We start from the raw sequence: 72,089 nt of genomic DNA on the forward strand, positions 1-72,089 counted from the left end.
GAGGAGGAGAAAAGAGGAGGAGGAGGAGGGGAGAGGAGCCCTCCGTACCCTCCCCTCCTTCTTCCCTTTTCCTGCTCCTCCCCGCTCCTTCTCCTCGCCTCCTTTTAATCCGTTCCCTTCTCTCCTCCTTCTTCAAACCTGCCCTCCTCCTCTGTGCCCTCTCGTCATGGTATACCGCAAAATCAAAATACCTTGAGAGCTGCGCTCTAATTTCGCATTACCGACTAGTGTAAACGTCTCAATTTTGTTTAAGAAATTTGTTAAGCTTATAAAATAAACACTTTGCACCCCACCACATTGTTTCGATATTAACCTCCCGATAATGCTAGCGAACATTCATTATTGCGTATTTAAAAGGGGAGTTTCCTTGGACTTCACACCCACGACCCCGGCATCGGTGTATGTTATAAAAATAGACCGGCTCGGCAATATCGCTATAGGCAGCACTCTAAATGGCGCTGTCTTTCGCTCATTCTTTCACATTCCGAGCACATTGTTTATAGACCTTAGCGAAAATAGCTCTCTGGCCGCCGTCATTTTGCCGACTTGGGCGAACCTTATCAGCCAGAAAATTCTCTCTTCCCCCCCCCCCCCCCCCCCCCCCCCCCCCTGAGCTGTGGAAACCCGGTCAGCGCCACGACTCCCCACCTGCATTGTGCATTCGGAGTTCGCCGGCTTTTCTTTAAATATTTTACTTTTTTGCCTCTTCAGGATGCTTATCCTTTCTGCGTTATCTTCCACTGTGAGAACCAGGGAATATTAGGGTTCATGTTCTCCATTCGCAGGAAACAAACGAAGAGAAAGGATGTCAAGCAGGCCGCGTCACGGGCCGTTCGACGTCCATCGAGGAATTATTTTCGTCGAGATAATCTCCGAAAAGTTTTCTCTACTATGTTCCCGGTCTTCGCTAAAAATAGCTGATAGGGTCCGGGGATGGGGACGGAAAAGACACATTCGTTCATTTGGATTTGCCTTGTACAAAAAAGCAGCTTTCTTAAAACGTGCCCCTATACAAGCCGGACTCCGTCCGATCGTCGTGAAGTGACTTGTCGTCACCGTATATAGAATATTTTGTGTCATTTGATACCTTACGCAAATAAATCCTGATCAGATAACTCTGCGTCGTGGGATAGGTACAATATGTTGCTCGATTGTTGAGACTCATTGAATTTCGTGTTGTGAGCGGGGAATGCTCATGCATTTTTGGATATGTGGTCACATATTTTTGACAGTTAAGACCTTTGTAGATTGATATCGCTTAGTGTATGGCGTAGCAAAAATCAACACAAAAATTTAAAAAAAAAATACTTTAATTGCTTTTGTTCTGTCGCGTACAGACCCAACAAACATAGCTTCCCTTTGTGTGTTATTGTTTCCGAAATAGTAAAATGCTTTCTTAAAGACGTCGATAACTTCGCCATAGAACACAAAAAAAAAATAAAACGCGTATTGTAGCCACCACCAGTGTCCTGAATCGCACCTGCGAATGCTGCCACAGCCCACTATCGAGAAATCCCACAGCTCAGCGCAGTCGGGCAACACTTACGTACACTCTCAAAACCAGGGACGCGCACTGTAAATCCCTTTGTGCGAGACTGCCGCTGGAAGGGGCTATAGTCGGTGACAGGATAAGAGTTCGGGGGAGTCTCCTCCCAAAACTTTCAACTTTATCTGAGGGAGCGCTGGAGAAGAGGTCGCCTCATCTCCAGCGTCCGCTCTGCAGAAGTGAGAAGAGGTGGGTGGAGCTTCCACTTTACCCTTAACCTGTAACCTGTAACCAGCGACAGCAACGCAATAGTACACAGCAAATATGAAATCTATAAACAGTAGATTCCTTCCTTTTTTTTTTGAGAATCTATTCATATTTAGCTCCTTTTAAAAACGTCACCAGCTACACCAGTTCTCTCAAAGATATAAGACACTGCAATCTGTTTTTTTTTTTTTTTTTTTTTGCGCTTTGGAAGAAAACACGAAAGTAACAACATTGTAGACAGCGCGAAGCTCGCGCTGTCACATTCTATTTTTAGTCACCCCTGAAGAAGGAGTCAAGTCGACCCCCGAAACGTTGGGAACTCTTTGTTTCAAAACTTTTGGTTTGAGTTTTCTTTTTTTTTTAATCGTTCCCCAAACCAGACAGATTTCTGTCGAATATGTTTACTTTCAAGATTTGTAATATTATTGAGCCTTTAGGGCATTGGTGTATTATTTCACCTTTCACAAAGCTTGTGGACCTTGTGGCGGAGGTGAATTTCCTAGAACACGCTCTCTGCCGTTACTAATGCACTTCTACCATCGTTTAAAGAAAATTACAGATAGGTTTGTATGTCATAAACACTTCTATACAAGCTATAATCGGAAGCAACGTTAGGAGTACACTGTAAACACCTGTGAGTAGCAACCATCAAACTGACGAACATAATAGCGCTTACGATTAGGAAATAGTCATGGAATGTAAACTAAAGATTATTCTGCAATAATTTTCTTTAAAAAAACAGGGCTAAAGTTTAAAAATTTCTTTAAACCTGCACGATCAAATATCTTGGCCGGAGGCTTCACTTGAAATGCGAACACCGTGTCGGGGTAGGTATTTTGATTTGCTTAAAATAATATACGTATATATTGCAGCTTCATTTCCGCAATGGACGAAACCCCGTTTTAAAACTTTGTAGAAAGCAGAAAATACTGAAGTGGAGCAAGGTGAAATGCTACGTTTATGCTGCTTGATTTTTGTGCCCAGTTCTTTTGATTGCTATAAATAGGTAAAAATCAAAACGTTCACAAAAATTTTTATTGTAAATGTGTTCTGCTTGGTATATTTTTTTCTCTTTTAAATGATGGCATATTTAACTTTTTTGTGACATATTTGAAGCCTTGTATCTTGCAATTCGCCACATATTTGCTTAGTACACACTCTTTACAGTCATTCCTACGACATCGCAAGCAATATGTTAACATAACCCGAAGGAAAAATCCATCAATGTAACCCTGCTTGGCAGTCAATGTTCTCTAGTGGACCACTGACTGTGCCTGACTGTACGTCAAGCATGTCTGATTGGCCAACAAGTTACTCTGACCGACAGTCAAACTCCAGTCAGACCCCGCTTGTCGGCTTTCTGATGGTTTCCTGGTGGCAGTCGGCCGCCGCGAAATGCCATCAGGATGCTTTGGTGGTGATTCTGACTGTACATCGATTGTCTCTGACTGTACGTCAGAAAGCTTTGACGTGCAGACAGCCGTACGGTCAAAGGACGTAAAGTTCGTTCGGATACCACTATTTCGCCAAATCTATGAATACGAAAAGTAATCTATGCACAAGAAAACGATTTCGGGATGTGAGCCCATAAAACCGCTGATGTTAGAGATATGACACGCAGCCGACCGACAACCCGCCGAACACGCCAGTTCGCTGACTTCGCTTCGCCCATAGAGGCTTCGCCGAGCTTTCATGAACGATCGCTCTCGACTCGTTTTGTTTGCCCGCTTGCTCCAACCTGTCGATCCTGCCCGGGCTCTACATTGTCTTATGTTTCATTAGAATTTCTACTCGACAAGACCCAGCCTGTTGTGAGTTCCGACGATATAAGGGACTTTAGCGGTGTAGTTGAAAACGACAAGTTGTACCAGGTCTACTGGGCCGGAGACGCGCGAACAAAAGGATCGTTCTACGACGCGAAATTACTCTACATGGCAGGTGAGTATAACTGAAGTACGGCGAATGATGTACGAGTGCTTTGCATAACATGCTGAAGGCTTAACTGCATTTGCAGCCGAAGCATCTCGTATAAAAGGAATGGTCAAATCGAGTTTCCTAAGCGATAGCATAGCATAGGGTTTAAGGTGCCCGGTCGCGGGTTCGATTCGCGGTGGTCCTGCTTTTTTATTTTTTTTTCTCGAACATTTTTTTTATCGAGGCATTTGGCGATATTTATGAGTGCGTATAGCTTTACTCTTATATAAATGCTGCCCTTGTTGATGAAATTCCCTTGGCAGTGGCAGCCAGACGTCATCTGATGGACCATCAGATGACGTCTGATGGTCCATCACGTTCCACCAAGGCTGCTGACTGGCAGTCAGTGTCCCAAATTACGTATCTTGATGGAATTTTCAATAGGGAAGCGGTCCTTCTTCCTCTTTAAGGCCTAGTACGTTAGCTATTCTACAAGGAGGCATATTGGAATCATTGCTTTTTAATTTGTACATTAGTGATATACTCACCGTAAATACTCAGGCCAAATTTCTAATTTATGCAGACGATACTTCAATATTTGTTTACTGATGAAACCTGTGACGAATTAATTGATATAGCGAACATTACTTTTTTAAAACATAAAAGTCTGGGGAATAGCGAGTCACTTAAAATAAGTAATAATAAGACAAAAGCAGTAATTTTTCGACCAAAAAATAAGCCTGGTTATATCAAAGGTTCCTTGCTTTGACTCATCTTTCATCGAAATCATTAGTTGTTTCAAAACTCTTGGAGTGTTTTTTTAGTGAGACAATTAGCTGAGATAATCATATCAACTATATTGGTCAAACCCTTGCTCGGGTAGTTGGAATCGTAAATCGCTACCGATTTGTTTTAACAACGAGCGTTAAATTTTTGCTCTATAAATCATACTTCTATTCTTATTTAACGTACTATTGTCTTCTAGTATGGGGAACATCAGCAATGACTAATATTTAAAAAAATGTTTTGCTGCAGAAATTAAAATATTCACCGGAATATGTGATGTGCCATATGACTATCATTCTGCCGATTTATTTAATAACTGCAAAATAATTAACATTTACAAGCCCAATGAGACACAGTGAGGCATTTGCAGGTCTGTATTTGTTTGAGTACTTTACATACATGAAATAAATATTATTATTAATATTATTATTATTATTATTATTATAAATTATGAGTACAGACTGGACACTAGTTTGAAAAGTGAAAAAAGGTGCTTGTGATTCCGGAACGACTTGCGTCGTTAAAGGGACCATGAAACAATTTTGAAATCGAACTTCATCCACCGCACGTCGTAAAAGATGTGGAAAGAAACGCAAAAACCCAAAAATAAGAGAAAAAAATTCTTCGCTATAGAAGTTTAAAAAAAGAACGCACACTTTTACACCTTCTTTCCTTCGAGAGCTATCTGCCTTTTCACCGCGATTCATCCTCGGAACCGCAGCACGTCAGCCAAATCCACGTCGCCTATTGGGCAAGAGCCTATCTCACCAGCACCGCGATCTTAAACAATAAATAGCCGGCGAATGTTTCCTAAGCGTTTTGTTAAATAATAATGCGATCTACATTTTGTAGCATAATTAGTGATGTCACGAAACTTGCCGAATTTAATAATGTTCAGAGCCAAGCGCCATCTATCGTGTGGTAAACGAAGCAAGAGAAAGACCCGACTGCGCTTGCGCAGTCCACCCGCGAGCGTCGTGTGCTGAACAGGTTTACTACTGGTCGCGCTTTCTTCGCAGAGCAGACTTTCGTTTTTTGGCTGCTCGAGTAGTGTTTACATTATTTGTGATCGATCGCTCGGTCACTATGCCGAAAGGCTGAAGTGTACCGAAGTTCCCAAATTACAGTTTCTGCAGTCCGGTGGTTAAAAGGAAACAATTGCAGTCTCACCGTTTGCCACTCAATGAACCAGGTCGAAGCACTTCGTGCAGGATCATCGGTTTGAGGGACCTCAAATCTAAGGTCACTCGTGTATGTTCAGACCATTTTGACACCGAACGTGATTACAGCTATATTCACAGTGGCCTGCGCGAATGCGGGCAGGCTTCAAAAGCTCTCCGCCGATTCCGATGATGAACAGGGGTCTTCGTCGGAAGACTCGCCGCACTTCCCAACAGGCATACCGGCGTGGGACTACTCTCATGCTGTCGCTATAGCGCTGCATATCTAATTGAATTTCGCTCAGCTACGATGTGTCCATGGCTATGGCGGCGATTAGAGGCGCCGATATTCAGAAAATATGTAGGTGGCATCAGCGCCATCAGCGCAGTAAAACCTACCGGCACACAGCCAACTCGCCGCCGCTAACGCTTTCATTCTCTTACCGCCGAGAGAACTTCCGGTTGTGATACCGGCGGACGTCACGACCGTCAAAATTAGGCCATACCTTGGTTTGCGGTGAGTTGGAGAGGCAGAAAAAGCCGATATTTCATACTTTTTTTTTTGTGTAGAAGATAATCAACCAAAAAGAAAACGGATGTCTGTTCGGCATTCAGTGAACATTGCAGGTTTAATGCAAAAGTTGTCAGGGCACAAGTCAAAACGTCATCTTATGGTCTCTTTAAGGGAAGTTTCCCCACAATATTCTATCCGCAAAGCAGAGAAATAAAGAATGGTCAAGCAACGGACAAACTATGATAATCAGATGATAAATTTCACGCTCCCACATTTAATAAATATCCTTTGCATTGACAATCTTGATTTTGATAGTGTAATTTTCAAGGACCTGCGCTTATATTTTTGTACGTGATTTTTATTTTCATTTTATGTTTTGCATTTGGGTGAACAATGGTTTGTGCAAATCTCAACCGTAGATGTGCAACGGTTTTACTGTATACTTTGCCTGTTCTATATTTTTCCTCATGCTTGTTGCTGACTAGTGTAAGGAGCCCAGGAACCAGTCAAGCTGCCTACTGCAGCTTTTTTTCTTTTGGAACCCCCCCCCCCTTATAATTAGATGCTAGTCAAGTTGTTTTGATTATTAATTTTATTATTATCATTAATATTATCTTTATTATTAGTCTATCCCTAATCATGTTCTCCCGACTGGTACGACTTTAGTATAAATTTATTTTCATTGAATAATTTATGTGTGCTTTTTTTATTTTACCAAAAACTCGGAGCACCCTTAGGATTCGCCCTTAAGAGTCGAATGGAATGGCGTCATCAAATGCTCGGCCCGCTTGTGGCGCATCGCCTCTGCACGCCTAGCCTTCGTCTCCGCCTTCTCGGCTTCAGTCTTACGTGGCCGACCTTGTTACCTAGCAGGGGCAGACGTAGATGCGGCATCCGCAATCGTGGAAGACGACGACTCAGAAGAGCTGCACTCACTGGTAGAAGGCACTACATCCATCGTACACTTGTTCTCTCCCGGTGGCATAGTGGCGGCCTCGCAACGCATTCTCTGCTGTCGAACGCTGACGGCAGGATGGCAGCGCCACTGGGTGGACTCAGCGACGGACGGAGACTTGCCGTTACTCCGCGACGGGTGGGAGCTGTACGTTTCTCCAGACAGACGAGCCGAGGTCATGTGGCTGTGACGTCACGACCCCATCCACTAATCAGCATTTTCCCGTCGTGCCGGCTTTTCTGGCACACGCCCCGAGGCAGGCGCGCCACGAGCTCCTTAAGACTGTCGCGTTCAAACTAAATTTATCATATTTAGGACCTGAGGTACTAAAAACAGCAATTTTTATCTTGTTTCTTATTTTTTATATTGTTTCTAATGATGTAAACTTTCTGAAAGCATAATCAAATTTCCTCCTTTTTTTGTGATATTATATTTTTTGTAGAAGTGCTTAGACACACGAAGATGCACCCGCATCGGGAAGAGAGCAATGCAAGTTCACTTCAGTCAAAGGTTTTTAGCCTTAAAATGCTAAAGCCAGGGTGGTCGGACGTCTGTTCAGGGTGAAGGGACGATGGAGTCGGGGAGCTAAAACATGTTTACTTTTTTATCAAAGAATCGCCTGCCCTGGCCGACTTAATCTTATTGTTAAGGACAACAAGGGTTGGGGTAGGTATTTACTTCGACTAAGTCAAGTGATGGTACCACAGCCACTTATGCAATTCGAGAGTAGATCGAGAATGGCCTTCCGGTGCCCTGATTTGCCCTGGGTAGGTGCCATTTGTCAAGCAAACTTGGCCTGTCACATTTGTTTTTTTTTTAAACTGGTGATGGAGAGGGCGACGTGACCTTTAGAATCAAACTTTCCACCCCTAACCCTCAGCTGCTATGACGTTACTGGCTACTCATGTTTTTTTATATTACGATTATTATTATCATTTAAGTTATGGCACTTGAGTTGGGGTGCATATTGCTGCTCATATCAGTTTAGTGCATGTTAATTGTGTATCCCCTATCTTGTCTGCGTGCTTAGGTATCTCATGTTCTTTTTCTCGCGAAAAATGTACCGGCTCAATCTTAACGATTGTTAAAACCATATCATATCTACAAACAGTAGATCTAATGTTTTCGCTACTATTCCAGTCTCATAGCTGCTCCAGATTTTTTTTTTTTTACATTTAAGATTAGTTGTGTCATATTTTAACACTGACCTAACATTCGCAGGTTCGGTCGAGTCTCAGTATAATGGCCGACATAAAAAGAATATATATAATAATGAACATTTTTTTCTTATGAAACACCTGAAATGAATGTAGTGAGGTCAGCTTTGTAAAAGGTTCATTGTGATGTTTTGTTGATATGGAAATTGATCTTTCAGTGTGTAGAAAATCAGACAAAAATTCCTACGGCGAATGTAGGCACACACTTTACTTTCAGTTGATCTTGATTAATTTTATACGGAGTGACTAAAATGTTGTAATCTCCGTTTTGCAATATAAAAATGTCAGGCAGGTCTTCCAAATAAACCATATCCTGTATAGTTTGATTACAAATTTCTTCTTGTAATCCTCTATTACTCTCAAAGCATGATTACGCTTTGATTTTGAATAAAACAACAAAAATCGTTTTTGTGTAGTACTCAGTAACCACATCGAATGCATAGAAGCTAATCTTCCCTGTACGGGGAAAATTACAATTTTTATGTGCCCAAGTCTGACTCCAGTTCTCTCCATTTGCACACCAGGTATTGGATGCTTCGGAACAAATTCATTCGTAATTACCGTAATGGTTACGAATGTGAGTATTTGAGGATGGCATCTCTACCTACTGAGCAACGACTTGACGAACTCTTGATGCACGTTGGGCCACAATTTACCACACGTGAGGCAGAAGTAAAAGGCGGGGAATTTAAGCTGTCTGTTTTTGCCTGATAGGCTGTACCTCCCAAAAACAATTAAACTAAACACGACTTCTACTTTGTCTTTTATACGCCGACAGAAATCTTTGTAGAGTAGTGTTTAGCCCGCCGCTTGGAAATCCTTCCTTAACGTCTCTCAGAATATCATGCTTGAAAACCACACTTCGGCACAAACTTTAACTCAACTTACTGGCTCAATACGCAGACTTTTCAGCCAGGCGTGCGAAGCAATTCTGGCCAAAGCACGTTAGTAAACCTGATCGTAGCAGCGCTGCGTGGGGCAAGGTTGACTGATCTCAGAGATCCACGTTAAGGTGCCGTTTCGCAAAGTGAAAACGTTCATTTCGGTATGTATATTTATATATATATATATATATATATATATATATATATATATATATATATATATGTATATATATATATATATATATATATATATATATATATATATATATATATATATATATATATATATATATATATATATATCGACGATTATGAGCCAACTTATTGAAATCTGTGAAAGATAGCCATTTATAAAACTGGACACAAGCAACTTCGAATGCAAAACGTTCGAGCAGAGGAGTGTAATTATAGCTGCAACAAAAAGCCTGCCGGTTACAGACCTCCTCTTACGATTTTTAACAGCAAAGGTATGCAGCCTGACTAAGTGCCCTAAACAAAATGTCTCCCACCCCTCACCCTTCAGAACCCCCCCCCCCCTTTTTCCAAGATAAAAAAGAAGAAAAAAGAAGGAATATGCGTTATAATGGAACACCTGATACCATGGTGCGGAAAATTAAGACACGCTCAAGTCGATAAAAAGAACAGAGTATTAGAACTTCTCAAAGGAGAAGGTCTCAAATTATTTTACATACGTTAAAAAAAATTAGAAGTTCTCCTATTCCTGTGTTTTTCTGCTCGAAAGTTTCCTCATTGTTTTGTACCACAGACTCCGGTGTTACGTTAGGATTAATCATAACCAGCTCGCCTGCCCACTCACTTTTACTTCACTAAAAAAAATGCTTTGCCACTGGTGTTTAAGCAGCACGGGTGTAGGGGCAAGCATGTTGTCCTAACGAGGCACGTCCACACAACTCTCTTCTCTACCCCCCCCCCCCCCCCCGCCACTTTCTGCCCCCCTTTCTTTTCCCAAGCACCTTTGTGTCCTCTCCATTTCGCATTTTAATTCTAAAACACCTTGCCTTAAAGCCAACTTGCGGAACTACCCTTTTGCCGATTCGTTCTTAATCGCAGACGTATTTAAGCACGTCTACAGAAAAGAGAAAGGAGGGGGGGAGGGGGATTTTAATTATACGCACATAAAGTTAACGTCGCTGGGAAAGATATTAAACTAAAAAAACAATAATAGATGTAATGTTTCTTAAAAACGTGGTTCAAGTTATGGTTAATTAACGACTTAGATATAATATAAACGTTCATATAAATTGTTTCGTTGAAAATAAAACAAACCAAAATGGCAGCAGTCGACAGAGCATGCATAAACTTACATCTTGCAGTATTTAATAAGCAAAATGTATAATGAATTGTAAGGTACAAGTTCCAAATATTTCACCAAATGGTTAAGGGTGGAATGTTTGGCTTTTTTTTATTTCAAGCATGAAATACAGAAAATCAATATAGCTTAAAGCAAAAAAGAAATGCGTCATAGAGTAACAAAAAAATACCGAGTATTTAAATTTCTACCTGGTCCTATAAACCGACAAAACCGGACACAATAGTCAAGCAGCCTAAACATAACATTTTTACTATGCTCTACCTAAATATTTTTGTAAAGAAAAAGGTCCAAAATTATTATAAAACGGTTTTCCTCACTGTGAAGTCGAGGTTATGCTATTTTTCTCAGTCAATCAAAATACCCACCCTGACACTCTGGTTCGGTTTCAAATAAAATCAACCTTCTAACAACATACCAAATAGTTTTGACGATCTTAGGAACTTTTCGAGAGCACTTTGCGAAAACATTGCCCCCTACAAAACACTAATAGGTCTATTGCTTCTAAGTAATTTACAACCAAAGTTCCAGTTTAAGGTACAATTAGGACGACTCTCTTTCAAAGTCATCTCCAATGCACTTGTGAAGCAAGCTCCCACTATATTATAATACGTTCTAGAACACAACACGTGAATTAAGAGTGCAGTATATTTCCACAAAAGCTTGCGCTTCATTTATAACCAGTTTCATGTGTGTCTGACTAATTGCCAGTCGGCGGTCATATATTAAAAAAAGAAATTAAACTAGGACACAATGATGCAAAACAGTTAACATTGTGTTGTTACTTGGCGTGTTTCGGTATATACAAGTCAATTCTCCCTACCTTGTCTCTACCGTTTGAAACCCAAAGCAATTTTCAAGTTACAATCTAATTGCAGCACACTTCTACAAGGCACTCTCCATTGGTTGAAGTCTATAGATATCCAACATATAAAGGGAAGATTCACATTTCGTGTTTTTTTTATCTTACCACCTGCATTTTTTGGCAACTTCAAAATTTTCATCGTAGCGACCGCCTTCTATTACAGTATCTTTTTTTTTCCTCTGTGTTTTTATTGTCGTTTGCGCAAAAAAGCGATCAAGAAGAGTCTATTCTTTGGCAAAAAGAAATAAAAGGCAAAATAAGTATCTTTCCGGGAAAAGCGACGGATCGGTGGGCTGTTCAGTGAACACACCCAGTGCAAAAAAAACGTCAAAAGCTAAAAACTGTTGTACGTGTCAAAATTACCCTCCACCGGATCATGCAGACTTTATGAATGATGCAGATGACGTGTATTATTTTCGGGACTTTGTTGGGTCTTGGGCGGCTGCAAGCCTGCGTAAGAAAAACCTGCAGGCCCGCAGAAGACGTGGGGACAGGACACGAGGGCCCTTCTGTGTCTTGGTAGGCTGCACGCCCCTCTGCTTTGTACGGCAGCCCCGCCATTTGGCCGCACAAAAGCGCTTGTAATTACAACGTGGGCTCTTGACGGCTCCCCTCCAACTTTAATGAATTCTCGGCAATGGCGACGTCGGGAGCCAGATTTCAGAGGTTCACAAAGACCGACGGCAGCCGTCCTATCTATTACAATTTCTACCACGCGCCTCTTGGCGTGAAGAATTTAAAACGGGAGCTGTTCTCGCAGCTTATGCTTCTTTGCATAAACCTCATTTGCATATGGGAAGAATAAAACTCGCATAGGGGTAGTCGACAAAGCATTCGGAGAAGGCAAAACAGAGCAATCGTAAGTGTTACGACATTGTGGTCTCCGCGTGGTTTCAACACATACTACATTTTTCCGGTTGTTTTGCAGGTTTATCATGAAGAGATGTACAAAAAAAAAACGGTCGAAAAGTTTATCTACACCATGAAGTAAAAAGACGCCTATAACGGCGTCTTCCGATAGCCGCAGGCAGCTACCTTATTTTCCGGACTGTAGTACGCGCATTATACACATTTAAAATATAAAATTGTATGCGGTGCACAGTATCCACCGGTGCGGACTACGCAATGATTTAATTTCGAGATTGCTCATTAGGACAAGATTTGTATAATCTTGTGGATGACAGATCATGTAAATAGCTGTGTATGATTGAAGCTATTTCGTACACCATTAAATCATGCATTTCAAAGCAGGCATCCCTCACATTCAATACATATATTTCTTGCAACGTTTAATGATCGACTGAAGCACAAGTATAAAACACTTTTTGACATCATTTTTACCATTGCAGCCGTGATTCTTATCACTTCGTCGTCTGTAAAAAAAACTTTTTTCTTACCGTTTTTTTTTCAGTCTTGGTAATACCCAGATATCTCACGGCTAGAAGTCTGGGCTATACAAAGCATGTTTCAATATGGTCCCCTCAATAGACCTTTTGCCAAATTACTCAAGCATCAATGAAAATTCTGGGGGTGTAAGCCTACGTTTCGCTCACGCTCGCCTTTTCTGTATAAAGTATTCGAAGCAAATAGTCAAAATAAGACTTTGTCGAACGAGCGTGCAAGATTAATTTTGTTTTAGGCTTTCCCTTTGGAACACTAACTGCCGCCGACCCTAGCACCTTTAGCGCGCGTAAATACACTCGCAGCATGCTCCTTTGCGCAAGGTAATAGACTTATTCCAAAACTCAGAGCGCGTCATCGCGGCGTTATGCCACGCTATTGCATTGTGAGAATCAGTGCGAAGCTTAAATACATACGGCTGCGCTGCTGGCACACAGCTTTCTAAGATGCATCGCGCGCGGTGACGGATTTATGGCGATATTCTATTTAGCAAAGTGCCCATAGATCCTTTCCAAAATGCAGCCTCGCCACCTCGATAACTATTTTCATCAAAGACCATGCAACGAGGAACTGAGGGAGAACAAGAGACCAGAGCGCGCGGGGACGTCATAACATCCGAGCTCTGGTTGGAATGATTAGTAAGACGCCAAGATATCTTTCTTTGTCTCCACTGCACACGTCGAACGCGTTCTAACGCAGAACGCCAGCGTCTGGTGTTTGACTGTCGCATTCGAACGCGTTTGACCAGTGCAATGGAGACAAAGGCAGCTAGGTGTAGGTCTACCCCTTAATCGTTCCAACCAGAGGTCGGCGTTTTGAAGTCCCTAGCGCGCTTTGTCCCCTTATCTGCCTCTTCTTCTCAGCGCATACAATCTGTTTGGTAAGGGCTGCCGTTTGATGGCTGATGAAGGAAAAACTTGCAGAGAGGCTGCAGTGTACTAGAATACTTGGGGAGTGTTGGGATCGGAGCGGCTCGCCTGAGGCGCGTGGTATTGATCGAGACAGGTGTCGACACCAGCGCGTTACCCAGAAGGTGTGCGTATGCGCGGCTGCAGGCGCCGAAATGTGAATTTTTTGTGTTACTTTGGTAGAGTGCACATAGGAGTTCTGATACAGCTACGACCTGCCAGCGGTTGTACCGCGGCATTAATTACGCTGCGGAACGACCGATGGCAAAATGATACTTCAATGTATTGGACGGTACAAGCTACATTACTCTGCCTTCACATAAAAACGATTGCGGCATTAAAGAATCCTATTACAAGTAGTTTCAGCGTAGAATTAGCTGCGACTTTCAGTTCGTCGGATGGTGAGCATTTTAAATGAAATGCCCATTTCTTTGTCACTCATTCTTGTGTTCATTTATGTGACAAACCACCCAAATGACGCTCGCAAAGAGATGAGAATCTTATATTTCTTCATGGCTGCCACGACCTTTCGAGGACTACCCGACGCTCCCTTGTAAGAAATGGCTTATAAGCCGTGACAATTTTTATCGCGCTTTAACATTGAACTCAAGTTCAAAAACTGAGAAAACATGGGCTGAACAAGTAATGCTTGATAAGATTCAAAGGAGAAAACAAAAAAACTATTTCACATCATTTATAGCAGGAAACAACGGCACAGGTAAGTCAGGCAAGGTAAAAGTTGTAATAGTTCACAGCACGGCATTGAAAGATATAGCTACAATGTGCAGCGTATTGTCCTCTTGAGGGTAAACCATTTGAAATCCACACGATCATAACAATACATCTAACCAACAGCGACTTTCTGACAGCCAGTTAAGTCTCGCCTGAGCTGGGTGTTCGAAGTAAAAGACCCATGGGGTCGTATCTGATTCACGCAGACATACAGGGCGTTTTTGTTTTATTATTTACAGAATTTTACATATTTTGCAAAAAAGGAGGGGCCAGATACATGGATGCCGTGTTTACTTATATATGTGTAGGGCTCGGTGGAAAATAAGTGGGCGAATAACCGTTGCAATGCTTAATAATTAACCAAAGTCCGTTAATTAAATTGTTCAATAACCGTTTAATTGGCCACGTTGCAATTGCAGTTTTAAACCGCGTGATGATAATCATACGCAGAACAGTGACGTAGTTGTCTTGAGGTGTGCTTGGTATACCACGTACTCGTCTTGAGGTATACTTGGCATACCAAATCAGGTAAGTTGTCGAGACAAAGGAACACCGCCCTTTCGATGCTGACATTTGTTAGACTTCGACTCAAGGGCAGTCTCTAAAATAGCAACATCGTTGAAGTTGCTAAACTTCTGAACAGCCCAGTAAGGAGTTAGCACACTCAGGGAGCCTAATGTGTCGCGATCGATGCTTTGTGGCATAGTGGCAGGAGCTTCGCTGTTCACCACTGGCGACAACGGGTCAGTTTCGCGAGCGAGCGCCGACCGCTTTGCAACGATGAGCTCTGGTGGATTTGCCTTCCACTTCCTTTCCTCACGTCCTGCGGGACGGTAGCCACTCAAGGTCTTGCGGTACACTTGGCAGCAGAGTCGGCTCCGCGTCTGGCGTAAACGCGGGGTGTCCACGAGGAATCTTCACTTCCTGTCCGCCGATTATGTGGACGTAGTCTAGAGGGATGAAGCTGGGCTCGAAGTGCGGCTCGCAGACAGTGTTTGTTTCTTTAAGACGCTTGTCCGATCGTTGCAGATTCTTTTCCCAAAGATCTCTTGTGGCTCTGTTCTTTGGAAGGCCAAAAAGGAACACCGTTTTCACGCCTTTTACTCGGATGTAGCCCGTTTGGCATCCAGGTGCGCAGCAAGAGTTCGGTCGCCGTTTCGCCAACGGCATTTCGGCGCTACACTTTTGCGTTCGCCATTCGCAAAGCCACAACACACAAGATTCAAAACATATATTTCGATTGAACACGCGGAACTATAAAATCGTGGTCGGCTTACCGACGCGCACACCGCTCGAAGTAAAACAAAAGCAGTCACGTCGTGAGTGAGTGAGTGAAATGACGTTTATTGACACTGGTGAATGGAGGAATAACGTCGTCGACTCCAAACGCATTTTCCGCCAAACTTGGCGGGCTGCGTAATTTTTTCTGGGTAACTCGTCTACAGCGCCACCACAAACTGTCAATACAACCCTTAGTGAAAAGTCGTTCAAAATCAGTATATACTGAAAGTATACTCATAGTGAACTTAGGGTATGTACTGAAATCGTACTAGTTTCACACTTTTATGAAACAAAATAGTATACCTTTAGTACACCCCAAATACATGTGCAGCATACCATAAGTGCACCTCGAGTGTACTTTTAGCATACTATAAGTGCACGTTTAGTACACTACGTGTAGGCTTTTAGTGTACTAAATATACACTACCAGTACATATATGCGGAGTGTCCCAGATAACTTGCACCAAACTTTAAAAAAAAAGGAGCGTTCTGCGGGAGTGAGACCAACAGTACGCTGTTAGAAAGTCCCTTCCGAAAGTGCACGAAATTGTTTTAGCGCGCCTAATTATTTAATTAAGAGTAACAAGCTAACTTTTGAAATCTTCGTTTAAAAGCCGAGGTGTGAAATGGAAAGTTGTAAAGCGCATTAAGAAACACCCAATTAAACCATTTTCAACAAGGTGCACTTAGCATGCTCCTTTTTCCTAGCCTTAAAAAAAATGCCCGCGAAATACAAAAAAATACCGCGTGACAACTCGCTTCCCCTATCAAGGCGTGCGAACGCGCCGCGAATGTGCGTTCTTTGAAGGCCGGAAAAAAGCACGAAAACGTATTATGCGCCCTGCAACTTTACAATTGACATCTTGGCCCTTAAAAGAATATTCGAAAGGTTAGATCATTAATCTTAGTTATTTACATAACCAGGCGCATTAAAAAATCTGTGCACTTTCTCAAGACGCTTGCTAACGACAGTTGATTTCACTCCTGCAGAGCCCTCCGGTGTTTTTTTAAGTATATTGCAAGTTATCTGGGACGCCGTGTATGTCGGGCGTTCTGAATGGAAAGAACGGTCTCAAATTGGCCAGAAAAATTGGCGCCTGCATTAAAAAGCTGACTTTTCAAAGCTGTTTCTTTGAACGGCTGTATTCCAACCTGTGAAATTTCATGTGATATATTATAGCTCCATTCTCGTGAAATGTTAAGAAACGCCGTTGACAACTCAATTGATGATGATAATGCAGAGGCGCCACCATCGGGAGATGCACTCTTAAAAATGATTCAGGAAATTAACGAGGAAATCTTCGGAAGCTCTATTCCTCGTGAGAATGACGTACCGGCGTCTTCTGAAACTGTGTGAGAAAAGCCATAAAGAATAGGTGCATTGCATTTTTCAACCGAAAGTATGTATGTGTAGCAAACAAACATTATGATCAGCGTTCTTCGCGTAATTGATAAGACAGAAATTGAAATCCTACTTATCACTTTATTCAAGTTTCCGAGCCTGCCTCACTGTACACGTGCACTCTTTTTTGTGATGATGGAATGCCATTACATCCTGCATAAAAAGAGAAGAGAAAATTACCCTATGCCACTCTATGATATAACATCACATAATTCGCTCAAAGGACCACTATGTGAGGAAGGCAAGATGGTAACAACTTCATCCTGCCAAAAGGGTGAGGAAATTTGGACAATATCGTTTCTGAAAGCCTGATATTTCAGATATTGGTGGTGTGCCCTCTTTGCATGCCCAGGGCTATGCTACAGGTAATACTGTTCACTGCAGGGCACAACATTTATTACCTCAAAACTTAGGCACTATAAAGAAAAAAAAAATTCAAGGTTGCAGCTTCTACATTTTAAGCACATGGATTGATGAAGGCCACAACGAAAACATCTGAGAATGGCCAATTTCAGGTCTGTGTGTGCTAATAATAAAATTGTATTTGAGAAGTTTAGTATAATACGGTATTCAATATTGGTTTGAAGATTAATTGTACTACTGTAAATGACCTAATTTTCGCGAAGGCTTAGTTTTTGCGAGTTTATCGAAATTGCTCAAAATTGGTCATGCAAAAAAGTAACCCCATTGATACGAATGCATTGAGCATTACTCCTGATTGCAGAATTTTGTACCTGGAAAGTATTCTCAACACTAACACTTCATAAAATGAATGAAATATTGAGCTCGCGCAAACGAAGTCGTTTATGCCATTTAAACCTTTCAAAGCGCTCGCAGAGTCCCCTTAGCGAAAAGTCGTTCAAAATCAGTACACTCGAAGTGTACTGAAGTATACTAAAAGTATACTTTCAGTGCGGTCTTTGTACTGATTGTATACTTTAAGTGTACTTAAAGTATACTTCCAGTAAAAATGGCGGTGGACTGAAAGTATACTCGTCCGTACAAAACTAGTACATGCAGTAGAATCGTAATGCCCGCGGTAAAAAGTAGTTCAAAATCAGTATACCGAAAGTGCAGTTAAGTATACTAAAGGTCTACTTTCAGTGCTTGCAGTTGGTGTACTCAAATTATAATAACGGGTATATATATATATATATATATATATATATATATATATATATAACTGAGAAGAAAAAACCCTTAGTGAAAAACAGCAGCAACGGACGATTTAATCTTCGACGTTTCAGCCGGAGTCCGGCCTTCGTCAGGAAGACTTATACTGACGAAGGCCGGACTCCGGCCGAAACGTCGAAGATTAAATCGTCCGTTGTTGCTGTTTTTCACTAAGGGTTTTTTCTTCTCAGTTTTATACCCACGCCTTCGGCCTCCCGCCACCATGCCCGTTATATATATATATATATATACCTAAAACTCGTCACCGCGATTTTTGACATCAACACACTAAAAACGCGATAGATAGGCCGATGCAGTTTTCGCAAAATATTTGTGCGGCTCGGTGGACATTAGATGAGTAAATAAACGTCACAGTACGTTGTCTAATTAGCTTTTTTAATTGACATTGTAATTGACCATGTTGAATTTTCAATTTTAAAGGGGCTATGAACAAACTCTAGCCCAACTGAAACAATTTGCGAAAAGGTGACGAGTTTTAGGTTATTCATAGCTAAAACTCTGCCTTTCGTCGCCTGATTAAAAACAGCGCACTGGACAGAGCGCAGGATGCTATTCTTAATTATTCCCTTCAGTCGAACCGTTGGAAGTATGATGCTGGAGCATCCACCAAAGGCACGCTTTCAAAAGAGTGCGACTTCGTTCATGCTGAATGTGACAGCACTTTATGAGGGTTGTAACTTCACTAGAAAATTAAATAATACATAGAACTCCAGTATGAGAAGTCCTCGCTAACACAAACAAACATGCCATCACCGATATGCCGTGTCAAAACCGCTAATTTCACTCTCCACTTTGCCCGCCCCTGCCGCGCGTGGTTCTTGAATCGAGGGAAAAAGTGCGAAATTTGATAAATAAATATCTTAAAGCCCCTTGTTGTTTCGTGAATAGTTTTGATTGTGTTAGGCTCCAATAACGACCGCCTCTAAAACAGCAATAATAATAAAAAAGTAAATTTACGGATTTTAATTACTTAAAAAAAATGTTGCCACGGTTATTCACCCATGTAATGTCCGCCGAGTGCCACGACACACATGAAGAGTGCATCAACATGACATACGCTGTTTCAGACATCTGCATCTACAGCAATCAATAGGACGGGAGGCAAAAGAAACCACGGCTAAAAATGGGGACATAAGATGCTCCATCTTGCATGGTCGCATGCAGCGCAAATCAACTTCCGAACCGCGTAAGAGAAGTGATGTTATGAATGGAAGCTCGCTCTGAAATTGGCTGGAGAAATCGGCGCCTTTATGTAACAACCTCAAGCTTTCACCGAAAGCGTTTCATGGTGTAGATTTATCTTGCAAAACTCTAAGACATCTCAAGTAACGTGAAAAGAGATCTACAATTGCAACAACGAAGAACACCGTCGATCGAGATTTCCACACTGTAAAAAATCGACGTAAATTTAACGTGTCTTTCCCTCGTCAAAGAAGACGGGCACGCTCATCGTTTCAAAACACGAGGTTGCCCTCATTATTTATGTGCCGCGAGAGCCGATCCTTCCAGAAAAGCCGAAATACCAACGGTGCAAGCATGCGCTGATGAATCAAAATAGCCTTGGCGACAAGGGAGAAATTGCTTGAGATAGTTTCGGTTTTACACTAAAAAAGAAAACCGAAAGTTTAGATAACACCTAGATAGACTAAACGTTTTGTTAATTTTTTACGAATATAATAAAGTGACGTTATTATTATTAAAATATTAATTTGCTTAGCTTTCTCTTCAAAAAAAAAACAAAAAAAAACAACAACAAAGAACAAAAAGAAGAGACTTTAGAAAACTGCGCAAGACCATCGCTATTGCAATCAGCTTCCATTCGGCCGCCGTTGGAGTTTCGGAGAGTTCGAGCAACGCTTCCTTTTTACGTTTTAGCCGTTTTTGCGGATATTTTAGATATCTTACTTACGAATACCGTGTTCAATAATAGGAAGCGATTGCTGAGAGCTGTGAGACACAGCGTCGCAAGTGGCGGACAGTCATGGCCGACTGGTGCAAGCGAGGGTGAGGAAGTTCCTTTTGTTTCTGCCGAAGTGCGCCGCTGTTTCAAACTTTTTCTTGTACCGTGTGCTTGCTAAGCTATGCTTGACTCTCACTATGCTCTACCCGGTTTTATTTCGTTATTTGAAAAGAGCGTATCTTCAAAATTTATGGCTCTCCGCAGAGTGAGAAAGATTCGCGTGCTGCGGAACCGAGGGCCAGCCGAGGGCCTGTCCTGGGCGCCGTCCCTACGACGGTCGCCCGACGACGCTTTTGCGGTGCGTTCAAGTACAGTCTGACGGCAGTTCAAGCAATCACAGGTCATGCTAGTTCTGACGTGTGGTTCCAACAGTCTCTCGTCAACGATTTGTTTCATTAAGCGGGAGCGTGAAAAACGTTACAAGAGCGAGCAGCATGATTTCTTGCCCGTGCTGATGCCTGTGCCGTAGAGACGGACGATCTCTTTGCGTATGCCGAAGCGGCACGCTTTCCAAGTTTGCGATTTTTTGTTGTGAATAAAGTGAGTTTGGATGTCACGTTTTTTAGTGGCGGCGAAAGCCGCTACAAAAGGCAGAGCAGTTAGAAAAAGCAAAAAGCATGAAAAAAATGTTAAAAGGACCTGAATATTCGATGGAGTTGAAAGACTACCAATGTACCAACTCGCCCAGTTATTTTTTGTCAAAGAATAATAGCCAATACTAATAAATTAAATAAATGCCAACTTTTAAATGGTTAGAAATTTAAAATTGATGCAGTACAGCCCTACCCTGCTCTAGTGCTTTTATGATCTCAGATAATGTGTAAATATATAGGATAGTTCATAGCAACCATTTATGTCCGACTCATTATATTGAATCGTTTCTCTAAAAGCTCGAAGGTATATAAAAGAGTACTTATCATAAATTAAGCCGCACCACTGAATGTGTAATAGCGTATGACTTGTATGTGCGTTCACAGCAAAAGAAAAGGGGGCATTAAGAAAATGCCAATCATTTTGTTTGCTCTGTGTTAGAGCTTCTTTCAGGTATCAGGTCTTCAGAAACGATATTGCCCGATTTTCCTTGCCCTTTTGTCAGGATGAAGTTGTTACTATCTTGCCTTCCTCACATAGTGGTCCTTTGAGCGAATTATGTGATGTTATATCATAGAGTGGCATAGGGTAATTTTCTCTTCTCTTTTTACGCAGGATGTAATGGCATACCATCATCACAAAGGAGAGTGTACAGTGAGGCAGGCTTGGAAACTTGAATAAAGTGATAAGTAGGATTTCAATTTCTGTCTTATCAATTACGCAAAGAACACTGATCATAATGTTTGTATGCTACACATACATACTTTCAGTTGAAAAATGCAATGCACCTCTTCTTTGTGGCTTTTCTCAGACAGTTTCAGAAGACGCCAGTACGTCATTCTCACGAGGAATAGAGCTGCCATAGATGTCCTCGTTAATTTCCTGACTCCTTTTTAAGAGTGCATCTCCCGATGGTGGCGCCTCTGTATTATCATCATCAATTGAGTTGTCAACGGCATTTCTTAACATTTCACGAGAATGGAGCTGGATGAGATGAAATTTCACAGGTTGGAATACTGCTGTTCAAAGAAACACCTTTGAAAAGTCAGCTTTTTAAATGCAGGCGCCAATTTTTCTGGTCAATTTGAGAACGTTCTTTCCATTCAGAACGCCCGACATACACGGCGTCCCAGATAACTTGCACCATACTTAAAAAAACACCAGAGGGCTCTGCAGGAGTGAAATCAACTGTCCTTAGCAAGTGTCTTGAGAAAGTGCACAGATTTTTTTAATGCGCCTGGTTATGTAAATAACTAAGAATAATGAGCTAACCTTTCAAATATTCTTTTAAGGGCCAAGATGTCAATTGTAAAGTTGCAGGGCGCATTGAGAAACACCCAATTAAAGTGTTTGAAACATAATACGTTTTCGTGCTTTTTTCCCGCCTTCAAAGAACGCACATTCGCGGCGCGCTCGCACGCCGTGATTGGGGAAGCGAGTTGTCACGCGGTATTTTTTTGTATTTATCGGGCGTTTTTTTTTTTTTTGAAGGCTAGGGAAAAGGAGCATGCAAAGTGCACCTTGTTGAAAATGGTTTATTTGGGCGTTTCTTAATGCGCTCTACAACTTTCCCTTTCACAACTCGGCTTTTAAACGAAGAATTCAAAAATTAGCTTGTTACTTCTAATTAAATAAATAGGCGCACTAAAACAATTTCGTGCACTTTCACAAGAGACTTTCTAACAGTGTACAGTTGGTTTCACTACCGCAAAACGCTCCGTTTTTTTTTTTTTTTTTAAGTTTGGTGCAAGTTATTTGGGACACTCCAGCTATATGTACTGGTAGTGTACATTTAGTACACTAAAAGCATACATGAAGTGTACTAAACGTGCACCTGTAGTATGCTAAAAGTACACTCGAGGTGCACTTATGGTATACTACATATGCACTTGGGGTGTACTAAAGGTATACTATTTTGTTTCATAAAAGTGTGAAACTAGTGCGATTTCGGTACATACCCTAAGTTCACTATTAGTATACTTTCAGTATACTGATTTTGAACGACTTTTCGCTAAGGGTCACCATTGCGATAGATTTGCTTTGTTCAGTGCGCTTCTCCGCATGTGCCAGTGCGCTGCAGAAATTAGTTCTGGATGAAATCCTAAGAATAGGGGGACATACACACTTTTTGATAAAATAAAATCTAAAAATGTTCACGTGGAATGGCTTCCCAGGAGACTTCTCGGGCCCGGATGCACTGTTACTCCGCAACAAGCAGGCTCTCTTGGGATGACAAGGAAAAACCCAGCGCCCAGAACGCTGTTCGAACCAGCACTCGGGAGAGTTGAAAAGCCCGTCAAGCGCTCGCTATCGGGACAGGCCGCTTACTTACGGTGGCTTCATACCTGTCTGCTCGATGCATCTTCCAGCCACCCATAATAGAGATCAGTGGGCGGACGTCACTTTTACTCTTGTGATGCAGGTCCCTGCAGGTTCCCATAGGTTGCAACCTGCTAGCCCAACTGAGTCAGGCCTGCAGCCCTGCGGGGAATGTCAATTACGCTTTTTTAGATGTAGACACCCACATTTTACGTGTACCTGAAAGAAGCTCTAACACAAAGCAAACAAAATGATTGGCCTTTTTTTAATGCCTCCTTTGCTTTTGCTGAGGACACACATACAAGTCATACACTATTACACATTCAGTGGTGCGGCTTAATTTATGATAAGCACTTTTTTATACAATTTGGAGCTTTTAGAGAAAAGATTCAATATAATGGGTCAGACATAAATGGTTGCTTTAAACTATCGCATGTCCCCAGTTATTCTTTGACAAAGAATAACTGGGGAGTTGGTACGTTGGTAGTCTTTAAAATTTTTTCATGCTTTTTTTTTTTCTAACTGCTCTGCCTTTTGTAGCGGCTTTCGCCGCTACTAAAAAACGTGACATCCAAACTCACTTTATTCACAACACACAATCGCAAACTTGGAAAGCGTGCCGCTTGGGCATACGCAAAGAGATCGTCCGTCTCTACGGCACAGGCATCAGCACGGGCAAGAAATCATGCCGCTCGCTCTTGTAACGTTTTTCTCGCTCCCACTTTATGAAACAAATCGTTGGCGAGAGACTGTTCGGACCACACGCCAGAACTAGCATGACCTGTGATTGCTTGAACTGCCGTCAGACTGTACTTGAACGCTCTGCAAAAGCGCCGTCGGGCGACCATCGTAGGGACGGCGCCCAGGACAGGCCCTCGGCTGGCCCTCGGTTCCGCCGCACGCGAATCATTCTCACTCTGCGGAGAGAGCCATAAATTTTGAAAATACGCTCTTCTCAAATAACAAAATACAACCGGGTAGAGCATAGTGAGAGTCAAGCAGAGCTTAGCAAGCACACGGTACACGACAAAGTTTGAAACAGCGGCGCAGTTCGGCAGAAACAAAAGAAACTTCCTCACCTTCGCTTGCACCAGTCGGCCATGACTGTCCGCCACTTGCGACGCTGCGTCTCACAGCTCTCTGTAATCGCTTGCTATTATTGAATACGGTATTCGTAAGTAAGCTGTCTAAAATATCCGCTAAAACGGCTAAAACGTAAAAAGGAAGCGATGCTCGAACCCTCCGGAACTCCAAAGGCGGCCGAACGGAAGCTGATCGCAATAGCGATGGTCTTGCGCAGTTTTCAAAAGTCTCTTCTTTTTTTTCTTTTTTTTGTTTTTTTTTAAAGACAAAACTAAGCAAATCAATATAATAATAATAATAATGTCACTTTATTATATTCGTAAAAAATTAACAAACCGTTTAGTCTATCTTAGGTTTTATCTAAACTTTCGGTTTCCTTTTTCAGTGTCAAACCGAAACTATCTCAAGCAATTTCTCCCTTGTCGCCAAGGCTATTTTTATTTATCAGCGCATGCTGACACTGCTTGGATTTCGGCTTTTCTGGAAGGATCGGCTCTCGCGGCACGTAAATAATGAGGGCAACCTCGTGTTTTGAAACAATGAGCGTGCCCGTGTTTTTTGACGAGGGAAAGACACGTTAAATTTACGTAGATTTTTTACAGTGTGGAACTCTGGGTCGACGGTGTTCTTCGGTGTTGCGATTCTCAATCTCTTTTCACGTGAATTGAGATGTCTTAGAGTTTTGCAAGATAAATCTACACCATGAAATACTTTCGGTGAAAGCTGGAGGTTGTTACATGAAGGCACCGATTTCTCCAGCCAATTTCAGAGCGAGCTTCCATTCATAACACCACTTTGCATACGCGGTTCAGAAGTTGATTTGCGCTGCATGCGACTATGCAAGGTGGAGCATCTTATGTCCCCATTATTAGCCGTGGTTTCTTTTGCCTCCCGTCTTTTTGATTTCTTTAGATGCAGATATCTGAAACAGCGTATAGTGCGCTGAGACCTGCATTACAAAAACACCGGATTATCCTGCAAACGTAATTTGTCTACTAGCCTATGAGGCGCAAGTGGCGGTGCACTTTGAAAACAAAGTCATATGTATGCTTTTTCATCAGCAGCATTAAACACTTGGTGCGATTGCCCTCGATCGCCTAGCTTCCGAATAGTGCTAACAGTTTTTATACAGTAAACTTTTATTCTTCAATAAAGGTAACAAATACAGCTCAGGGAAAATAAAAGCTATCTTTGCAATAAAAGTAGACTTTTCAATTGCTAAATATATAGGAATGACTAGCTAAAATAAATGTTGACAAGTTAGATAACGCTACTTTCCGTGGCGTACAATGTAGCTAATTTTTCTATTTGTACTTTTTTTTAGGCGTAAGTCCATGTTATATTTGCGACGTAAGTATGCTATTGCAGTGCCCGTCGTTTCCCCGGGGAACTTTTGGACCACGTGGTCTGCAGTGAAATGAGAAATGAAGCATTCCTTTGTCACATTATGTCAGCTATACCCGGTGATAATTTTTAATCAACTGGTTTCAGGACAATTGGGGGCTGACTGTCATGTTGATGCACTCTCCAGGTGTGTCGTGCGACTCGGCGGACATTACATGGGTGAATAACCGTGGCAACATTTTTTTTAAGTAATTAAAATTCGTAAATTCACTTTTTATTATCCCTGTTTTAGAGGCAGTCGTTATTGAGCCTAACACAATCAAAACTATTCACGAAACAGCAAGGGGCTTTCAGATATTTATTTATCAAATTTCGCACTTTTTTTCCCTCGATTCAAGAGCCACACGCGGCAGGGGCAGGCAAAGTGGAGACTGACTTAGCGGTTTCGACATGACATATCGGTGATGGCATGTTTGTTTGTGTTAGCGAGAACTTCTCATACTGGAGTTCTATGCATTATTTAATTTTCTAGTGAAGTTACAACTCTCATAAAGTGCTGTCGCATTCAGCATGAACGAAGTTGCACACTTGTGACAGCGTGCCTTTGGTGGATGCTCCAGCATCATACTTCCAACGGTTCGACTGAAGGGAATACGTAAGAATAGCATCCTGCGCTCTGTCCGGCGCGCTGTTTTTAATCAGGCGACGAGAGGCAGAGTTTTAGCTATGAATAACCCAAAACTCAACTTTTCGCAAATTGTTTCAATATGGCTAGTGTTTATTCATAGCCCCTTTAAAATTGAAGATTCAACTTGGTCAATTACACTGTCAATTAAAAAAGCTAATTAGACAACGTACTGTGACGTTTACTTACTCATCTAATGTCCGCCGAGCCCCACAAATATTTTGTGAAAACGGCATCGGCCTATCTATCGCGTTTTTAGTGTGTTGATGTTAAAAATCGCAATATATATATATATAGATACCCGTTATTATAATTTGAGTACACCGACTGCAAGCACTGAAAGTAGACCTTTAGTATACTTAAATGCACTCTCTGCATACTGATTTTGAACTACTTTTTACCGCAGGCACTACGATTTTACTACATGTACTAGTTTTGTACGGACGACTATTCGCGACTCCAGCAAAACGGACGCCACCAAGCGGGAAAACCGGGAACCAGCCGGTCCAGGTCGCTCCGCGCCCCTCCGCGTCTCTTGTGGCTTTCGCGGACACGTGTTGTCGGCGCGGTGGCGAACAACGTAATTTGACGAAGGGCCGAAAATTTCTCAAGGTTGCCTGAGTGTTCATTAGTGTGGTGAAGCCTCAGTAGATTGTTTCCTTCCATCACGTGTTTGAAAACCCGTTTACTCCACAACACACGGTCGCTAGCTTTCGATTTCTTGGATGGGGAGGAATCACGGAAAAACGTTTTGATTTCTTGTCTGTCTCGAATCGCATTCAAAGTGACGACTGCTTGGTAACTGATAAGTGGTTTTTTTTGTAAGGATGTAGTAAGGTGGACTGAGAACGACAGACGAGGCATTTCACTGGTGAGAACACCAATGTTGCAGTCAAGTGAAGGGGAAGGTTCGATAGCTGTTTTTCTTGAGTTTGGTTGTGTTCGATTAGCTTCATGTTTGAGCCACCCACGCCGGTCGGTGCGTTGGCTATTCTCTTGGCTGCTTTTCGTCGAAAAAGCCTCTGGACCACTCTGAAGGAGTTGAGCTGATTTCGCAATTACTTGATTCAGGGAAACCTGCTCGCTGCAAATGATGAATGGCGGAAATTTTCGGTTTTCAAAAGGTGGGGGACGCGTCTCGCAACGTTAGAAGCTGTTACGGCATATTGATCTATCAAGCCTCCAATATTTATATTATACCCCCGTCGAAGCCAGCAGCAATATACGTCTACATTGCTCTGTTTGACCGGCCACAAAAAAATACTTATTTTCTCCGTTCAGTATCCGAAGCAAAGTTCAATGCGGAGAGGTTCTGCGTGAACTCCAGTGAAGACTCTCTTCAGTTTGTCTCCGTGCTGCCGGTTAGAGCTATTTGGCTAAGTAAGTAGTATCTCTCTGTTTGTCAAATATACTTTTATTCAGCAGTTCACCTAATAGCTAGTCAACTAAGCTCATATTTCAACCCGAAGAATATCCTAATACCGCTTTAGTGGGACATAGTACGTTATATAATACCGTATTTTCCGGGGTCTGCGGTCTATACATGTTTAAAAGTTGAAATTTTTGGCTGTGCGGACTATCTACGCGTGCGGACTATACAGGAATTATGTTTTTCAAGATCGACGAGACGTGACGAATTTTGTGCACGAAAGTGTATGTTAATGATGATTTATGCACATTATAGGCTTTATTGTGAGCTAAACAGCAGACATTTGTAAACGTGTGCCATCTATGAGAAGATTTTCGTGTCGACTAAGCACCAGGTGCGGACCATGCACCGGGTGCGGGCTATGCACCGGGTGCGGGCTATCTAAGCAAAATCTTTTATTTTTGACCCGAAATTTCCCCCTGCGGACTATACACCGGGTGCGGACTATAGTCCGGAAAATACGGTACATACCCGCTCGTCCAAATGACTTCTCGATTGCTACAAAACCTGAATTGAAATACGAGTATCAGCTGCTTAGTGGGGTGCCGGCGGGTTGACATGACCCTTGGCTCAAGAAGCGCTTGCTTAATTTTCGTAATTTTCGTGCAGCCTGTGTTGTTGTCCTAGCAGATGACTGGAGCTATTTCTTAAACGCGGATACGCACAAGAGCTCGATTTCGCGGACAGATAAGTTGGATGGTCGAGGCGTACGAGTTGGCTGACAATTACTGTCGGCGGAAGAATTCTGCGGTCATTGCCGCTTTTCTTAGATGTTGAAAACTGATTAGTATATTACCGACTCTCCAGAGCCCATATAGCTTCGGTTTTGAACGAAATCTCCGAAACGACAGTTTGACATGAAAAGAACAAAAAACACCGGGAAAAGAAAACTATGGTCTGCGAGTTTATGTGCATTGGCTGCACATAACCGTCTCAGTTCAAATAGCTATAAAATTGGGCATCAAGCAAAAGAAAATCTGTTAAATCGAACGCGCCACCTGTTCAGGCGGCCCAACCGAGCCGACGCGACCTGGACTCAGCCGCCATGTTTGTTCGGTGGTGGCGCCCCTATAGGTCGCTGGAGTCGCGAATACTTTCAGTCCACCGCCATTTTTACTGGAAGCATACTTTAAGTACACTTAAAGTATACAATCAGTATAAAGATTGCACTGAAAGTATACTTTTAGTATACTTCAGTACACTTCGAGTGTACTGATTTTGAACGACTTTTAGCTAAGGGAAGCGCTTTCACGAGCTCCCATTGCTGAGCCGCTCCGATCCCAACACTACCCAAGTATTCTAGTACACTGTGAAGAGGCTCCGATGCGGAGCCTGCACATTCAAGATATTAGTCCACTTTATTATCATTCTACTTCAGTTCGACGAAATTTAAAAGCTTCTGGCGCTACGCGTTTGAGGATGTCACTTGAATACTTGGAATGCTCGGCTTCAGCAGGCCCCAGACAACTCATTGCAATAGAATGGTCTGAATTTTATTAAGAGATTCACTCAAGTCAACGCATCCTACAGAGTAATATTTTCTCGACACACTTCAAACTGAAAAAAAAGAAACACCATAACCTTCTTACGTCCAGTCGTTGTCGAATAAAAGCTTAATTTCAACCGCCATTAGCATACGAAAACTTGGATTGATACTCAGCAACAAAAGGTTCTATTGCACCCAATGCTACAAATGCAACATCAAACACATACTGCAGGGCACTGTCTTGAGGTATAAATTGACGTCTCTGGAGTAAATCTAGTCTTTTTTGTTCATTACTTTCGCAATTGTTTTTTCAGAAGGTTTGTGAAGTAAGAATCGTAGACTGTATATGTACGGCAGAACGCAATGCTGCAGGCATATGCAGTGAGCGCCAGCGAATAGCAAAATCATTACTTTACTTGCCAAAGGACTCACACGACGCTTTTTGGGATTGTGGCGAATTCGCGTAGTTCCATAAACTTTACTGTTGGTTTGCGTCCAGGTCATAATGGCGAATCCACAATTCGTAGTGCGTCACAATCTAGATTATGAAATCAAGTATCTTCTCCGATATTTTAATAGTTTCGGTGGCGCATACATTTGTACCGTGCAAAACCTCTTTACACGGTGCGAAACGGAACGATGGTGTATACCTTCGCCTTTCGGCGAAAGTATACGCCACCGTAAAAAATCTCCAAACCGAAGAAGACATGATTCTGGGGGCAATTAAACAACTGAAGGAAAGGCAGAAAAAAACAGGCAAACGTGTCGAAAGCCTAGAGCAGCATATTTTAAAACTTGAAAGCTCAACCAGCGCACCAGCAACCAATATCAGCGAACAAGTTTTCACTTTGCAAAATGAAATCGGCGAACAAGTTTCTACTTTGCAGAAAGAAATATCCGGTCTGAAAATAAGATATGTAGACTCAAAAACCCGACCGGTTAGATCAAATCTTCTGTTTCTCGGAATCAATGACACCGGAAAAGAAACGTGTTCAGAATCCGAGGAACATGTACTAAAACTTTGCTTTTATAGACTAGGGCTGGAAATCCAGTCGTCTGAAATTGAAAGGGCCCATCGCTTTGGCCGTTTTAGCTCAGATAAAAAACGCCCCTTATCGTGAAATTTTGCTTCTTCAAACAGAAAGCAGCTGTCTTATCGTCGGCCTATAAGCTAAAAGATAGCGGCATATCTATCAGCGAGGATCTTCCCCTTCATGTTCGTTTTGCTCAAAGAAGACTTCTGGATTTTGGCAAAGGGCAAACACACTGATTTGAACTACGGTACGATTTTGTGATCATTGGCGACTCGGTTTACGTCTGTGATACTTCTGCTGATAAGGTTAAGCTGCTTGACCAACAAGTGACACCAGTTCCGCACATCGAAAACTCAGCAACAAATCCTACATGAAGCCAGCTCAAATTATTGAATGTAAATGTAAGAAGCCTTGTGAATAAAACCGAAGATCTGGAGGCACATGATACTTCTCCATGGACCGGATATCATCGTACTAACAGAAACCTGGTTACACTCTAACATACTAAATGAAGAAATTATACCACCCGAATACGTAGTTGTACGGAGAGGCAGGTTGACTAGAGGAGGACGGGTAGCGATTGGCTCTAAAGAATACCATATCATGTCTGCAGCTTGACCAGCAGCGGTCAGCAGAAATGCTTTTGGGTGTAAAATAACGATTGATAATACATCCCTTTTAATAGGCACTGTTTACAGACCCTCTGGCTACCACATTTTCTTCTTGGAAGATCTAAAAAACTATATGCTGAGTCATGTGCACTGTAATGATAAAATTATTCTTACCGGAGATTTCAACTTTCCCTATATGGATTGGAAATGCTTGTCGGCAGGCTCAACGGACCGTGAAAGCTCGGAGTGTTTATTAGATCTTGCGTTTATAATTGACTTAGAACAGCTCGTTTTATCACTTACAAGAATTCAAGGGAAATCGGAATCAATCCTGTATCTTACTTTTGTTAGCCATAAACTTTTGAATTCATCTAGAGTTTCTACTGAGGAAGGACTAAACGAAAACAAAAGCGTGCTTCTTACACTCCCATTCAAACGGGTACCGTATAAACCGGCAAATAAAGAAAACGTATTTGATTTTGACAAGGCAGGTGTTAACTCCATCCTTGACTTTCTCGGAGAAAATTACGAGGGGTTCGTCTTGTTCTCGTGTATCCCTCACGCAAATTTAAACACGCTATGGAGTAAATCCAAAGACATTGCAGACGAGGGCATTAACCGTTTTGTACCTAAAAGGATTATAAACTCAGGCAAGACGAGTCCTTGGATTTTTCGAAAAATAATACAATTGGGCAAAAAAATTAATAGACTGACAAAAGCTCCCAAAAGGGTTAAAACCCAGGCGCGAACAAACGGGACGAAAAAAAGACACGTACGACACAAACAGGCGCCAACTTCCAACTGATTTATTGAAACACGAATCATCGTCAAACTCGATGCCAATGGCCTAAACACATGCAACTGATAAAAATTCTAATTGGTCATTACACACATCCTTCGAGAAACATAATTTCTTTGGATAACAGATGAAGAGATGGCATGCTTACGCATCTGTCAGCCGCTTTGTGTATACAGAAAGCTTTGATTAGTTCTCTTTCCATTTTTTTTTCATTCCCTTTCTTGACAAGCCTTGTGCGCTCAAACAGTTTTATTTGTTTGTAAGTTTATGTTTTATTGCATCCCAAAAGGGCGCACCCAAACCGACCGTCTCACACCCTTCAACGTATTGTCGCGAAACATAAAGGTAAAATTAAACATGCTAAATTTCATTACCACAGCACAACCCTTGTTAATTTTATAAAAAACGCAACCTGCGAAATTTTGGCGTCACATTTCGCCGAAACGTGTCTCCCTACACAGCTTTTTTTGTCGACGGTATTCTTACTGAGGATAGCAAAACGATAGCAGCGGGTTTTAACAGATACTTCGCTTCTGTCTTTTCGATCGATAATGGTGAGGATCCTATTTTTTCGCACTGTAATCATGACGCCTCTCTGAGTGATCTTGTCATAACAGAAGAAGGGGTTCTCAATTTATTAATTAATCTCGATTGTAAGAAAGCTCAGGGACCCGATATGCTACCGAATGCATTCTTGAAGCGGTATGCTCGATGAACAGCGAAATGTTTGTATCATTTTGGAAAAATCACTCTCAAATGCAGATTTACCAAGTGACTGGAATATAGCTAAAATACAACGAATTCACAAAAAGGGCAAAGAAACTGATCTGTCTAACAATCGTCCTATTTAAATAACATCTCACTGCTGCAAAATACTCGAACATATACATGGAAAGCCTATCACTGGCTTTCTCGGACCAACATGAAATACTAAGTCCGCACCAACACGGATTTAGAGGGGGCTACTCCACAACCACACAGCTGTTACTTACGGTCCATGATTTTGCTTCCGCGCTCAATAAAAACAAACATGTGGATGTTATATTTTTAGATCTGGCTAAGGCAAACTAAGCTGCTACAGAAGCTTCATACTATATTTTAAAAAAAAAAATTTAAATCCTAAATTGGCTACAAGCATTTCTGAAAAATAGGCTTCAAGTAGTTTGCTTTGGGGGTTCTGCTTCGAATAGGTGCAGTGTTACATCCGGTGTACCGCAAGGTCCTAGTCTCTCACCGCTATTATTTTTACTGTTCATTAACAACTTATGTTCAAATATATGTAAATATCAAATTGTTTGCTGAAGATTGTATTCTATATAGCATCGCTGATTCCCCTGATGACCAGCTAAAACTAAACATCTGTCTTTCTAAAGCGGCCTCCTGGTGCAGGACTTGGCAAATGAATTTGAACGCCGCCAATGGTGTAACTATGTCCATAACACTAAAGAAACACCCTTACCTTTTTAGCTACAGCGTAGACGGACATACACTTAACAACGTGTCAGAGTACAAGTATTTGGGAATTACCATTTCGAATAGCTTCTCCTGGAACTCCCACATTGTTTGTGTTACGTCCAAAGCTAGAACCATACTCTGGCAACTAAAACGATCACTTAAATTCGCCCCCCCCCCCCCCCTGAAGATAAACTATTAGCATATAAAACGTTAATTAGGCCAACACTGGGAAACGCACGCGTCGTCTGGAACCCCTACACAGTATCATTATAGAAAAATTTTAAATAGCGCAGAGAAAGGCTTTAAGATTTGTTTTTAATAAATATGGGCGGTGCGATTCGCCGACATCATTAATGAAACAAACAGACCTGACTCCTCTCTCCCACCGCGCGATAACTGACAGGCTGAAAACTCTCTTTCAGATCATCACGGACACTCTTCACATCAACAGAGACAACAAGTTTAGCTTCTCTACCAGAACTAACACTAGAGCTTACACCCAATATACGTAAACGATTTCCAGGTTCGCCTAAATTGCTTTAAAAATTCGTTTTTTCCACGAACTACATCCGATTGGAGTAGCCTTCCCCCCAGCATCACTAATTCAAATTCACTTGAAAACTTCCTGCACCGGCTGGCCGCCTTTCAGCAAGCGACTTGCTCATTGTGTCGAACTGTATTCATTTATATATATTTTTTGTAACCCTCTCCGACGATTCCCCTATGTTTTGGTTAGCAGTACTGTGCAATAAAAATAAATAAATAAAAGTTTGCTTGTACGCCTGAACTTGCCCTTGCATCTGTTATTCTTCGAGACTCCTGGGCACCCACCTCGCGCACACGCGATGCATTTTTAGAATTTCTGTTGCAATGCGTTGAACTTGTTAAAAGGAGAGACCAAGCGAAACTGAAAGTTCACTTCAAGTTAGCCTTCTGTTATTTTCAGGCAGTTTCGAATCCTTGGCAACGTTTACATCCGCAACCGCAGTGGATAGCTACGCGCAACGTGCTTCGTCATTTACTTGTCTAAAAAAATTTTCACTACAGAAACACTGCAGCACGTTTAATTGTTTCATCACTTTTGCTTCCTTAAAGTAATACAAAAGCCAAATTCTGAAGCTTATTCTTTTTCTACACGGCGTAGGTAGCAGTAGAACCTCAGAAACATCAATATTTCGTTAGGAAATGAAAGCAAACATAATTTAAACTGAATTTAACGATAACAAAAGAAACCTGATTTTTGAATGAGGATGCAATGGAGCGTCGTGACGGCATCGGCCTCCCAATGGCAGCCCTGTTATATGGGGTGTTGGTTCACTATAGTAAGATTACCTTCGCCAAAACAAAATACCGAATGTTTGGTGAGGAAAGCCAAAGCACAGCACTTGGACTCACTCTGCCAGAAAATCGCTTACCCTCATTCTTTAATGTCACTGATGTCGAGGCTTGATGAGCATTCTTTTTCAACATGGCGCGCGATGCTTTAAACGTTGTTTTTGCCCACGAACGGTGATGTTTTGAAGTGACCCGGGTTTACGTCGCAGATCTGTTGCGGTGTCCGCTTTTGTGCGCGGAAGGTTCTGTGCTACGATGTGAGAATTCAGCGATCGTCTCGCCGTCCAACTTACTCGCCGTCGACGTGCTAAATGCCCCGCTTGGACGACCCTTTTCATTCGTTTAGTGTTCGACATTGAGACAAGCGGCGTCGCAAAGTCGTGTCGATGTGAGCGTTTCTTCGTGGTAGTTTTTGTGGGATAATATAAGAATTGTACAGTCGTTTCTATGTGCTTTTAGAGCGCAGCTCTTAAGCGCCCGTTTCCGGCTTGAGTGGCGTCGTCGTCGCCGTCGGCGTAACCGCGCGTAACCCTCGTAACCCTCGTGAAGGTTGCGAGGGCTACTCTCACGAGGGTTACGAGGGTAACCCTCGTCAAAGTAACCCTTTTGAGGGTAACTAGCCCTCGTGACCCTCGTGAGGGTAACCCTCGTGAGGGTTGCGAGTGTCACAAGAGTTACCCTCCCGAGGGTCACGAGAGTTACCCTCACAAGTGTTACTAGGGTTACCCTCACGAGGGTCACGATGCTTACCTTCACGAGGGTCACAAGGGCCACCCTCAGAAGGGTTACCCCCTGAGGTCACGGGACCCCCCGTGAGGTCACATGACGCCCCTCAGGCCACGTGACCCCCTCATGTCAGGTGACCTTCCTGAGGTCACGTGACCCCCTGAGGTCACGTGACCCCCCCTGAGGTCACGTGACCCCCTCAGGCAACGTGACCCCCCTCAGGTCACGTGACCCCCTGATGTCACGTGACCTCAGGGATTCACCTATCCCTAGTACCCTTCCATCCTATCTCGCAGTACCATTCCATCCTCCTCCTCAAGAGCTGCGCTCTAATCCGGCGTTACAGGGACTTATAAACGGCTTTAATTTTAGAGCGCAGCTTTTAGGGGCCCGTTTCCGGCTTGAGCGGCGTCGGCGTCGCCGTCGCCGTCGGCGTAACCGCGCGGTGCATTATAGGTAAAATTCCCCGCTAAATCTAGCGGAAAAATTAACCCGCTAAATCTAGCGGAAAAATTTCCCCGCTAAATCTAGCGGAAAAAATTCCGCGCTAAATCTAGCGGAAAAATTTCCCCGCTAGATTTAGCGGAAAAAATTCCCCGCTAAGTCTAGCGGAAAAGTTTTCCCGTTAAACCTAGCGGAAAATTTTCCCCGCTAAATCTAGTGGAAAATATTCCCCGCTAAATCTAGCAGAAAAATTTCCCCGCTAAATCTAGCGGAAAAATTTCCCCGCTAAATCTAGCGGAAAAATTTCCCCGCTAGATTTAGTGGAAAAATTTCCCCGCTAAATCTAGCGGAAAATTTCCCCACTAGATTTAGAGGAAAAAATTCCCCGCTAAATCTAGCGGAAAAATTTCCCCGCTAGATTTAGCGGGAAAAATTCCCAGCTAAATTTAGCGGAAAAAGTTTTCCGCTAAATCTAGCGGGAAAAATGCCCCGCTAGATTTAGCGGAAAAAATTCCCCGCTAAGTCTAGCGGAAATATTTTCCCGTCAAACCTAGCGGAGAAATGTCCCCGCTAAACCTAGCGGAAAAAATTTTTCTGGGGGTCACGTGACCACCCAAGGTCACATGAGCCCCCCCTCCCCCCCCCCCCCCCGCCCCCGAAAACAGGTAACCCTCAGTACCCTTGCCTCCTCCTCCTCAAGAGCTGCGCTCCAATTCGGTGTTACAGGAAGTTGTAAATGGCTTTCATTTTTTTTTTTTGCTCCCGCTTAAAGAATCGCGTAAGATTCGCCCGACGAGAGCAGCGCACGCTTCCTCTACGCCGATGCCTTCGCTTCGTTCGTTTAGTTTTTCCCCTGTGACAAGGGAATGTCGCAAAATTGTTGTGATGTGCGCGTTTCTTCGCGGTGGAGTGACAGTGCTGGAGTGGCTCCACTATCAATGTGATACGGTGCGTGAAATACTCGAGCGATGTCACCGCCGTGCTGCCTCACCGGACTACGCTTGCTTCCATGCTCGCGTTAAAAGGGTACAAAAGTGCTTGTGTTGTCTCGTTCCTACCCTTCGTCCCTGTCGTGAAGCGCTATTATGTTCTCCATGCTTTTGGAGCTCCTCGTTTTATTGTCATAACTCAATCTACGAGTTCTAGCCCCGCTTTTTAACTCGGGAACCCATCACTCGCGTGTGGCTAACAAGCGCCGTCCGTGTTTTACCATATTCAGTCAGGTTCTGTAGCGCCATCTGTCATTCTGCACCAATGGTAAGTGTCGGAATCTTTTGTCACTTGTTTAATACTTACATCGGCCGCTCATGAGTGTAATTTAGTGTTTTTTAGGGTGCTGAGGGCTCGTAGATTGAGCTACGCCTATTTCCCGCCCGATGACATCATAGAAGTGCCGTGCTGGCCGTGTTTCAAAATTTACTCGATCTTACTCCAGGGTAAAGGTTATTGGCCTTGGCTCTCTAAAATATAGCCGCCTCCAGCGTTCGAACCGTCGGATCCATTTGGGAAAGATTTGAAACACTACCGCTCTCGCCAGTCGTGATCCTGGCTGCGTCCCAACAGCGGTGGTGTATGTGGCAGACGCCTGTTCTGCTGCAGGTCGCTCTCCAGTGTGGCAGTCCACGGAAGCTTCGGCAGCTAAAAGTTTGGACTCATTACAAAGTCGACACTCACGTTCGCTTGTGCTGCTCGCTGCTCCCCCTTAGCATTTCTACGACCAACCGCCAGGAACGCGACATGAACAGTATGACAGTTCGGCCTCTTTGACGTCATTTGTTGCCACTTCGGAACCACGTTTGAGGTATGGGCAGCATAGGGCTATGCCTCAAATTTTACCCGAGTAACCTGTCTCCTACGTCAGTGGGTAATACCACGTGACATCGCAAGTAAACGATCCGCGATTCGATTTTGGAACGGCCGGGATAATCACCTGGATGCTATGCGGATTTGGCGGATTGGTGCCGTCTTGGCCTGTGGCAAAATGAAAACAAAGCAGCGATACCAAAAAATATCAGACGATCTCTTGTGATCATGGGGAAAGCACTCGAAAAGACGATAATATTATTGACGACGCGGTGTTTTCTGAGCTAACTCAACAGGCTTCTTTTGCTCACCTTCCTTTTGGCTGTAAATTGAGATCAAAGGTACTTACTCCTTTCGAGTAGACATCAGAAATTTGTTTTATTAATCACCGCGATTGCTGTGTATCTGGTTCAGATGCCCTAAACGCTTATCTTCCACGCATCGTAATTGGCACCGATTGCGTTTTGCAGAAAATTGCTTCCACACGGTAGCGGTACAGCCCAAGGGGCTTTCTCAAGACTGATACGCAACTTACGTTCGCTTTGACGCGAATATGACTTCAAAATCTCAAAGAAAACTTTCAAACTGCTTTAGGCGACATCTTGGAGTGGGAGATGGGGCGCGGTTGTTGACTGATCATATACATGAAATCTTCGAAGCCTTTACTGCTTTACAATCATTATCCTGTCATTACTCACTCTCTGGGAGAAACCATGCAAAAATGCTTCCACACCACTTACTGCGTTCGAACATTTTCAACTTTGAAAGTGAGAATACGGCATCCTCTACAACGCTGAGGGCCAGGATACTGAGAAGCTCCTGTTTAGGCTCGCGCCCTTATAATAAGAGGGAGCTTTCATAGACCGTGGTTCGCCCTCCGCTAAGCCCTCCGCAACAAGAAGCCGCTACCGCGCCTGCGCGCCGATCGCCTTGACTGTTGAGTTCCGGCTATCGTAGCGGGTTGCGAAAAGCGTTGCAGGACGGCGAAAACGATCCATAAAAGCAGGCATACCTTTTCGGGTGAGGTGCACGGTCTGGGTGTAATGCAGTCAATTCGTGCTTTGAAAACAGAAAATTGCAATAACCACAGATAAATGGCTGCACCTTAATGGTTGTTATTTCGAATGTCTGCCACCAAAGCAAACGGAGCAAACAAGCTTTGACGGCTGTCGGCGGAAAAGCAGACGACAAACAGATCACGTGACGTATTTACTCGATTTGATCCGACGTTACCCCCCGATAGAGGAGTGTAGCGTAAGTAGTTACTCCGGAGTAAACAACCCGCTTCTGGAACGCGAGTTCTGACGTCATCGAGTAAGCGCAAGTAAGTTATGAAACGCCACATTACTAAACCTTCTCTCCTGAGTCGGATCGAGTAAATTCTGGACACAGCCTAGGACGCTAAACGGACCAGTCGAAGACGCGCTCCAGGCTCCATACTTTAATAAATGAGGGATGCCTAGTGGTATGGTGCCTGGAAAGCGTTATTTTTTTTCATCCGTAAAGCTGGCGCCCTCGCCGAGTCTGGTCGTTGTGATCAGTCGGATGGTAAATGAGGTAAGCAGCAATGGCCTCGTCCTACCGATGTCGCATATGAAAGTGTTTTGCCGTCAAATTCGACAACAAGAAATAGAAATATTCCGCCATCTTGCGCCCGAAACCGACGTTGTCAATGTCACCCTATAGACAATGTCGCGGAGCAGACGACGCACTACTTTCCTGCAGCCGTCAGCATCCATTCATTCATCATCTCGGTGATTTCGGTCTCGTCAATCTCGTGGTTCCGCCGTTCTGCTTCTTCCGCGTGCGTTTATTGTGATATCGTTACCTTCGAAACAATTTTCGGTAAGTTTTGTCGACGAGTTTATGTCGGGATGCCAAAACACTGTTACAGAAGATTTTGAGAACAGACTTGGTGAATTGTGAGACGCCGGTAAACAGGTCTCGCCCGCCCGCTCTTTCCCACCTGGGCTTCTGTGGAAGGTGACTGATTGCTTGTGCGGCAAGCATTTTCGAGTTGAGGACTACCTCAGGAACCCCAGTGTGCTGCAGAGTGTAAATTGACAGAACAGGGACAATCGGTTGACCCAGGAGTTCTGCCAAGTGTATTCCCCAAAAAGCGTACACCGCAGAACAGCTTGCTCTCGGAATGATGGTCGGACATAGTTCTGTCATATACCTCGAACGACTCGGCCATTCCGCCTGCTCTGTGATCTCATGGGGATAGGTTGTTACATCCCTCGGGTACTCTGACTAAGCGATGTAGAAACACGTTGATGTCACCAAGGGTTAACGCTCATTACTACGGTAGGCTTGGCGCTAGGGAGCCCGATGACGTTGTAGGAAAATCGCGGGCGCGTTGGATATCCCGAGACGCACCGCGCTCTTCGATGGCTGATTTTGAAGCTCTCGCCAGAATCGAACATTTAGATGGAAAAATACAGCCATAAATTTGAAAAACAAGCTTGCGATTATTATTAGGAGAAAGAGTCGATCATGTTTAACTTATATCCGCACGTGTGAGATATATTTACAGTTCTGATTCAGCTTCCCTTTAAAGAAGTACTGCAACAAAATTCTTGCGCCTACTTTATTGTCTAAATGACAATCACGCCTTGGCCGTAAAGAGATCAAGACAGTATTTAAAACGAATAAACCGAATGTCCATTCGTCAAACTACTGTTAAAATAGCGCCGCTCCGCGGAAGTACGGCGGCAAGCTGCGTATACTCATGAGGCCTGCCGAACGGGGCTATTCAACACCTGCCCGAAGCGGGGAACGGGCGTCCCGAACGGCCAGGTTGTAACTAGTGGACTCCACATCGGTTGTGAAGCTCACAACCAAGTCAGCTTTCCTGCACGTTTGCCCGCAAAGGTAATTGCGTGACGTCTTGAACGCGCTTCAGGCACCGGATCTTCCGAGATGCATCGTGCTCTCCGACGGCTGATCTTTAAGCGCTGGCTGGAATCCGCCGTTTGGAACAAAAAATAGTTATCCGTTCAACATACAATCGTGCGATTGTCATTGGCAGGTTTAGTAGATCATGTTTGACTCATTCCTGAACGTAAGAGGAAGTTTAAATTTTCATTTTATTATCTTTTTAACTTTTTAAAAATGTTGTTAATGCAAAGTTTAATCACACACCTTTCCTGTACTCTCACATGCGCGTCTTTTACATCCGCCATAAAAACAAAAACGAGTTTTTTTTGTTTTTTTTTTGTCTCGCTGCGATTGAACGTTAAAGACTGCGGCTTCTAACTGCAGGTTCAGACACGTAGATGTAGGACCTTCATGAATACCAGCACAAAGTTGCCTGCCTACCTTCTTAAACACAGTAGCAGTCTCGTTAATTTCAGTGGTCCTTTGTACTATATCCCCCAAAGATAGCTTCGGTGGTTATTCTGTCCATCAGACTGTAAGCATTGTGGCCCTTGTATTTAACAAATTTGCTTCAGGCTGAGTGGGATATGCCTAAAAGTAGAAGAAAGTCGCCTTTAAATTCTGCTCCTGGCGTACACATAAAATAAAATCCACCTAATTTTTTTTCTTATTCGTCAGAATACGTTTTTTTAGGTAACTGGTAAACATTTACCAACGCCACATGTTATTTAACAAATCTGTCAAGTCTCGAGGGGGAAGAAAGGGATAGAATGACAATAGAGTTATAAATAGAGTTCCTTGTTTTCGGATAAATCCGAAGATACTTATTTGAAAAAAAAAACAAAAAAAAACTTGTTGGTAAAGGTCTTGTCTATTAGAATTAATTTGTCCGAAATCATTTTAATTTCATAAATAAATTTTATAGAAGTACAGGGTCAGTGGTCCCGAGAAGAGGCAACTTTACTTTCCGTTGAAATCTCAGGCTACTGAAAAAAAGCGTTTACCACTCAGTTTGTCATGGTTCGTTCAGAACAAGGTTCATGACACCTCTGGGTCACAACCAAAGCCATGGCTTAGAGTATTAGTCTGGACCATAATATTTGGGTGCTTCTTTAAGGAAGGAAGGTCAATGTTTTTAGAAGACCGACAGCTGTGAACCCCTATATTTCGACAGAGTTTTTTCAGCTGAAGCTTCAATGCTTCCTAGCAACTAAGTCCTGGAGTTTAGTCATTTCAAAGTACCGGCAGGGTTTGAGGCAACACTTCTATTCAAAATTTTTCGTGGGACAGTCAATATTGCCAATGGCAGAACGCCAATGCAAAATGCAGCGGCAGCAATATCACTCAATACAGATCAGTGCTAATGAATTTAAGGTACGTTTATGTCCAGCTTTTCTTTTTTATTATTATATCTTGAATTCTGGAGAATTAGGAAAGCAAAATTAAACTTTAAATTTTAGAAAACTTGGAACATAAAAAAATGAACTACGATAAACCCCGAATTTTCAGTAGTATATAAAGTTCAAAAAACACCTTCTTCATTCGCGAGAAATAAACTCCGAAAGCACAAAATCCTAAATACTATGAGCTGTGCAAACATCCCCGAAAGAAAAGCATTTTTTAAAGGAGCAAGTTGTAATTCATAAATTTTCTTGTTCTAGTAATTTTAAATGTAAGTAACTACATATATAGCAGTGCAGATGGAAGTATTTTGTGTGTGTGTGTGTGTGTATTTATACAGCCTAGAACTTAGTCTGCCTCTTCGGGCGACTTGTCTCCCAGCCGTAAATAAGAAATTTAGCCTGCGCGGTGCAACCGCGAACCTGGTTCACGTTCACAACACAGTAGTGATACACGACCGCACGCCTGTACCATGCTCATGTAGATCAAAACAGGGAGGGGTGAGGATTGTAAATTACATTTCCGCCGTAATTTACTGAAGTGTAATCAGTATTAACTGGACGTTTGATATTTTTTAAAACAATAGTCGATGCTTCGGCAGGAAGTAAGATTTGGCTGGTCTTATGCCACATTGTACTGGTTTTATTGCCACGCGCGTCTCAGAACAAGCGCGTCCGATGCCGAACAGTTATTGTGCTTGGCTCCCACGCAACGGGCCACGGCTGAGTTCCTGGCTGCGGAAGTACGTTTATGTTATTTCTGTAAATATCGAGTTCTTCTTAATTCCAGAACCCTAGCTGTTGCTTATTCGAGGTTAGAATGTTCTACGCGCCGAAACTCCTATGCCGATTGTTCCAAAAGCACTCGCGTTAACAAAAGAGGCTCCCTTTGGCGAAGCGGAGTCTGTTTCGCTCTTGCGCTTGATCGTGCTACTCCACCGACCTTCGACGCCTGCGACGTTGCCTCTTTGTGTTTTCGTTTTCGGCACAAGTTTGTGATTGGCCCCGTAGAGGCCGGACCTGCCACCACTGACGACAACGAAGACGAGTGTTTCCTTGAAGCACTAGATGTATGTGACATGGCAGGACTCCAAAGAGATGATCCTGAACTACGAGGACGCATTAAGCACCTAGAGGAACAAGGAATCGCCAACTTTCTCCATCTGACACTGCCAACTTTCTCCATCCGACAAGGTGTGCTCTACCAGGAGAACTTCAGTGGCAACAACATGGCGTGGCTGTTAGTGGTCCCTTACAGTTTTCGAGAGAAAAGCAAGTGGTACCATTGCCATAGATGCACAAAAACAAAGCCAGATGTTAATCCTTCTTACTTTTATTTTGCAGTTGACAGTGCTTGTAGAGCACAGGTACTTGGGCTGATGAAGATTAAAAATCTTCAAATCCCAGGCACTTCAGAGCTTTTCGGGAGTCCTGGATCTTCTTTGACAGGTCTGTTGACATGTTAGTGATGACTTGCTGAACAGGCACCTTGTTCTGGTGTCCCCAATGTTGCACTGTTTCTGCAAATACAACAGAAAAATACTAATATTTTAACAGCTCCTGGGAATACAGTCATGTGATTGAGCAGATTCAACTCATTTACCCAACCTCTAAAAAATGTTTGTGCTTTTACTTGCACGCACAACACTCGGAGAGCCAATCACCGCAACATACGGATGCAGCTCAGCGAATGACAATGCTGAAACATATGTTTAGACCAAAAAACACAGTCTGAGTTGTGACATTAAGCAATGCAAAACATCACGCTTGCATTGCTGAATGTCACAACTCAGACTGTGTATTTTGATCTAAACATATGTTTCGGCATTGTCATTCGCTGAGCTGCCTCCGTAAGTTGCGTGGATTGGCTCTCCGAGTGTTGTGCGGGAAAACAGACTCAATGGCTTTTTTTTTTTTTTTTTTTTAGTGTATGACAAGGCCAATTTTGAAGGAACTCAGTTCCTTCCGGGCCACCACAATTTGTTTTTCTTTGTCCTCTGTGCCACCTTGCCCCCATAAGTCCTTCGGGCAAGTACCGCGCGACTCCAAATCGCTTGCGCCATGTCCGTGGCTACCATGGTTGGTTTGGTCTGCTTCATTAATTTTTCTGCTTGATAGGAGCTGTGGTGCCCCGATTCACGTGGTACTGTGGGTCAAAAAAGTATCGCAGCTTTGGCAGCGGTCAACACCAAATCCAAAATTCACGCAAAGCCAATCGTCGCGATAAGTTGCCTCGTGTCACTTAGGCGTTCGTCTGTGAATAGCTCGATGCTCCAGAGTCCTTACTCTCGATGGAATCGATCGCGCGCTTGTAGTTATGCAGCTGGGCAGGATAGGCAGATTTACTCAGGGTAGAAGTAACACTCACGTGAGGCTTCGGGGAGCGATAGACTTTGCCATTTATCATGGCAATGGAAAAAATTCTACCCCGATGACTGATGGTAAGATGAAATTCCACGTGAAGACTGTCGACGGCAATCGACCGTTCGAGGGCGTGAGTGACGTTGCAAGTCAGTTGGTTTCTAGTGGCAATGATCAGCTGCTTAGCCGAAATCTTGGCCTTTTCTATGTTTAGGATGATCCCAATAACTTCGTCGAAAAGAATGTTTCTGTCCAGGAGCACCCATTCTCTAATGCTAGTGGGCAGAACTTCAGCCGTGAACTGCTCCCTGATGTTTTTTGTCCTGTTGAGGACCGAAGCTGGTCGGAACTGCGAAGTTCCGTAGGGCAGTCAAATAATATGACAATGATTCTTCGGGCTTTTTATAACGCTGGCGGAACTGGTGACGCTCCTGGTCGATGTTGCAAGTCTTTTTCAAGCGCGCTGATAGTGTTGACTGCCTCTTGGTAGTCGTCCGTCGACGGAGTTCTAGAAGCGGCTGCCACCGACGTCGTTGCTGGCGACGGCACAGCGACAACGCGGGAGGAAGGCAACGTTTCGAAGACTCGTTGACTTTCCGCTTTCACGCAGTGGCTTAGCAGGTATCGAGGACATTCCGAGGGCAGTGCGTGAACACCACATGCGCCCATGGAACATTCGAAAAGCGAAATCCATCGCTCCCAGGGAATTTCCGACTTCCTTGGTTTACTCAGGAAGTCTTGGGGAGGTTTGATACCAAATCCGACGTCCATCCCGTCTTCAAAATAATTTGGAGTCCTTGGTGGACCCGACGGGTCGGGAAGGAACGTCCAGTCACCTGTGCTGCTCTCGTGAGACTCTTTCTTCAAAAATGATGATGAAGAAGAAGAAGTAAGTGAATGAACAAATAGCATAGAAGAAGACGAAGTTATCCGAATATATGAAAATATAACAATGAAGAGTCAACACCCCCAACGGGTACACGCAGTACACGTGGCAAATGACGGCTTGAGAAACGCAGGGCGTGAATCGTTATCTTCCTGGTTAGGGATTGGCTCACCGGCGGTCGTGTCTGCTAATGTCGCATTCTCATTGGCTGTGAAGGGATAAGGAGATGCTCAAGACTCCCCGTGCTCTGCGTTTCTTGAGCTCGAGCTCAGGAAACGTCTTGTTGTAATACCTCCAGGAAGTGGATTACTATTTGCGGGAACAGATTTCAAAGATATCAAATGGCTTAGTGAACCTCGTATTAAAGAATCATTCTCCAGTGTTTTCAGAATATTGTACTCATGCAAAATGTAGCATATCAATATGTATAGACCATTATCGCACTATACATATCTGTGAATTATTGTCCAAATATTTGAATTGCGTCTCAAATAAGTGTGGATGTATCACTCTTTCTTGAAAAATCTTTACAGCCATTGTCTCTGATCTTGACTTTTTGTAACTAACAACAACATATTTAAGACACCTGAAACTTTTGTAGATTGAACTTGGAGCAACAACGTTCTCTTATGTTATTTTTGATATGTTTGATTTTGCAAACTGGTGCCATATGCAACACAAGTGGTACTACCTGAAGCTCATGTGGCACCATTTGCAACCCATGTGGTATCACTTGAGGCCTAAGTGGTACCACTTAAAGCCCAAGTAGTACCACTCGACTAGAAGTGGCACCACTTGACCGCGCAAGTGGTACCACTTGACTTGCAAGTGGTACCACTCGAAAGCGAATGGTCACTTGAAATACCACTTTATATTTTCACCTGGGTACTTCAAGCCAGCTACAGATGACCCGACGGCGAGACACCTTGGCTAGAGCAGGACTGTTGCCAGGATACGCGAGAAGTACTACTGGTCCAATCTTTCGAAGGCAGTCCATCACTACACCCCATTTTGCCACGAGTTTCAACAGCGGAAGAAACCACTGACGAGACCGGCAGGACTTCTTCAGCCAATAAGGAGTATTTACTGGGCGCCATATTTGTGGGTGCTGTCTAGAGCGCATGCTCAGAAAGAGCCTACATTAATAGGCTGCTAAGACAGGCAATCTTGAGGGTGCTGAATGCGCGTTACAAAAGAACTGTGGAAGCTCGCTATCAGCCCGCCCTCAGCAGTCGCGCACACAGCTATGGCCGCCAGTGAATACTTCCTAGTATTTACTGGCGGCCATAGCTGTGTGCGCGACTGCTGAGCGCGTACTGATGGCGAGCTTCCACAGTTCTTTTGTAACGTGCATTCCGGTCCCTCAAGATTGTCGGTCTTAGCAGCCTATTAATGTGAGCTCGTTCAGAGCATGCGCTGTCGACATCACCCACAAATATGGCGCCCAGTGAAGACTCCTCATAGATTGATCTCACCAAGCGTTGAACGCATGCGTGACGCCGCCATAATTTTAGTTCGCAGGAGGCAGGCAGCAGTGCACAAGACGGCTCGTGCCGCCTCATGCTTCACACGCGCAGAGCTCCAGCGAGGTCGTCGCACGTGCAGAAAGACTAAAGCTCCCTCGATGCATTGCGGCAGCGGTGGCGTAGTCAAATTGGCTCGTGAGATCGGTCTATCGCGCTGTCACCTGTCCCATTCCGACAAATCGGAATGGATTTACTTGGACCGTTCCGACCATCGACAGAAGGATCGACGGAAGGAAACCGATGGATAATCATCGCGATTGATTATCTCACAAGGTACGCCGAGACGAATGCCCTTCCATCAGGTACGGCTAATGGGGTCACCAAGTTTTTCATCGCGCCCATTGTCCTCCGGCACGGCGCCCCCGAAGTCTTCATTACAGACCGTCGACCATCGTTCATGGCAAAGCTGACGGGAGAAATGCTTCGTCTAAGTAGCACCAGCCACGCTCAAACCACTGCGTACCGTCCGCAGACAAATCCCACCAACAGGAAGGCTAAACAAAACTATCGCCGTCATGATCTTTATGTACGTTGACGTAGAGCGCAAGACGTGGGACGAAGTGTTGCCGTAAGTGACCTTTGCTTATAACACGGCAGTCCAAGAAACAACCGGAGTTACACCGTTCGAGCTGGTGCACGAGAGAAAGGTCACAACGATGCTCCACGTAATGCTACCTCACGAATCAGCAGACGACGGAACCGACGACGGCCAGTTGATAACCCAACAAGCAGAGGAAGCTCGTCAGCACTTCGGAGTCCGAGGGGCACTCCGGCCATTTTTTGAGGTACCTAACTAACTATATTTTCTGACTCCCCGGCCTTTACCCTTTCCGGTATGTTATTTAGTATCGCGAAATTCATAATAGTTATTGCAAAATCGGCAAATGAAAATTATGCAAAAACTAACATTCCAATATACCCGCACTTTTCAGTGCCGTGACGTCAGTGGAAGGCAAGCTTGCCAGTCGACCGAGCTGTCTAAGAAATAGAATATGCCAATCATTTGTTGCGTGCTGGATCGCGGGTCCTAGAGCGAGCTTCCAAAGCATTCATTTGACACCATGAAACTGCTTCAAATCAGTTGGGAACAAATTCTACAGTCCAAAGAGTGAACTCCGGCGCTTCCACTGACGTCACTTTTTCGCTGTTGCCAGTAGAGACTTTCAGTTTGAAAAACACGGTGAGGACCAAAATTGTAAATTTAATAACTTCGTGAAAAAAAAATTATTTTGACCTAATATTTGGGATACTATTTTGGCAATGTTGTTCGGTGAGTTCAGCAAACTTTCAAGCAAATCGGGAACCATGAAGAAATCGCCGGAGTACCCCTGGGCCAACAACGTGTTGACGCGCGCCGCTACAACCTGCATCGCCGCGACGTCCACTTTCAAAACGGAGACAGCGTATGGGTTTGGATACCGAGTAGCCGCCGCGGTCTCAGTGAGCAACTCCTGAAATGGGACCTTGGACCTTACAAGGTACCTCGACAACTCGGAGATCTTAACTACGAAGTGATGCCCGACAAACAAGATTATCATCACGCCGCCCACCAATACCTCAAGTCGTCCACATCGTGCGGCTCAAAACGTACTGTGCTCAATAGGAGAGTAAACGGTGACGTCGTATTACGCTTGATAGAACCCTGTGCCACAAGTTTACGTAGTTTCACCTTCGCTTCTTTTGGTTCGAACTATTGTGCTTCCGTGCATCGAGACGATGCTCTATTTAAAGATGGGAGGCGCACGCGACTCCGAGCAAGTACGTCCGTGGCCGAGCGGTTTCCGTGCTTGGCTCGAATGCAAAGGGACATGGCTCGATTCCTCTCTACGGAAGTGCTGTTTTTATTTCTGTAAATATCGCGTTTTGGTCCTGACCCTGTCACTTATTTGAGGCTAGAATGTTCGACACGCCGAAATTTCTGTGCCGATTGCTTCAGGAGCACTCGCGCGTACAAAATGGGCTCCGCGTGTAGAGCCGGAGTCAGTCTTGCTCTTGCGCTCGATCGTGCTCCTCGCCCACCTTCAACGCCTGCGACGCAACCTCTTTGTTTTGTTTTTTTCAGCACAAGTTCGCCAAATTAAACATTTAGTTTCTGTTCAATCGTCGCCTCATCATCGGTAATTCCTGACACTATAATTTATAGACCATTTCTACTGATTTCAATGAGCATAAATTTGGGCGTTGACTTACTTTAAAGCCCAGTCGCACACAAATGTACAGATGGGTGTGCACTAGCCGCACATTTTTGTACAACAGAAATGTAATCACCTCGAAGAATATGCCTTTGTTGCTTTATGTATTGCCCGAGCGGTTTCCGCTTATTGGCACTAGATTGGTGAGATCCAGTTTCCGTTCGTTCTTTAATAAAACTATGCGCCGAGTCGCTGAGAGAGAGGAGGCGGCGAGAGCTCGCGGGGATGTCAGATAGCCGAGCTGTGGTTGGAATGTTTAGTGGGTAGGCCTAATGCGTCATGACTTTGTCTCCACTGCACACACAGAACGCATTAGAACATGGCACGCTGGCGTCCGCAGTTTGGCTCCCACATCTTAACACGTTCTACGAAAGCAGTGAAGACAAAGGCAGCTTGCCTTAGGTCTACCCCCGAATCATTCCAACCAGAGCTCGGCGTCCTGACGTTCCGTCTCGTCTCCTCCTCTCCCTCAGTTTTTAGGCGCATTGGAAGCTTGGGGCGGCGGGCGACAAGACAGTGGCGTCACGGTACTGCTCCTAGCAGATTCATTTCGCATAAACATCGCGTGGAGCAGCTGACCTTAGTTTCTAATCAATGTCAGCTCGCCTGAGCACAGCGCAATATAAAAAACCGTTCAGGGCCACACTGGGCGCTAACTTTTTTTATTAAAGAACCCGAAACTTTGAACACATCACCTTGATGCGCTGGTAAAAACAGCCGATGTTGTATCAATGCCAGAACGTCTACTCAATCCGGGCTAGCGAGCGAAGAGCAACCCGATAATAATATGAGTGAAAAATACTCCTGTAGATTTGGTAACTTAGCTGCATTGGTACACGTCGTCCCGTAGTAAGCTCTGAACCGTCAAACACACAAACTTTTGGTAGAGGTGTATTCCAGCGAAGACAAACAAAACATGGCAGTGTGGCATGTTTTGGGACATTAAGTTAGTGCTCCGAGCAACTCCTGCGTATCAAACGACGAGAAAAAAAAATAAAACACACACAGGGTCTAGAAAGGCCATAAAGAAAAATCGGTACCTTGTGAGGAGAGAGTCGTGTACACCTTTACCATGTGGGTTTAAGTATTTATGTCAATATCGTAGAAATCATAGAAACCGCGAACATTGTCACGCTAGATAGCTTAAGTGTCAGCGCCCCTTGGGTTGCTTTATCAAAAAAAAGTGTTAGACTATATTGGAAAACTTACGTAGTTATATCAACCGTAGCTTGAATTAGTTCGTTATATATAAGAGTAAACGACGATGAAGATTGAGCACAATACAGACCAGAGTTGAAAGTCAGCGCAGCGAGAGTATTTGTTCTTCGTGTGAGTAAACTTTTGAAGTGTGTCTGCTCTTGTGCGCTGTGAACTATAAGTATCTTGGGCAAACTTCCAGGTGTTTGAATGATAGACTAATTGAGCATGAAAAAATGACAAAATCCAACCTGCCAATTCTGAACTAGCAACGCATATACATATACGCAACCACGGCACAGTGGTCGGAGACAGAAGTGGTACGCAAGGAGGTCAATGATGTCAAACGAGTTGTAAGGGAAACCATTAGAACTAAGTCACTCGTTGTTCTGGAGCAGGGGGCACGAGCGCGTCCTCAAGACTCGACCATGTTATGCTGGCTGCACCATCTACCTGGCGCTGTAACGTTCAATTTTCTGCGCGCCATGTTCGAACACAAGCATATCTCAGCATCTGTAGATGCTCTAGAACAAAATGTTAAAGAAAAAAACAGAAAGGAAGAAAAAATTGCAGCTTGCGGCCACAGCGTTCCACTAAACGTTCCTTTAGCATTAATATTTGTATTGCTTTCTTTCACAGCTTCCGCGAGCACCTGTGTTTCACTGAACGAGGTAGATTTTTCACTTTAAAGGGCTGTTTATACTCCAACGTAACGTCGACGGGCGCGCGCGCCCAACCGCGTTGCCTGACGTTGCTACGAAAGGACAGTTTATACTCTGACGACAGGTGGAACGCCTCGCAACGCAGCGAAGCTCACGTCGAGGCGGGCTGTTTATACTCCAACGTAACGTCGACGGGCGCGCGCTCCCGAGCGCGTTGCGTGACGTAGCTGCGAACGGAGAGTTTATACTCCGAACACAAGTGGACCGCCTCGCAACGTAACGCGCCTCGGCGCGCGCCGGCGAAGCTCACGTCGAGGGAGGCGCTGCTCGAATCTCGGCGTCGGCCGACGACGGTCGTCACCCAGAATTCCTCGCGCGAGCGTCAGTTGGAAAGAAAAATGGCGAACGGAGGTGCCGCGGAGTGCGAACTGAGCGATCTGACGACGGACGAGGTTGAGAGGCTCATTGAAGCGGTGAGAGAGCGCGAGTGTCTTTATGACGTCGGTTCTCTAGAGTACATTGATTCCAAGCGAAAAAAGAATGCCTGGGAGTCCGTGCGCATTGCCTGCGGCACGAAGTCCGGTAAGTTGACTAGGGTGATTTCATGTGCGCTTTGCTTGGCGTGACGACATCTGGCCATTTTGTTTCGAACGCTTTTTTTGTGTGTGTGTGTGTGTGTGTGTGTTGAAGCGCGTGAAAGAGCGTGTCCCTGCACGCGCGCGTGGCGCTGACTGTGCTACGGCCACGGTGGAGCTACGGCGACATTTTGCTTCCTGCGATTTCTTTGTATTTTCCCTGTGAGCGCGTGCTGTCACCATCGGGTACTACAAACGATGGCATCATCCAAACAGAAAGACATTGAGGCGCTCTAGTTATTTAGGACTTCAAACAGAAAAGCAGTGCAAGCGGCTTAACTGACATGGCAACTTGTTCAGCATTTTATTTTTGTATCACTTCTGCATTTGGGAGAACTGAATTCAACATATTTATTTCAGGTGAGGACGCACAAAAAGCGTGGAAGTGTGTACGCGACAGGTATGTTCGGGAGGTCCGCGCCATTGAACCTGCCACAAGGAGTGGCAGTGGCTTCGTCCGGAAAAAACAATGGGCCTTCCTGGCAATGATGTCGTTTTACGAGAAACATATCCGACCCAGGAAGTATGTAAACAAAACATGAGTCCTTATTTGCTGTCTAACTAAATTTCTCTCCCATATGTTAATCCCACTTGCAGGGCAACCACCAACGTAAAGGCACCACCTGTGGGCGACACAGCACAGTGTCTATTAATGGAAATGGTGGAATCTTCTCCTTACGACTCGACTATTCCCACTGACTTCGAGCCTGCCCAAGAAGAGCTGCAGTGCAGCCCCGAGGCTCCTGTCCCAGCCACGCCGTCCACCTCGGTTGTATCAACATCAAGCACCTCGAGGAGGTCATCACTCCAGTCACAAAGGTGCCCAGGACCCCCCCATTCTGCACGCAGAAGGGAGGCTGACACAATGGAGAGAGAACGTTTAAATCATTTAAGGACTAAAATGACACAGAACGAGGCGTTTGCCTACTCTGTAGCACAATCTCTAGATCGTTGGGACGAGGTCACCAGTGCCCAATTCAGGGATTGTGTAATGCAGATTGTGTATGAGTATGAATGTAAATTTCAGCAGAAATAAAACTCCCCCGACCTTTGTGCATCTGAAGGTACACGTGTCCACTCATGTTTTGATAATATACACATTCTGTTAATATGAACTACATTTTCGAAGAGCAATCTCTGCTTATGTAATTCTACTACATCGTTAGAAAAAGAAAAAACATAATCTGTAAAGCAGTCTATGTTAATCGGAATATTATTAACTCTCTCGTTCAATACTTCAGAATTTTTTCTTGGAGGCAAGCTGCAGGGATGCCTATCACATAAAATAGCTTGAAAGAACACCTACAGACATTTTTCAAATTTACCCCAAGCGACAAGGAAGTGGCTTGGAATGTAGGTACACACGAGTATGGACGATACCTTGCGCAGCGAGTGTACCTGCAAACCCGGCATGATCTTTGGTGCTTGTGTAAATTAGCAAAATGTCTAGTGCACATATAGCATCATCTGCTATAACATCACACAGCCTGCGCTAATACCGTTAATCAAACATGCTTTCTACCCATTACATTCGCTTCGTGGATGGCACGCATTGCTCGAAACCTGTTTATATTTCCGAGAGAAAGGCAAGTAGAAAAGCAGGCTTATCGAAAGTACATCTAGAATGTTATTTTACTCCTTTGTGGTGTACATGAAAATATTAAACCCGACTTTTGTAATTAATACGCAAGCTGTCCTATTTTCCAAGTGAGCCACTACTACATTCCTGCGGGTTCACTTAATAAGAAGCCAATCATTTGGTATGCGTGCCTGTATCTCAGTAGCAAGCGAAAAACATGGATGGCCAATATTCCTCGCTTGTGCCAATTACCTCGCTCTCCCCTGTACAACAAAATTCACCAAGGTAGGCAGGTAAGCTCTTTGAAGGTGAAAACAACGAGGAATTGCGAAATATATTTTGCCGGTCAACCCTGTTAAGCAAGCAGAGCAGAGAAAATATATACAATTTATTTGTAAGAAAAGAAAAAAATTGAACAGCATTGATAACAACCTTCTGTCGTCGTCTACTCCCTCGTCACTATGTCGTGTTGCCACGGGATGGCTCCCCTAGGGGAGATGAAGTGGTCTGCCAGCTGGTACCTGATGCTGATTACTGCTGGGCTGCTGTTGCCACCTAGGCTCCTGTTTACACCAACATTCAAAATGTCAGCTCGCCACTGACCATCCACACTGTCAGCATATCCAGGAGGGCGGTAGGCTTCATCCCGTGTCAGGAAGTTGTGGAGGCAGACTCCCGCTTTTATCATATTTTCACAGTGCTCAACAGTGCCTTGCATGGGAGCCAGAAACGCCCGCCAGCGACACACAAGTATTCCGAAGGCGTTTTCTACTGTACGCCTGCCCCTGGAGAGCCTGTAGTTGAACACCTTTTTTCGGTAGTCCAAGCCTCTTCCGGGGAAAGGGCGCATGAGGTACGTTTTCAACGGGAAGGCTTCATCCCCCAGGAGGCACAGAGGTGGTGCAGGCTCTGCGATTACAGGGATCTGGAGGGTGTTGGCAGCTAACGCCTTTCCGAGGTTAGACTCTCTCAACACACCGCCATCGGACTGGTGTCCGGCAGCCCCAATGTCCACCAGTCGAAACCTGTAGTGGGCGTCAACAACAGCGAGCAGCACCATCGAGTAGAATTTCTTGTAGTTGTGAAATATTGAGCCAGAGTTTGGTGGGCACCTGATCGCAAAGTGCTTGCCATCTATTGATCCAATGGAGTTAGGAAAGTTCCACTTGACGCAGAACTCCCTCCGGATCTCTTCCCACTGTTGTGATGTGGGTGGCTCCAGCACTAACGGGGAGAGGCAGTCCCAGATGGCTGGCAGGGTTTCCTGGAGGATCCCCGATAATGTTGCTTTATGCATCCGGTAATTTATGGCCACATGGCCCAGAGATCCTGGTGATGCAAGGAACCTAGAAATGTGAAAAACAAAATTGTGAGACTTAGTACCTAACACAGAGCAACTGTTTAGTCAGTCATTTGCACTGTTTGTGACTAAGAACGACCTACGAGAGTGCTCCGTCAGACTTATATTGCTATACACGCAATATGTAAATATGTACTAAATGTGTTTGACTGACGCTCTACGGTGTTTTGAAATAGTTTCTACTCTAAAACCGCCCGCAAAAATCAAGGGATTGGCGCATAAAGTGGAAATTGATCTCGAATGCGAGTTTTACTGTGCTGATTTAATCATTAAAAATTTCAGTCTCAATTTAAAGTGCGGAAAAAAATGAATGACGATGTTGTCAAATGGGTCAGCCTTTCTATTTAGTAAAATATGTGTTTGATGTAGTAAGTGTTACAATGAAACGTTGATCCGCTTGTTTATGAGTGTCTCAAAATAAAGTTACAAGGTAGTACTAATGGCCCGTCAAACATCAGCAACTGAAACTATCAAGTTGAAACTTACCTCGAATACATACCTCACTAGTCCCCTTTACATATTACAAATTCAAGTCTCTATTTAAAGTACGAAAAACTTAAAAAGAAAACTTTCCCATTTTAGGATTTTTTTCGTTCTAGGAGTTCAGACTTAAAATTTGAATGCGTGTTGTACATCCAACCAGTAAAGGAAGCATTTGAGGTAAGTTTCTACTTGAAACGTCGCGTCCCTGATTTTTGCTGGGGATTTAAGAGCCCAAACTTTATTTTGAAACGCACTGTCAAGATTGGGCTTCTCAATTAAAATATCGGAGTAGATGAGAGCGCATAAGTTCCCGGTTTGAGGTATTTTAATACGAGTTGGGCGTGTGTACGGCAATAGTACACCGCCTAGAAGCATAACCTAATCAGTCAAGCATCCGCGAAAATGAAGTGTATATCAAATATGTAGTACATAGAGTGCCTCAATGTACTTCTCTTTTGGGGAATGCCACCGTTTGTAGTGCCCGATGCCGACAGCACGCGCTCACAGGGAAAATACAAAGAAATCGCAAGAAACAAAATGTTGCCTTAGCATAGTCACGCCAGCAGCGCGTGCAGGGACATGCTCTTTCACGCTTTCAGAACAAAAAAAAAAAAATAAGCGTTCGAAACAAAATGGTAAAATGTCATCACCCCAAGCAAAGTGCACATGAAGGCACCCTAGTAGTACATACCTCAGTGTGATGGCCAGCCGCTCAGCGGGCGAGATGGGAGAGCGATGTGTGGGCGAGTGTACAAGACGGTCGTGGACGAGTCCGAGCAGCTCGTCGAATGAAGCCTTCGTCATCCTGCACAAAAGGAAACGACAGAATTGATTCACTATGATAAGCGACATGACTATCGACCGTCGCCTTACCTGAAATATTGGAAGTGGTATTCTGGGTCGGACTCGCGCAGCTCCTGTACTAGATGGTAAAATTCTCCAAACACTGTGCGCTTATCAAATATGTCTCGTGCGTACATCGTGCGTGTTCTCTGGCGCCGTTATCGGCGCCATAAAAGCACCGCTGCAATTTTTTTCTTTTTTTGCTGATCTAAATACATCGCGAATCGGCTCTCCATGGTTCCTCCCGTCTGAACAACTCAGGACAGAATGCAAACGGAAACGGAAATAGACCATCAGCTTATGTCGCGGTTGTCATGGCGACGCGCAGGCGCAACGCGAAGTGCGCGTCGGAGCGCGCTGGACCGCGATGGAGTATAAATGCCGTTGACCGCAACCCTTTCAGCGCAGCGCGTCGTGTCGTTGTTGACGACGAACGCCAGCGCACGTCACGTTCGTCGACGTTGGAGTATAAACAGCCCTTAAGTGATAGCGAAGTCGAAGCTTGCAAAAGCACGTTCCCCTGAACGATGCTAGCACTGCATGAGCGTGCGTGCTTTACTGACACACTGAAGGCTTGGGCTCGCTCTTGTAGCCTCTGCTGCGCTGGCACGTATATTGGAACGGAGTACGAAAAGACTGTGGTGGGGAAGCGTTTATGACTCCGTAAGTGTGAAATCATGGGTCCAAACAAACCGTTGCTAGGGTTTTTGTTATGGACAAATACATGTGGCTAGGATTCGCTGTGAAAACCCGACCGTTCAAAAATCAGGAATAGAATTTAAACTTTTAAAAATTACAGATATAGAAACCTTGAATGCAATGTATGTTTCGACAGAAGTGTGCCGGTAATCGCTTGCTTTTGAAGTATTTAGGACTGCAACTTCCGGTCCTTCAGATGCCTGCAGCAGACGACGAATGCAAGAAGAATGCCGCCTGCCACACGCTCGCCGGTCAAGCCGGCGCCGGCGTCTGAATCGGGTGAATAAAGATAATATTCTGATATTGCATTGGTTCGAACTATAATGAGTTTCAGTCATTTATAAGAATTCATAGTGGGGTGCGATGCAAAATATGGTTTATCGAAAGTTCGGGCGTCGATCGAGATGATCGTCTGCTAAAAGAACGCAATGCACCCGTGAGAAAAGCACTTCAGGCGATCGATAGAGATCCCAAATTTTTTTTGCGAACGCGCGCTATGGGAGGGTGCTTCGTACCTGGTTGTAACCATCGCGGGGAGAAAGATTCTTGTAGTTTCTTCAGATCTCCGCAAAACCCCAAAACGCGAAAGAACTGGATAAAAAACATAAGGTGAGTTTATTACAGATTGTACTCTCATCGCGGGTTCGATGGAGATCTTCACCGAAAGAGCATATCCACTAAATTTAAAGTATACAAACAAAAATAATAATAACTGCGAAATTGCGAGAGACATGCAATATTTTAATAACCTGACAGCCTCAATACTAATAATAATAAACGACTTATCTCAATGGCGTACGATTTGTTTCGCATGCACTACGCCGGTAATGCATTTCAGGTCGTCGTCGTAACTGATCTGCATGACGTGGTTTGATTTTACGGAATTTTCGCTCCTCCGAACTAAGCTGGGTTCTTCACAGAAAAAAAAAAAACGCACATTGTGAAGGCCTCTGCGGTTATGGCGATGCACTTGCTTGTGTTGCTCGTTTACCGACGCAATTCTATGAAGACGCCCGCTGCAGCAGAGGCCAGCGAACCTATCGTATCCTCTGCTACCAAAGCAAAGCGGAGTGGAATACTTCACAAATGGCTTTCATCGTTGCAATACGACGCTGAGATGGCAAGAACATGTTCATAATTAGATATCAAGAAGTTAGGTTGGTTACAAAAAATTATATACTTACTTGTAAGCGAAAATCTAGCCTCGTGTGGAGTCTACATGCATTAGTCCACAGCAACGTTCCTAGCAACGGTTTGTTTGGACCCAGACGCCATGTTCTGACATCATCACTTACGGGGTCAATGATGAACGTTCGAAATGCAAGCCAAAAATATTCTGTTTTCTCGACTGGAGCGCTGCTCAAAACTTAAAAGCTACGGGCCCATGGCCCTGTGCGGCTGAAGTTTGGCCGCGCATACGCAGCGCCACTCCTCCCCCTGGCGAGGCGTGCCCAGACCTGTTAGCAGCACGAGGAGCAGACGAAGCGGGAGGCTGGTAAGCTTGTCGTGCTGGCCTCGCGCTTCGTAAAGTAATGTACCGAATGCAAAAAGTATTCGAATGCCACAGCGTCGTATTAAACAAAAACAAAAAAGTATCTGTGTCTCGAAAAGTTTTAATTGGTTCCTGGGAGGTGATTCAAGAAAGATCGCCTGATTGCCAGCTGGGCGGAGGACAGGGTTAGTTATTGTTTCTCAATCTTGTCACATAATTCAATAATGCAGCTACGCTTACTTGTCACATTAAAAGGGACTTTCCGTAAATTACACCTGAGAGTATGCAAGAGTTTTGCGTTACTTGGGGGAACCGTCACTTTGAGGGCGGACTGAGCTCGAGTGGTGTCCGCAATCCGACGCTGACGTTCTACGATAAGTTCTTAATGTGGTTGCTACGATGTTTCCTCATGGCTGTCAACAAAACAAACCCGAATATGCAGTATCGACTTTTTTTTAACAACTTCGAAGTTGAGAACCTTGCTGATTTTGCTTATTTTCAATTTTGTTACCCGACATTAATAAGAGAAAGCAAGGAAGTGGCGAAAGATTTGAGGAAAGCTAGAGATAATCATAGTCGCTATTGCGTACTGTCTTGAACGCATTATTGAAAAGAAATTTACAGCTGTATTTTGGCTTATATTTAACTTACTAAAATGATGTGGTATAGTACACAAGAGGCATAATTACTTTCTATGGGACTCTCCAAAGTATACACTAGAACATCCCTACGCTTCTAATGTAATAGCGCGGATTTTTCCTATTGGCTGTCCCCAAAATAATCCGATTATCCAGTTACTATTCTAAACAACTTTAAATTTGAGAACACAGCTTACTTTGCTTACCTACTAATTTCCCATTTTTAGGAATTACTGGAGACTTAGTCGAGAAAACAAGAAACATCGACCATGGAAGTGTCAGAGAAAGGTATTTCTCTTCCAAAGTTTATAATTTCTTCCCAGTCTCGAGCGATTCATCCATATTGTTGATATACACCCCAGCTCGCCTGCTCTCTTACAGTAATTTCTAGCCATTTCGTTCCCCGATGCTTAGAAGAGAAGGCGAGTGAGCAGCGAAACACACGAGAGCACATGAGGCAGATAATCGTAGCCCGTATTGCGCACTGACTTGAGCGCATAGTTGAAAAGAGATTTACACTGACGGCTCTACTCTAGATTTTTTTTAATAATATTAAAAGGATGTAGTTAACCTACGAAAGGCATAATTACTTTCTAAGGAACTCTAAAACATTAGACCCTAGGACATACCTCGGTCGAGCAATACTAGTGTGTTGGCAATGTGAGATGTATAAATTGGAAGTAACATAAAGAGGACGGGGACAGGGCACGTCACAAAAGGTTATAATTAAACATTCAGTGCTGAAATTTAAAATTAAATGAACTTTGCTTGCAGAGAGAGTAAAGTAATATTGATGGTCCTTTCCTCGCAAAAAGACTCAAGATATATCAAATTTGATTTTACCTAAACAGCAAACAAAACACAAAATGACGCAAAAAACCTTTTTAGTAGTACGCCATAACAATGTTCAAAATTATCATTCTGCGGTCACATAAAATAAAAGTTGAAAAAGGTGACGCTTTACGACGCAAATTCAAGTCGATTAGTGAACACGCTTTTCACTAATGAAGTTATAAGTTGGTTACTGACGCACGTACATGAATTGCAATTCTACCGCTGTGGCGGCAGCGGCAGACGCGCGCGAACACAGCAAGGTGTCGCCACGTATACACGTTTGCAAGAAAGGCTCCTGTGCGCTGCCATTTTGAGCGATGCTGGCGCCCCGTACCGTTTCCGCCATGCTGGGGTGCGCCAGGGGCACGTCACTGGGGTGCGCAATGACAAGATGGTGCCGTTTGCTGCATCGCCGATGGCTTACGTTAGCGGCACACTTACTGTCTCGGAACGCGGGAGGAGGTACCCACACAGAATCGTAGCGTCACATATTGTAGGACGGGGCATCTTTCAGGGTTGGAGCTGACTTTATAACGATCGCAGCCTCTGTTCCTGCATGTTGTGGAAGCCAGAGCTGCCGCGAGGGCCGCGAGCGCAGCCATCGTTGATGCAAAGGCCATGCGACTTTTGGCGCATTCTGAAGAGAGCGCCTTGAGGCTTTAGATCTTTTTGAAAATTTTCGATTTGTTAGCGCTTTAGGCATTTTATTTAATTGTCCTTGCTATTTCGCTGTCGAAGACGACACGTGTACGTTTTATAATTATTTTTTAAAATTTCTTTCTGTGCTCAGTGGTGTATGCTTCGGCGAGAGACGCTTGGCAACATAGTACAACAACCAGCGAACGTCCTGGCTGGAGAGTAGGTCCGCCTTACCTTGGCGCGCGGTTCGAGGTTAAGCCGGGATCCCACTTGCAAAGGTGTATATTAAATTTTTTTTTGACCCGTTCAAAGTGCTAGGAACAGACGACCGGTGGCGTTATTGACGTCCCGCTTCGTTTTTTTTTTTTTTTTTTTTTTGTTGGAGCTTGACTGAGTGTTGTAATAAGGTTGTGTGTGCACGCCTCGTGCTCGCCGCGCGTCTCCTACTCCGCGCGTCTCCATACAAAAACTCCTTATGCAAAGCAGTTGTACCTGATGGTAGCGGTGGCAGAATGACTTGATATTCCTGGGTAGTCGTCTCCGAGTTCCTGTTACCGCAGCCCTGCTGGGCCGCTGAAGCCGCTCCAAGGGAGCTCATGATGCTACGTTTTCGCGCTGGCGCGTTCGAAAATGGAATCCACTCGGCCACCGATTCTTGCCCCCCCCCCCCCCCCCCCCCCCAGATTTTTAGAAGGGTATATTCTAAACCGGTCACGTGCCTTCCTTGACGTCATTTTCCTTGAAAGAGCGCGCGTGAACCTCTCCAAAACGACAAAATGATTTACCCACTGGTCAAGTTAAGGTGCTGTGATCTTTAATTATATATTTTGATTGTGCATTTATCTACTTACGTGCTTATACGTTCATATACGTGTATAAACTCTGTCAAGCGCCAACTATCTGCTTTTTATTCTTCCTTCCCCTCTCCCCTGAAGAGAAACAATAAAGTTGAAGTTGAAGTTGAAGTTGAAGAGGAAGAGATAAGAGCTCTCGGGGGACGTCGCAACCCAGAGCTCTGTTTGAAATGATTACTGGGTAGACGCAAAGTTAGATGCTTATGTCTCAACGCATTATTAGAAAGCTTTCGAAAGCCTTAATCCGGCCTTCGGCGCTTGCATTTGAACAAGTTCAAACAACGAGAAATACAAAGGCGGCTAGCTTTGAACTTACCCACTAATCTAGGGTGCCTCAATGTCCTTCTGTTTAGGGTGATGCCACTCTTTGTAGTACCCGATGCCGACAGCACGCGCTCACGGGTAAAGTACAAAGAAATCGACGCAAACAAAATGCCGCCATATCACAGTTAGCGCTACAGACGCGTGCAGGGTCACGCTCTTTCACGCGCTTCTGAACTCACAATAAAAATAAAAGTGTGGGACAAAATGGCCAGATGACTTTACCCTAAGCAAAGCGCACATAAAGGCAACCTACACTAATCATTTCAACCAAAACTCTGTGTTCCAACGTCCCCGCGCGCTCTCATCACTGTGTTTCCACAATTTTACTTCGGCACGTGCAACAATTACCAACTAGCTATCTCAGCTATCAACCTTATCCTCTCTCCTTCTCTTCGCTCCTCAATTTTCGCCTTTGTACTAATTTCAAGCTTTCCGATAATGCGAACACCATACATGGTATGTTATTCATTGTTTGCCAGTTGAGCCCAATCCTGCTAAGGGTGTACTAAAATTTGATGCTAGATGTTTAGACAGCGAGGAGCCGTTCTGCATTTCTCTATATAGGCGAAATTACGCCAGTACTAAGCTGGGTATTTGATGTAGATAACGCACAGATTGTCCTACCACATTCCAGCACGACGATCATCCTGATTAAACAAAGCAAGGACGGTTATAAAACCCAAAAATGATCGCTGAGTTCTGCAGCGCCAGCTTCCTCTCCACACGCACCGAACTACGATGTGCTAACATGCGCACTTCATCGCATATCTATATAATGCGTAATAATGTATTGCCTTCCTGCATGCTGTCGTCTTCTATTTGGGCTGGACTGGAATAGACTGGTTTAGTGAGGCCGCTGCGTGGTTCCCCGCCGTGCTCTTCTGCTTTGTTCGTTAGCTCGTTACGTAAGCATATAGTTTCGCTTTCCCAGTATGTACAATGTACGCCAAAAATGTAAAACCGAGGCTCAGTGACGATTCCCTTTGCGCGAAACCGCCGACATCCGGTAGGAAAGTAGGCTCTTCGAAGACAACACTATACGGACTGGAGGGGGTGACCGATGGAAGCTGTGGTGGCTGCATCCGAAATCGCCGACGCCCGGGTGTACGAACTTGCTCTCCGAAGACATCAGTATGCCGACTGTAGGGGCGGTCAGTGAAAGCTGTATTGGTTGCTTTCGAAACGGCAGACGCCCGGGAGAACAAATCGGCTCTGCGAAAACAAACGTGTGCTGACCGCGGGGGATGATCAAGGGAGGCTGTGTTGGCTCCATGCAAAACCGCCAACGTCCGGGAGAACAGACTGGTTCTCTGAAGAAAACAAACCCCTGCGCTACGTGCTAACGCATTTCCTCAAGAATCAAAGTAGCGACAGCAGCCATTCATTTTTTTTTGTTTATGTATGTCTTTATCAGGAGAGTTTACAGTAGCTCATTCAAGAAACAGTGAAGATGACTTCCGCTTGGGGATTGCTTAAAGAGATTTTCTGGTCAAATTTTGTATTCGAGAAAATAATTGAATATCATTGTTATTGCCTCGAGACGCATCGTGCGTGCAATATCTGAATTTTATATGCCCCTCTGCATACGTAATTGAATGTATATTGCTCCCATCGCATCCTAGGGCAAAACGCTGCTTTCGTTGGCAACACTGGTGCTCTGACGTCGTTCAACGCAAAGAGAGCATTTCCCTCCCTTCGTTTTCCTGCGAGTGAACGCCGCAGCCTAATTCGTTTTTGTTGTTGCGCTCGGCTTCTTTCATGGATGGGCGAGAATTTTGTTGCGCGGTTGAGTGCCACTGTTGCCGGGCAGCACATGCGAGCCCAAGACGTGACGTTCCACACTTTTCCGCGAAGCGTGCGGTGACGAGCACAATGTATCGTAGCCGTGAGTAGGGACTGAGTTCCCGTCAAGATAGAGATCTCCCTTAAGCAGCAATCATCTCACGAAAGAAAGCTACGAGCTGAGCTCTAAACGTAGAGAAGGATCGTAAGCGGAGGTATGATACAACACACTTAGAAATAAGGGTATGGATAGTCCTCTCTTAGGGGAGGAACGGTCTTGTAACCTATTTTCCCTTAGAAAGGGAGAAACCTTGGTCCCCGAAGCAGGGGAGCGACTAGTTCCTCCGTCGCCTGCATCTCAATATGGCGGCCCCGAATCGAGCAAATCCAGCCCAATAAGCGTTCACGAGGACGCTACGTCTCTTGTACGGGACGAGAGGAGCAGCAAATAAAAGCGTAACACGAGCTTTCCGCAAACTGTGTTTATTTCCGAAGCCAGATTCCCCCCACAGGTACAGAAACTTGCGTTTCGAAAGCAGTTACTCAGACTTCTCGTCGACAGCACTGCGGTGTTAAACGGAGACAACCAACACCCAGTTACTTCGCGCACTTCGCCTCTTATCTTTGGTGTTCCTCAAGTTACAATTCCTTCATGAACCGCACATCACGGAGAAGGGCACTCTCAATCCGCGAAACCAAAAGCCACTCTGGAAAGAACAAACTCGAAGCCGCTGTTTATCGCGTAGCGTGAAAGAAGGTTGAATCGCTAGCCACCAGATGGCGAGGTCAAGCGGAGTAATTGCAAGTAGCTAGGCTAGGTGGCGCTAGGTACCGCCCAATTCATGTTTTATAAAAAAATAATTTGATTACCTCAGGCCACTATTGTGCATGGGGATTCTCTACTATACACACTTTACGCCTATGAGAGGCATCAGGTGAACATACATTGAGCACATACACGGCACATACGCCCATGCTCTGCGTTTTTGTCTTTTATACTGGTCGTTTTGAACGGGCGGAATATTTCGGTGACTGAATAAGCAATAAAACGTATTCCCACCATGTAGATTTTTTTCTAGCAATGTCATACCTCTAAGAGTATTTTGAATGGCTCAGGGGATAAATCTCCTATTAAAAAACAAACGCTCGATGATGCCGTAATTATTTGAAAGCCAAGAAATCAAGCCGCTCCAATGCGGTTCGAAGCCATGAGTTTGTTTCCCCGCACGGCACGTCGTAGCCTGTACTTCTATTGTAATGTTTTTTTGCTGTTTTTTTTTTTTTTTTGCTGTTCGCGCAAAGCTGCAATTGCTGTCGTGAATTAATCTCTGTAGAGCGGATATTCATTCTGCTGGAAGTGATGCTTCACGGGCTGAGAAATCGCTTTTCGATCAACTTGAATGCATTCAAAGCCGCGACTTGCGGCAGGTGTTAAGTGTACGGAGCTATGCCGTGGCGAGCCCGAAAACTTCTAGCGCTCATCCTAGCGTGCCACTTGGAGGGCAGTTTCTCCAGGAACCGTAGCATATATTTAAACAGCAAAATAAAGGGTAGCTTTTTTTTTGAAATTTACCTACTATGGTTTTTTAATGCTAAAATTCCACACTGTAAATATACGTACTTTCCGTCACGATTTCGTACTGTTGTCCTTGCCCTAGAGAGCAATCGCTCTCGGGGACGAGGCAACCGACAACCACATTGGCCACTGTACGATAGGAGCTTATACTGCTTAGAGCAGCGTTCCAACATGACTATCCGCACGTTGATCGATTGCACGTAATCCCTCAAGCGGTATTATACTTTTCAATGTAAACCGGAATGTCAACGTGCGACACCCCGCCCCCTCCGATCACGGCCTGACCAGCGGCATCAACGCCCGACAGTTTACGGTCTCTTCGTGTTGTTACACCACTGATACACGAACACACGGTCACATCGGCGATAATTCCAGCCTTCTATTAACAACCCACATCACCGCCATCACGATTTTGCAGCTATGCTGCTGACATGCACAAATACAGAACCACGTTGAAAGCCGGTTGCACTCGGCATCGGAAAACAGAACCGAACTCAGCACGGAAGGCACCCAGGCAGCCGGCAGCAAAACCTGCCTGTCTTAAACGCAGTTCCTGCGGTTTCCATAACGTCGGGAACGTCGACACAGTTCCGCGTGGTTTCGCTACTGCAGTTCCGTGCCGCGTGAGTCCCGCGATCCGAAGACGGCCATCCTACCCAGTGTTCGTGGCGCTGCTGGCATTGCTTCGGAACTTCGCTCTTTCTAGCGGCTTCGTTTGCTCGTTTAATGAAATTATTGATAAAAACGTCAATGCAACCAAAATGTTCTGCACGTTTAGACTAGAAGACGGAATTACAGGTGGCCTTCGTTGCCGCTGAAGCTCAATCAACTCAACAGCTATTTATTAAACAACTTGCCCGGCCCGCTCGAATAACTAAACCGAAAGAAGGTGAGTCGGGAGGGCGAAAACTTGCTCCTGTCTGCCTGGAGAAGGAGAAAAACGTTTCGTTCCTCCCCTTTTCTCGTGTCCGCTTGGAGGCGCGTCAGTAGAAGGGAGGAAGACGCGCCGTTGCTACTTTTTTCCTCCATTTTTTCTGAAAGTGTACGCCAACGATACTGAACTACGTCCACTCTCTCCCGACCCAAATCGCATCAATCGGTTTGATTATGCAGCGAAACCGACAACAGCAGCTAGGCTATCTCAAAACGACTCCAGAAGTCGCATTTAGCGTACAGCCAGATTCTGTCTGACCCGCGTGTGAAAATGGAGCGTGGCTACGATTCATCAATGGTCGTCCAAATCAGGAGACGAAATGCATTTGAACGTTTCGTCGTTTGCCTTCGACCCGCTGACATCACCTCCGAGGGAACAACCCGCCGCCTCATCACCGACCCAGTGAATCTGCCGATATGTGTACCCAGATATCGCTTCCTGTACCTAGGTGCCGCTTCAGGGGCAAAATCAGAATCCTTTACTTTGCAAGCACTCCTACTTCGATCTGTGGCCGTCGTAGTTGCGTTTGCGCGAAACGGCATACGTTTGCTCGAAGCCTATGATTGTTTTCGAGTAATATCCTGCTAAAACGCGGGATTCGTATTTGCACACGCTTGGGAACGGAATTAAAACGAACGTATTTTAGTGGGGTACAGCCTAGAAGACTATTTAATTCAAAACAAAATACAAGACATCAATCGACCAACGCGTGTTATCCCGACCATTCGACAAACCTTTGACTTCTGTGACGTCACGGAGCAGCTACGGATGTCAGCCATTGACCCTGACAAAATTCGGGTGCAGTTTTGTACATACGCTCATGACAGATTTAATTAATAAGGGGATATCATATATAAAAATGAAAATGACGTTTGTCTATATGAAGGCTCCCTCGACGTAACGAGCGCAGAAACTTAAGTAATTCCGGTTTCGACCGGACAATCCCTTTAAGATAGCTTTTAAGATTAAAAGCCGGACGAGCTAGAAGAAGCTGTTAACGTTGTCAGGTCATCCGGGCTAAAGAAAGCGTATTTTAACACATTTTTTTTTAACAAATAGTACTGTTCCATAAGGCGTGCTTCTCAACGTGCATGAATTCCACACAAGTAAGTTTGCCGTTTTGCAAGATGATATGTAGGAGGTTGGGCGGGGATAGGAGGCGCCTCTCTGAACATCAACTGTGAATAACATCGTAGAAATCTCAGCTCAATTTCTTTTATTCATGTTCTAGAGGTGCGACTTGAGATGTTGGATCTAGCAAAAAGTTCACATTTTGGGCCTTAACATAAGTGGTAAGGTTTAGGGCCCGTCAGTACTATAGTAAAATGAAGAAAAGCGACGATTTCGTATTCGCTCTAAAGGCTCGGTTATACTCCGACATTAAGCGCAGCGAACGCAGCGTAGCGGCACAACGCGCGCATTTCATTGGCCGGCCAGCAGGAAGTCGCTATCCACGTCCAATCAGTGTACGTGCAGGCTGCGCTACGTCTTGTTTGCTACGCTCGATGCGGGAGTATAACAGAGCCTTAACAGCGTCGCGCAATGTAAATTAAGGTTGGTTCACGCGTTCACGCCGGTTCCGTCAAATGAGGACAAAATGACTGCAAGTACAGGGCGTCCCGAGCACCATTACTGGCGTCATTACTTCGCGAAACCACCTCTTGTCTTACTTATCAACGTTTAGCGAACACTTGCCCACATGACACCCTTTGTGGTTGTCCTTTCAAGGCTGGTTCAGATATTTTTGTAATTTCAGTCCACAGAACCCAGAACGACGTTAACGTTTCACAGTGCCCAGCATGCCAAGCATTCTAGGAAACATCTTCAAGAAGCACTCATGAGTCACGGTTTTTTCGGTGTTCGTGACGCTTTGTTCATATCTAAAACAAGCAACCCAAATGTAAAAATCAGTCTTTTGGTTGCTTTGGTCCTAACATGGACGCACGGACGTAAAACTTTATTCAAATCTAACAAAATTCAGAACCCGAGAAAATAGTTCCATACCTTGTTTCGTAAAACGAGCCACGCGTGGGTACTCATCCAGAGTGATAGGCAGATAAGCTTTAAGGAGCTGTCTTGGGCTGCCGCCGGTAATCGAAGATAAGTAATCTCTTCTAACACTCTCTTCCCAACAAAGGACCTCAAATCAAGTTAACAATTTAAATCATACAAAATCGTTTGCTTTCTTTCTTTCTCTATTTTAATTAAACAATGCTTGCTACCTAGGTGCAGTAAGTTGTATAACTTGATTGAAAATTGGATAAGGCCCTTTTCCGGAAGTTAAAAATTTCGCATAACCTTCGCTTAATTTTGTCACATTCCTCGCACCTACCGCTTAGATTCAGACGACCTGCTTCGGGGTTTCTCAGAGCCCACCGACTCGTAGAGATGCGTGTTACCACCTCTGCATGACACCCTCGTAGACACGCTTCCCGCAGATCGAAATAATTCATTTCCGTTCGCTTGCAGATGACGTGGAGGAGCAGGGTGGAAAAGGTTCAGAAAGCAGAGAATGTGATCTTGGTTGTTTCTCTTTTGTTGGTTAGAGAGTACCTGACATGAGAAGACAAAAATGTGAATATAAAATGAAAGCACGTGAGACGGGGACAATGTCTACCTCCGTGTAACTATCGGATGGTCTAAGCTAAGTCTTTGGAAGAACTGACCATATCTCAATGACGTCGGGTCGACCTATGAATTCTTTTCATATATTTATGTTGATTGAGTCGCTCAACAGAAACATTCGAAAGTGAAAAAAAAAACTTCCGAAGTATCGGGAAGTTTTAGGCATTTCAAAAGTAAAGCAAAACACGCTAAAATACCAAACACAGTAATCAGATACTGAAAACCCCTTTTATACAGCAGAAAACAGCACGGCGATAGATCTCATCGATCATTCAGGACCACTAAGCAGCTTTGCGAGCTGTAGAAGCACTTCGCTAAGCGGCGCACACGAACTAAATAATTAATGCGAAAGCCTAGAGGAGAGCTTTAAATCCGTAGAAGTTACTTATTTAAGCGGGAAATGCCGGATAATTTTGTACCCTGTTGGCGATAGAGCATTTTTCGTGGTTTTGCGCAAAATAAAACACCGCGTGTTAATTCCTATCCTTGTCTCACGGGTACTGAGTGCCCATGGGTGCGCGCTGGTTCGCTGATTCTTCAAATAAGTTCATTTTGAAGGCCTCTTAATTGCCTGTGAAACTACAAAATTACTGATATACTCTGAAGCTATTTTACATTAAGGGAGCGACGCTGTCTGTTTTCTTTTTATATGTTTTGAATGCCGAGGAGAGCATTAAAAATAAATATTTACAAATTACTTCGGGTATATTATGAGTGGCATTATTATGGCAACTGTAACTCATTTTTTGTGAGGCTCCCAAACAATTAAGAAATAGCACATAAAGATTATAAGGTTTGAAATTTTTTTATATAGCAAAAAGTGATATAATAAATAACTAGATAAAAATAAATATAATATTCCTCGTGAAAATTGAAGAATAAATGAGAAGAAAGAGCCCTGTCATAATCTTCTTCAAGTTTATAGTTTTTCAAAACCACAAAACATTCCCGCAACCTTTTTAAGGCGCATATTGTGTTGTTCTGTTTTATTGCTAAAAGTCTACTTTAACATCGCCTGCGATGTTTGAGATGAAGGCTTTGCGAGACGCCTCTTCTGCGCTACTTCAATGCTGACGGGAAAGCCCACGTACATACATACTTTGCCGACGTCGCGTGAGCGAAGAGACTTCTCGGGCCAACTTCGCACATTCCTCGCTACATCAACAACCCGCAGAGTGTCAATGTTTGCCCCCCTCGGGGCAAGGAAACTTTCTCCCAGACTAGGCGTGAAGCTTACCACACAGAAAGGAAGTGACATGGCTTCCCTCCCTGTGTCTGCCTTGTCCGGAGCGGCGCACTATAGGAGCCCGCCAGCTTGCTGTCCAGTCCACGGAGATGTCTCTTGACTACGCGCGAACTGAACTACCCACAGTCGGAGCACGTTTTAGCATCGCAAACGTTGCAGCCCCGCAACCAGTGGCATCGCACTGTTCCTGCCAATAGTCACCTACATAAAATAAGACACCGCAGAGATGATGAGTCTCATTATAGATGGAGCGGAGTAAACCTCTGAGCAGCACTCCGCTCAAGCTCCAATTTTTTTTTTATAGATATCAGCGCTTCACGCGCAAATGGCATATATTAGGGTCATAGCAGAGAGGGTAAAAGAGAAAAAAATGCACTCCCTCCTCACCCCGCATGTCGTCCCCTCCGCCGAGTGGGCTGTAGCTAGCGTCCGGCTGGCGTACAAGCTCTGTTTAAAATCGCGTCATTTTGGAACTTTCAAGTGCAGATACGCAGATTTTGGTATGCTAGTTGTCGTGTAATATTATGCTAGATAAAAAGACTCACAGGGTCCGATTGCGCTGTTACCTGCGTGCAAATAAAAAAAAAATAGGGAAAACTGTGTTCGATTGGCCGGTCTTTTTGGCGAAAAGTAAATCCGGTTGCTGTACCTTTTTTACGATACAAAGTTCGTACTGGTGTACGCTTTTAGCGACCGTGAGTCGAAGTCTGAAATAATAAATAAAACGTGCTCTCCTGCCGCAATACACGCAGTAGATGATGGTAGTACTGCCGGCAGACTCAACTACTATTTAACTAACGGAAAAAAGATATGCCAGTCGATCATTTAGCAAAATAGAACAGAGCTATAGGCTGATTCTGGAGTAGCCACAACTATTCTAAGAACGCAAACCACTTCACAACGGCAGTCACGAGCGAGAGTTCGATGTTCGGTAGAGCCCGCCGATACAGCCTAAAGATGGAGAACGGCAACCTCCCGGTTTGTCGTCTGCTAGCGGAGTCGGGCGCGTGCCCTCTCTCTCGTTTTACCCCGCCGAACCCGCTGAACTTCTCGGATGTGTGGAGAGGGCGCTGCGGTCGAACAAAATGGTGCCGCCCAGAGAGCGCTAAATGGAATGGTCTATAGCACGCGCACGGCCAGACAAAGAAAATGTAGTATTTCTTTTTGTGATGTTTGAAGCCGTCAGCCCATACAATATATATCTAAGCCAAGGAAAAAAGAAATGGAACTAGAAAAAAGAAGTTAACCAAGTCGGCATGCGTAGGCAGTCCAGATCTATTTGAGAAGGGCATAATGAAGATAAAAGCGAAAAATATAAGGACAAAAGTAAGGCGAGCTACAAACGCATGTAGTAACAACATAGACACACATTCAGCCGGCATTGAAATGCTGCCCTATCTGTAAACGTCGGCAGTCGCTGTACGCGACGAACTTTACACATTTGCAAGTGGGCTTCCGGCTTAAAGGGACCATGAAATGATTTTAAAATCGAGTTTCATCCACCGCACGTCGTAAAAGGTGTGAAAAGAAACACAAAAACACAAAAACAGGGAGCCCAAAAAAATTATTTGCTATAGAACTTTTAAAAGAAAACTGGACTCTTTTGCGCCTTCCTTCCTTCGCCTGTTCACTACGATGCATACGCAGAATCGGTGCACGTCAGCCGAATCCACATCGCCTATTGGGTAAGAGCCTACCTCACCAGCACCGCGATCGTAAACAATAAATAGCCGGCGAATGTTTCCTAAAAGTTTTGTCAAATAATATTCAGATCCACATTTTGTAGCATAATTAGAGATGTGTGGCGAAAATTGCCAAATTTGATAATGCTGAGAGCCAAGCGCCATCTATCGTGTGGTAAACGAAGCAACTACTGCGCGTGCGCAGTAGGGCAGGGCCGCCAGTTACTTTGGTGACGGCGACCGACGAACATTTATTTTCTTTGTTTTCCTTCCTCTCAAAACTCTGACTGACTGAACGTTTATTTTTCTACGTGTTCTTCCCGCGCGTGCCGACTTCAAGCAGCAAGAAAACAGTACTTAAAACAGACCACGACGAACAAGAACGCTGGATTCACCGACTCCGACGAAGCGTATAGGCCTAGCAGGCATTCCGACTCTGCGCTGCGTTGCTTCGTCGCAAGACCGTCTGCCTACGACCGGCTGGCGTGCTAAATGGAATATGCCCGCGCGACCCTTGTGGACCCTTCCCGTATTATAGTTTGATCACTGACCTCAATTCTAGATTAAGAGGTGAGGAGGTCAATCTCTTCCCCTTGTTTTCCGAGGCAGTGTTGACGAACACTCGTCGAAAAGGGACTCTCGTCGATTCTATCTTCTTGTTTTGTGTGATATAGAGCTGAAATAAACGCCGTATGGATTGCCTTCGTAACACGGTATGTACACTTTGTTATTGGTATGCCATTTTTATTCTGACAGACTGCACGTCACTGTCGACCCCGGTCCAACCTTTCTTTGCCGAGTGTCGCGTCAGTATCGAGTTGCAATCGTAAAAGAACGGTCCCGAAGCGCTTACCAACAGCGCGAATACAAGACTTCCATCAAGCGCGCGCGTCCGCTCCGAGTGTAAGCAGGTATTTACGTGGCTCTTGCTGACACTCGTAGTTCAAACGTATCTTTTTTAACGTCGGCTCGCTCCTGCATCTCCGAGGCCGCGAAAAACGCCATCTACGTCGCTTTGCAAACGACTGACACGGGCCGGCCCTTCTGCCAACAATGACGGGGTGGTGACAAGACTCGCTGCACTTCCCAACAGGCATACCGGCGTATGGGACTAGTCCCATGCTGTCGCTGTAGCGCAACATATCTCATTGAATTTCGCTCAGCTGCGATGCGGCGATGAGAGGCGCCGATTCAGGAAATACGTCGGTGACATCAGCGCAGTAAAACCTACCGGCGCACCCCAACTCGTTGCCGCTAACACTCCCATTCTCCTACTGCCGAGAGAACTTCCGGTTCCGGAAACGGTCTACGTCACGGCTTCTTTTGCGGTCAGTTGGAGAGAATGAAAAAGTCGATATTT

At 44.3% G+C, this 72,089-nt stretch overlaps 1 protein-coding gene and 1 pseudogene across 1 annotated transcript; one reads left to right on the forward strand and one right to left on the reverse strand.

The window, feature by feature from the left end:
* Window positions 1-29,698: 29,698 nt before the first annotated feature.
* On the forward strand, window positions 29,699-52,175 carry LOC120839483 (annotated as a pseudogene).
* Window positions 52,176-53,163: 988 nt separating this feature from the next.
* Window positions 53,164-55,640, reverse strand: LOC120839482 (putative nuclease HARBI1). Its single transcript, XM_040209751.2, has 4 exons — window positions 55,621-55,640; window positions 55,435-55,551; window positions 55,253-55,366; window positions 53,164-54,064 (listed from the first exon to the last, which is right to left on the reverse strand). Exons 1-4 carry the CDS (start codon window positions 55,638-55,640, stop codon window positions 53,164-53,166), a joined length of 1,152 nt encoding a protein of 383 aa, XP_040065685.2.
* Window positions 55,641-72,089: the final 16,449 nt, after the last annotated feature.

Source organism: Ixodes scapularis, unplaced genomic scaffold, assembly GCF_016920785.2.
Source record: "Ixodes scapularis isolate PalLabHiFi unplaced genomic scaffold, ASM1692078v2 ptg000187l_1___fragment_1__unscaffolded, whole genome shotgun sequence".
Lineage (NCBI taxonomy): Eukaryota > Metazoa > Arthropoda > Arachnida > Ixodida > Ixodidae > Ixodes > Ixodes scapularis.

Excerpts from the sequence above, each read along its gene's own strand:
- LOC120839482 (XM_040209751.2), bottom strand. The coding sequence starts at position 55,640 with ATGGAGAGCCGATTCGCGAT. Across the intron at positions 55,552-55,620 it reads ATGGAGAGCCGATTCGCGAT|AACACGCACGATGTACGCAC; the intron begins GTATTTAGATCA and ends ACGGCGCCAGAG. Across the intron at positions 55,367-55,434 it reads TACCACTTCCAATATTTCAG|GATGACGAAGGCTTCATTCG; the intron begins GTAAGGCGACGG and ends CCTTTTGTGCAG.